This window comes from Triticum urartu, chromosome 7A, assembly GCF_056163025.1.
Source record: "Triticum urartu cultivar PI428250 chromosome 7A, HENAU_Tu73, whole genome shotgun sequence".
NCBI lineage: Eukaryota > Viridiplantae > Streptophyta > Magnoliopsida > Poales > Poaceae > Triticum > Triticum urartu.
Genome location: NC_141879.1, coordinates 290,758,998 through 290,830,490, shown reverse-complemented (window position 1 = coordinate 290,830,490; position 71,493 = coordinate 290,758,998). Strand labels below are relative to the sequence as shown.

Genomic DNA, 71,493 nt, shown 5'->3' with positions numbered 1-71,493 from the left:
GAGTTCATCCACTTCCTCCGAGAAATCAAGCTCTTTCTCCTCCCTACAATGTAGTTTCATCCCCGCGAATTGGTCCTCCAGATCTGGTTCGAGGCCATGGTAATCGCCATACTCCTCCTCGTACCCCTCAGATTGATTCCGCACGTCCCGTGAGCTTTGATCCTGCCTCCCCTTCCTCCTAGCCTCTTCCTCACCCCCTTCGCCAGCCCTGATCTGCTCGGCCGGTCCGCCGTCGCCATCGCTACTGCCTCCGCTATCGTTCCTTCCTTCCCTCCTTGCACCTGGATCGTTGGTTCCGCCATGCACGCGCGCACACACGACGGGAGAAGGTAGATCTCACCGACGGCCAGAGAAGACCGGCGGCCGGGGAGAATTTACGTGGACTCCGGCACGATCGCCAGAGGATAGGTGGAACCCTAGGTGAAACCCTAGGGGAACTAGTACCGTTCACGCCCGGTCATACTCATAACCGCATCAGGTCTCCAAGGTGAACACCCTCTGGCCAATGAAACAATGTAGGCAAGGGAAGTCGGCAAAACGGATCCGTAACTTCGGGAAAATGATTGGCTCTGAGGACTGGGCTCGGGGGTCCCGGCCCCGAACCCGTTGGCTGTCGACGGATTGCTCGAGCTGCTCACGCGGCGAGAGCGGGTCGCCGCGTGCCGGTGGGGGGACGGACCGGGAATCGCCCCTTCGGGGGTTTTCCCCGAGCATGGAACAGTCGACTCAAAACTGGTGGACAAGGGGAATCCAACTGTTTAATTAAAACAAAGCATTGCGATGGTCCTTGCGGATGCTGATACAATGTGATTTCTGCCCAGTGCTTTGAATGTGAAAGTGAAGAAATTCAACCAAGGAAGAGGGTTTGGGTTTGGGTTTGTGGACCGGCGAGGTTGAAATTATCCTATGCTACAGGCCAGATCCGGGCCTTTTGTCATGCCCCCTGCCGCTCACCAAACGCAGTCAAGAACTTCGGGCCCACGGTCCTTCGAGTCATGCGTAGGAGTAAAGACGAAGCATAAAAAAAAGGGTAAAAGAAGGGTAAGGTCGCTGTACTGCTCGTACTGCTCCCCCATTCAGGAGAAGCAGAGGAGAGCCATCCGAGAGCGACGGAGCTGCTTCTTCGCAATGGCGGCGAGATCTCTGCTCCACTGAGCAAGCCACCGGCCTCCGTACAGGCGTGCGTCTGCCAGGTGAGCTCGCTCGCTTGCTCTTCCAACGGATTCGTTGGAGCCTGGATCTCCTAAAGGAAAATGCATAATTCATGACAAGGTTTTGGTAATCGGAGTCAGTTGGGCAGAAAGCTCGGTGGCAGGCGCGGCGGACCGGCAATTGCCCTCCCAACAGGAGATGGCGCACGTTTCGTTCAAATCCAAGGAGGTGGACAGCGTGCCCCGGTGGTCGGAATACCTGACCGCCGAGGAGTCTTCTCCCTCGGCGTCAGCAAGCTGGAGGACCATGGGCGTTGACGGGCCTCAGCCCTCATCGAGTGGCCAGAGGCACCTTCAGATGGAGCCAGTGGTTCAGCTCTCCAAGGTCGCGGAAGGGCTGCTGGCCAAGATGTACAGGCTCAACAGCATCCTGGACTACCCAGATCCAAACACGCACACATTCTCGGAGGCATTTTGGAAAGCTGGTGTTATGCCGAATTTCCCGAAAATTTGCATCACCTTGTCCAAGAAATTTCCTGAGCATCCCAACAAGCTGCAGCTTGAAAAGGCAAGTGTCTCGACCACCCGGATGTACTCTCTCAACCTGGAATTTGCTCAATCTTATGGCACTATGCTTTTTCAGGTAGACAAGTTTGCTCTTGATGCTTTGAATGAAAACGCAGAAGGTTACATGCAAAACCTAGAGCAATGGATCATGGTATGCGCCAACTACCGAGATTAACAATTAATTGTATCAGCAGGGTAAACAAGTTTTGTTCTGTTCTGTTGACGTATCAATTTAGTGCTGCGGTCTGGTAGGATATATTTTGCTTTATATATATACTAGAAGAGTTGGGCGCGCTTTGCTGCGTCATTGATGTCATTGGGTTTTCATAATTTTTTTACTCCATTTATTTCAAAATATAAGGTGTATTAGTTTTTTTGAAATGTCAAGCCTCTTTAAGTTTAACCACATTTGTGTGGAAATATATCAATATCCATAATATCAAATCAGATTTTTAGATTCATCATGAAATGAATTTTCATATTTCATTTACTTAGTACTATTGTGGATGTTGAGTGGCGCTGAGTGTTGGCCGACTAAAAGGTGACATGTTCAACAGTTAGGTGTGGCGGAGATGCGTATGTTGAGATGGATGTGTGGCCACACGAGGAAGGATCGAGTCCGGAATGATGATATACGAGATAGAGTTGGGGTAGCACCAATTGAAGAGAAGCTTGTCCAACATCGTCTGAGATGGTTTGGGCATATTCAGCGCAGGCCTCCAGAAGCTCCGGTGCATAGTGGACGGCTAAAGCGTGCGGAGAATGTCAAGAGAGGGCGGGGTAGACCGAATTTGACATGGGAGGAGTCCGTTAAGAGAGACCTGAAGGATTGGAGTATCACCAAAGAGCTAGCTATGGACAGGGGTGCGTGGAAGCTTGCTATCCATGTGCCAGAGCCATGAGTTGGTTGCGAGATCTTATGGGTTTCACCTCTAGCCTACCCCAACTTGTTTGGGACTAAAGGCTTTGTTGTTGTTGTTGTAGTACTATTGTGGATGTTGATATTTTTGGCTCTGAACTTGGTCAAAGTTAAAAGAATTTGACTTTTCCATAAATGAATACTACCTCCGTCCTGTTTTATTGGTTCCCTTTGTATTTTGTGTAAAACTTTGACCGTACATTTAACTAACGAAATATGAATGCATGTGACCAAAAATTATATCCTTGGATTCATATTTGTACATAGGTTTCAATGATGCTATTTTTGGTGACATGCATTAACATTTTGTTAGTTAAATCTAAGTTCAAAATTTGGCACAAAATACGTAGGGGACCAATAAACCAGGACGGAAGTAGTACACCATATATTTTGAAACAGATGGAGTATTTGGTTTGGTTAGTGGGAAAGATGATGGAGTGTTTTTTTTTTATTCATATGATGTGGTGTTTCGATGGGCCTTTCCGTAGTGTGATTTTGTTTGTCTGCTAATCAACTTATATTTATGTGGAGAATTTTTCTGCGTCGATGACTGCATGTACTATATTGGTGCTACAGTGTCAAATGTTGGCGCTTCTTTTTTCTAATTGGTGAGGGTGCGCGGGATTGGTATGGTTTTATAGACCGGTTGCTTTTGATTGATTTGAAAATTGTTGACCCAGTCAAGATCATGAACCAAATTCAATATTGAATTTCTCATTTGAATAAGAGAGGCCCAAAATTATAGAGCATTCTCAATTAAAAGAATTGAGTGAGAGATTGTTGACTCGGTCAAAATCAGTGACCCAATTTCAAATTGGTGACCTCAATTTAATGAGAGGCCTCCAATTCTAGGGAGCTTAGTGATATAGTAGATGACCTAAGGCTGCCCCGGCTTGTAAAACTGGAATTACATTGACATAGGGCTTTATAACTGTATTCTGCACTCCTGTAATCGGGCATCCTCGTTGGGACTTGTAAAAATGGAATTACATTGACATAGATCTATAGTTCCAACCTCCTTAAGTCCTTATTATTTTCCATTGTATTAGTCAGAGATGAGAACAATGCTCCACTAGAGTATTTTTTGGTACCATAATTATGTCGGTTGCCCCTAAATCTCCTTGACCTTCAATCAATAACCATACAAATCATGGAGAAATTTTGAGTTACATTGATGATTTCCAAAAGTCTTCCAAAATACTGGTCAAACTTTGGTTGGTTCCGTAACTGGAATTATCATGACCAGTACAAGATCTCAGGAGATAGTTGTGGTGAACAGGCTGCTTTAGCTTCTAGCCTCACCGCCAGCTAGCCGCGGTAGATGCAGTGGTGTCTAGAATAGCATGCACATAGGAGAGGGGTGCTGGCGTAGGAGAGAAGCACGAGGTAGTAGACAGATGATAACCCTATTGCTTGCCTTTTCATTGATTACGATCCTCTCCTTATAAAGAAGTTGCAACTTGCAACCACAAGTTTCCTAACACAATTCAGGCTGCAAACGTAAGAGCCAAACTACTAGCTAATTAATGCCTGCAAAAGCTTGCTGCTGTCCTGGACGGACACGTCTCTTGTAGTGCGATCCAACTACAAGTTAGTATCAGCTTGAAAATGGTGCTATATTCTGTTAACTATTCTATTTCAGAATAATATGTCCAGAGGAAATTGATCTTTAGTACAATAATATACTACATTATATTGCATTTTTTACATTGAAAAAAAGACAGTGCTCACATGCAGTATACTTCTATTCTTATTTTCACATTTGACTAATTTTTTTCACACCACTAGCTGCTTCTTGATTTGTTGGAATTTCGTGAACAAGTTCTGCGACTAATTTTGGATCTAAGTAGTACGGTCATAACATTGCTGGTAAGGAAACACAGTCTTGGTCAAAGTAACTTCTTATCATCTCTGCATCTGTAAATAATGGCATTTGCACTATTTTTCGCAGCCCCATCAGAACTCTTTAATTCTTCATGCTTTTATGGATCTAATTTGCTCATTTGTGAGAGTCAACCTTTTCTCGGACAAGGTAATTATAACCTTAATCCCATCCTTGATTGAAATATGTAATGGCTCTGGATATTCTGTACCTGTTTCGTCTGCAGTAACAACTGCCTGGTGTTCTAATTCATAGATACCAAGAAAGATGATCCTCCAGGTTTACAACATCTTGCACGTCATGCTAAAGGGTGGACGTGATTGTGAGTTTTATCATCGGTAAGGTGGTAAGGGTGCTAGGTTGTACTAGTAAATACAAGTGCTCACCACCTTTCAAAGCCTTTTTGTATATGCCGTATTTGTTTCCTAATTGGCTTAAATCATTTGTTTGGTTCACGTGCTAATATTGTTGTACTACATACAGGATATATATAAACTTTATAATTGCTCAAATATTGTACCTGTGCATGATAATTGATTACTTCTGAAGTTAAAAACAACATGTTGGCAATGCAGTAATTTAATTCAAAATTTGAAAGCCAGAATGTACTAACTTCTCAGTCCTGAGTTGCTAACACTTCTGTAGTTTATCTGCAACTGTACACGTATGAATCTTTTTACGAATCATTAGCGGTGCTTGTTTTTCAATATATTAATCTTATGATGGTTAAGAACGCAACTTATGCACTTGCTAATTTTCTATTGAATTGGATCTCAGTGACATTTATTGTTGGGTCCGTTTCACCAAATCTGTCATGCTAACTGAGCAAAATTCCTTTTTAGTCACCTTTTCACTAATTTTGATTATTTTATTATACACAGATTGGTTCAGTTTGTAGATTCTTATGATCCACCTGTCAAGGGATTGCACGAGGATCTAAATTTTGTGAGCCCGCGTATTGGCGAGGTGATACCATCTGCTTGTACATTCCAATAATAATAACTAGGAAGTGAAGCTTCACGAGTTACTATAAAATGTTCACCATGCAAGTGTACTTCTTCTACCACTTTTTTCAATAAAGATTTCTTCTATCACTAAGGTTACAAGTCCATGATTGTGAAAGGCATTGCGGATACTGTTTTAGAGTGACAGTCAGGGTTGTTTTGATATATTATATGTCCTGTTTGGTTTCGTTCTTCCGTGATTTGTTCATGTTAGCCGTCATTCTTTCCGTCAATGTGCTCAGCATTTGATTTTATTTTTCTCTGCTATTGTACTTTTATTGCACATATGTGTTACTTTGTGTTGACTCTTACACGCTTTGACTAAATTATTTTGCTCCTCAGGTTCTAGAGGCTGTTGGCCCAATTATCTTTCTTTCAACTGATACAAAAAAGTTAAGAAATGAAGGATTCCTCAGTCCATTTCATCCGCGGTATCCTGACATCCTTACGAACTCTGCTCATCCCATGGTTAGTTGTTTCACTGACATTGACTAGAAATGAATACGTGCACTTTCCTTGTGTCCAAATACAATAAAAGAATAGGTATTTAAACTAGAGTCATAACATCATTCTGTTTCTTGCCAGAGGGCCCAAGATCTAGCTAATGTGACGTCATATCGTGAATGGGTTCTTCTTGGATATCTTGTTTGCCCTGATGAACTACTTCGGGTTACCAGTATAGATGTTGCGATGGTACATTCTATGCTCTTCTTCTGTTATTTGTTGTGTTTCTGAAATGTGCTGGACACATGCAAACTGAAAGTTGATATGACGTTTCATGGTTTATACTCATTCTTATTTGTCTAGAGAACTTTATCATGATACTACTTATGTTGTGTCTTAGCATCTTATAAATATTTTTTTTGTATTATTCAGGTTGTTCTTAAAGAGAACTTAGTACTCCCTCTGTTCAGAGATGAGGTGAATCAATGTTCATGTGATGGATACTGTTAGTTTTTGTTGTTTGATATAATAATTTAAGCTTTCGTTTGTTTCTGCAGTACATCTTACTTCACGAGAACTATCAACATTATGTCCTTCCAAAAGTTTTAGAATCAAAGAGAATGGCTAAATCTGGACGTACTAAACAAAAGGAAGCTGATATGGAATACAATATTGCAAAGCAGGTTGAGAAGATGTTAACGTATGTCGTTCTTCACAATTTCATGATCTCATCTCGTCTACTTGTACCTCTGCTCTGAGATAGCTTGAAACAGAAAGGGATTTGGCGTAATTTGAGGCATTTACCATCTCTCACAAGATGACATCCTCTTTGCATATTCCTGTTTGTTTCCGTTTGTCACAAGTCCATAGATCCTCTTTGCATAAGAGGCAAAATATTTTTGGTGGACTGTTTTGACCTTCCTCAGGGGATTATTTTCTCTTCCCAAGTAAAGATTTCCTCCCTCCTAGCATTTCCTTTTTCCTCACACCTATCTCTGTGTCGTGTCGACTTCCTGCAGGGAAGTGCACGAGCAAGCATTGGTGACATGTGATGCTATACATCATGAAAGGAGAATTCTTCTTAAGCAGGAAGTTGGAAGGATGGTATTGTTTTTCACAGATCAACCTAGCCTCCTGGCGCCCAATATTCAGGTTTGGTACCTTCTCTCTCTGTCGTAACACATAAGCTTGCAAAGGAAATATACCATATTTCTGATATTAACATTGAACGATATCTTGACGTTGTTTTTGATATTAGTCTATTCGAGTGTTAACACTTCCATGTCCTAGTGATTGAGAGAAGCCAAGAATTGTTCCTTAGGATGAAAGCCTATATGAATTAACTGGATTTATAAAGGGGCTATATAAAAATGAGCTAAATTCAGGCCAGTTGTCAGTGATAATCTCATGACCCCGAAATTCTTGCAGATGGTATTTTCTGCTCTTGCTTTGGCACAATGTGAGGTGGTTTGGTACTTCCAACACGTAGGGATTGCATCATCAAAATCTACTCGAGGGAGAACTGTTGACATTGTTAGTGATTTTACTTATTTTGTATTGGAGGCCTCAACCTTTGTTTCCTTCCTTTCTAACTTTGTCATAAAATCTTTCAGGATGCAACTGACCCAACCATTGGTTTCATATTAGATGGAATGGGCAAACTTTGTTGCCTGGTCCGTAAATATATAGCAGGTTCTGCCAGACCTGTTTCTGTTTGAGTCCCCTCCCCTCCCTTTTCAGTGTAACTTACATATAAGACAGTGATCCTTATCACACTCTTTACTTTGTTATCTTTGCAGCAATAAAAGGCTATGCGTTATCGTACTTATCATCTTCTGCTGGAAGAATACGGTTCTTACTTGGTACCCCAGGCATGGTTGCTCTTGATCTAGATGCTACACTGAAGGGCCTGTTCCAGCAAGTTCTCCATTGTCTGGAGAACATTCCAAAACCTCAGGGGGAGAATGTGCCTGCTATTACTTGTGACTTAACTGTGAGTGTTTCCGTGAGGTCATTTTGTTAATTATGCAGGTTGGCCACATGGGCTAACAGGGTAACACTATTAAAGTTTAACTTGTATAATTGATGGGCACACATACACAAACATGCAGGCACATATTTGCAGACACACAATTTTGTGTTCAGTTTTCTGTTACTAGTTTTTCCACACACCTGCAGTTCGAGTAAATAACCAACTTGATGCACAATCAGAAAGTTTCAGTGTCCTGACAATTTTTTTCCAGTTTTTATGTCTCTGCTTATGCTTCAATATTTTCTAGTGGGCATGAATTTAATGGAGTTCACTTCAACATACATGCCGACGGTATAGTTTTCTCCTAGAGTCCTGTTGTTGTGGTCTGCGCATAGAAAGTTCACATGCTTGTCTTTGAGTACATTTTTCTCATTTGCAGATAACTATTTCCCCCTTTTTTATCTGTTAATGGTCTTATCATTTTAATCATGTTTTCCTGGGTTGGTTGAGTACATCCTGATCATTGTATGTAAATAAATGGTGAAAATACACACCATTATCCACTGCTTGCTGTAAACCCTAAAAAGCAATAGAGACACAACTAAAACAGAGAGCGGTGCATAGGGGAGCGGCTAGGTGATTGGTGCACTTTTTCATAACTATTATATGGATCATTCAATAGATTAACAAGTGGAATATCAGTACTTGCAACTTTGACAAGGAAACCGGTGTAACTAACTGTATGCATACATATGCTAAATATTTCATAGAGTTTAATTATAGGATTTGTTAAACTTATTAATCCGACGGTGCAGGATTTGCGCAAGCACTGGCTATCCATTTTGATGATTGTCACATCTTCACGATCCTCGATAAATATAAGGCACTTGGAGAAGGCCACCATGTCTACTGGGAAGGAGGGCCTGGTCTCAGAAGGCAATGCTGCATACAGTTGGTCAAGGTGATCGAAAGTTGCCGTTTTGAATTGAATAATTCAATATCTTGACAAAGATGCTGCAATTTTTGTTAGCTAACTACTAATACTTACGGGAATGCCATAATTTTCCTGAATTATCTGAATCTCTTTCACTGCTACAAATAATTTAATAATCATGACAAGCTAGTGCTAATCCACATAATATGGTAATAGCTGTTTTTTCCTAACATCCATCCATCTTCGTGTTGCTCTGGTACTAATCTTTTGGTAGTAAATTCGCTAGTTCCTTCCACAAGAAATGCAGATGCTGAGATATAATTCTTCTGCAAAGCTGTATCTCACTAGAATGAACTTCTTTTACAGATGTGTGGACGAACTTGAGAGCCAACTTTCCAAACATGGAAGTCTTAAAAAACTGTACTTTTATCATCAGCATCTCACAACTGTAAGTGTATTTTGCTTACGTTTGCCATGCTATTATTATATTTGCAATTTTCTTTCCTTCCAAGTAGCTTTACTTTTTTGGCGATAACTAGTTGAATTTTGCTGGAATCTTGCAGGTCTTCAGAAACACAATGTTTGGTCCAGAAGGCCGTCCACAACACTGTTGTGCATGGCTCGGAGCAGCTTGCAGTTTTCCAGAATGTGCTTCTGCAATTATTCCTGAAGAGGTTTGTATTTTAACTCATTATGTTATTGTGCAGTATTATGATGCTTAATACAATGTGAAGATGCGCTTTTGCAAAATGGCCAGCTATGACGAATTGTGAAAGGATAAGGCCACCATCACAGTGGATCTTTGCTTCAACAGATGGGCCTTAATAGTGCCCTACTTGTTGATACAAAAGCGAGCAACTTACCTGTTCTGATACATAGACTTTAGATTGTCATGGACATCAATAATTCCATACACAGTTCTACTATGATTCTAATGTATGCTAAGATTCCTCCACTATATGTACCACACCTCTCTTGTCTGAAATATTGACTACTGAATATTATAACAGGTTAACAAAATTGGCAGAGATTCTATCTCATATGTTGAATCCCTTATTGAGTCTATCATGGGTGGATTGGAAGGTTTGATAAATATTCTTGATTCAGAAGGTGGATTTGGCTCACTGGAGATGCAGGTAGAGAATTTCTGAGCTCATATTGATAATTTCAGCTTTATGTAGGCTGCTTACTTAACACCCTCACTTCCAAACTCTTCAGCTTTCGCCGGAACAAGCAGCTCTACGATTGAATAATGTAACAAGAGTCAAAGCTGTTCCAGGGTTGTCAGCACCAGGGAATGAGAGCTATCCTGATAATAGTTCTTCAGTTAAGATGTCAGTCAGTTTGCTACTTCCTATCATTATTTGAATACTATGGGGTTTCCGTAACTTCAACTTTAATTGTCGATGTATGAAAACAGGCTGGAAGCTGCTATGCAAAGGCTGACAAGTCTATGTTCTGTGCTAAATGACATGGAGCCTATTTGTGTTCTCAACCATGTTTTTGTTCTCCGGGAGGTTTGTACAATTTATGCTTCTCTATTTTTGTTTATTTTGCTAACAGACAGTACACGCATCATTTATCACTTCTTCTTACACCAAAGATGTGCTTGAGTTGTCTCTTTTTATGGTTGAAACGAAGGAGATTTTGATGTGACAGTCTATCTTTACTTTACAGTAGCCTTTCTGTTGTTGTGAAGATACCTGTGATATTATTATTCTCCTGTAAAATAATAATCTTAAGATGAAAAAGAAACTGATCTCATAACACAAATACTATCTTGTTCTGTAAGGTCGTCTTAATGTTTGTCTTTGTTTCCAGAATAAAAAAAATATTGCTTCTGTTATTTATTTCTGACAGCAGATATGGAAGTGTCCTTGTTTGACTTACTTTTTTTACTTCACATTTCACAGTACATGAGAGACTGCATCATAGGAAATTTCAGGAGAAGGTTTCATAGCATGATTCGAACTGATAACTGCCTTCAGCGACCATCAATCATAGAATCTCTCCTAAGAAGACACCTAAGCATCATCCATCTGGCAGAGCAGCATATCAGTATGGACCTTACTGAAGGTATACGGGAAGTGCTCCTAGCAGAAAGTTTTACTGGGCTGTTCTCAAACCTGCAAGTATCTGAGAGACCAGTAGAGACAAATGGAGGAGGATCTGCCATAGAGATAATATGTAGTTGGTACATCGAGAACATAGTAAGAGATGCATCTCGCACCGGAGTTGTTTTTGATGCAACTCATAGTTGCTTCAGGAGCTCACAGCCCATTGGTGGTGGATATTTAGCGGAATCATTTACAGATAAAAGAGAACTCAAAGCACTTGTTCGTCTTTTTGGTGGTTATGGAATAGATAAAATGGATAAGATGCTAAGGGAACATACTTCTGCTCTGTTAAATTGTATCGATTCAGCACTGAGGTCCAATCGTGATGCATTAGAAGGCCTGGCCGGAAGTGTAAATTCTGGTGATAGGATTGAAAGAGATGCAAATCTAAGGCAGATAATTGATATTGAAGCGTTGGCCGACTTCTGTATCCAGGCAGGGCAGGCAATAACTTTCCGTCAGCTGTTGGTAGAAGCTGTCGGAGCAGTCCTCGAAGAGAAAGTACCTCTTATATATTCTCTACTCAAGGGGTTGACTATGCAGTTGCCAGATGAGGCGCCTGATAAAAACGAGATCATTAGATTGAGAAGGGTTGCAAGCAGTGTTGGTGTTGGTGACAAACATGACGCCGAGTGGGTGCATTCAATTCTGGCAGAATCTACTTCTGCTAGTGATAATTCTTGGATCCTACTTCCATATCTTTGTTCTGCATTTATGGTGTCCAATATGTGGAGCAGTGCTGTTTATGATGTCAATACAGGTGGTTTCAGTAACAATTTGCACTGCCTAGCAAGGTAAATAAAATTGATTCCTATTGGTTTCATATGATTCCAGCAGGGCTATTTTTTTTGCTGGAAACTAGAATATGTATATCCCTTCCATCGATAATATGATTAACATGTACAAGCCTAATTTCCTAAGGATTCTCGTAGGTTCATATTGGTTACATTTTACAATGTTCTTGCATAGTAGAGGCTATTAAGGTATGACTGCCCTCTTGTGTTTGCACAGGTGTGTTAGTGCTGTGGTTGGAGGAAGTGAATACACTAGGATGGCGAAGGAACAGCGAATAAATTCTCTTTCAAATGGGCATACAGATGAGCTTCAAGAGACTGAATTGCTGAGCCGTGCCTCAGCTGAATCAAATATTAAATCTGCTATGCAACTGTATGTGAAATTATCTGCTGGGATTGTCCTGGATTCATGGAATGACAGTAGCAGGTAATGTGCTTTATCTATCCTATTTGTCTCGAAGTCAATCCTAGGTAAAATGGATTTACATTAGACATCTAGTGCTCTTGTTTTGTGTCAATTGGTGCGCACGTCATTTGGTTGGCTAGGATTGTCATACAAGTACTGGTGCTGGAATCCGGTCGAATTCTAGTCATGTTTGACGGTTTACTAGATGTAGCACCTATACTAGGTGTAAAGCCAGACACTCGCATATCGTTCGGTGCTGCTGGTATACTGCCCAACATGATGGTGATACACTTTTTTTAATGCATGTTCTAATCCTAAGTAGAATCATTTATGCAAAAACTAACCAGATCACTGCTATCTGATACGTTAAATACCATCTAGGTAGGTGAGGTTTTTTGCTTCCAGTTGCTTTGGAGGGCAGGAGGTTCTTAATTTCCTGGTTTCAAATGCTATCTATTGACTATGACAAACAAGATTTTCGGTGTGCTAATGGTTTGGTAGTTTGTGTTGGTTACAATGTACTTAGTGCTTACAGCCGATCCTTGCCGACTTTTGATGGTTTTATATGATCTTAATGCAGACCACACATCGTTCCAAAGCTAATATTCCTTGATCAACTCTGTGAGTTGTCCCCCTACCTCCCAAGGAGCACCTTAGAAGCTCACATACCTTACACCATCCTGCGTTCGATCTATCACCAGCTGTACGGAGCTTCACAAATGGGTTCAGAACCAACGGAGCCATCCCCAAGGCAGTCGCCTCTGATTTCTCTGGCGCACGCTTCCCCATCAATGAGGCCGAACCGATCGGACACAACACCCAGGTCGCACACTTACGAGTCGGGCTACCACAGCTCATCTGGCTCCCAGCACGACGACGGCTATGAAGTGGACCGAAGAACCGGAGAGAGGCAGCTACGAAGTATGAGGCGTTCTGGGCCACTCGACTACGGTGCGAGCAGGAAAGCGAAGTTCGTCGAGGGTTCAAGCTCTGGAAGCCATGGTGCCGGCTCACTACAAAGGTTTGCTGTGTCAAGATCTGGCCCTCTGTCCTACAAATAGCCCTTCATTTTTTCACTGCAGGACCATTCTGTGTGCTTGCCTTCACAAAAGTGCAAGCGCTGTATCTAGTACTGAGCCGATGGAATCTTGCTAGAGCAGATGCCCATTCTTTTGTAGTTGTTTTTAATTGCTTGACATCAGAGGGAGATGTATGTACATGTACCTAGTGCTGTTGTAACCCATGTAATCGTGTGTGTAATATTTGTTGGTACTCAGGCTTGACTGTCAGCAGAAAACTGATGTGAGCCGACTTGCGTGTGAAAAAATGTCCTAGTATATGTTTACTGTAAAGTTGCTGTTTTGCTAATTTTCTGTCAATTGTTTTAAATTATGTAATAATATGGGCATTTTGCGGTCTTCTAAAAACTACTCCCTCCGTCCGAAAAAGGTTGTCCCTAGCCATATATCTCCTTGAACGATGGATTAACTAATGAACCATATATCTCCTTGAACATGGATTAACTAATGAACCGAACTGCTAATACAAATAAACCTGCAGTATAAGCTATGGCAATAATTTCTTACTAGAACTCCATGCGAAAGCAAAATTTACATCAAAGACCTGTTTGGTTATTTTCTAACTAGAACTAGGTGATCAAAGACCTGTTTGGTTGCCTGTATATGTGGCCTGGCTTAGCTTGGCCACATTGTTTGGTAGTCTGCATTGAATCCATGGTCATTTTTGTGCCTGCTAATGAGGGGTTGGAGCCCCTCATCAAAATAGCACAAGTCTTGGGCATCACATGCCCCTAATCAACATCAGTTTCACGACAGTTAATCCAATACTATAAAAAAAAATCAACATATACTACTTACACCAATACTATCACTTCATAAGGCATTGAGAACTTATGCTTAATGCAGCGGCACCGGTTGACAGTGGAGTTGCCCCTTTCGAAGACCTTCACCTTGAAGCCGAAAGTGCAGAGCTTGAAGATGACTATGTCGCCGGCTCGGACTAGGTGATTCTAGCAGAAGCCACTCTAGCCTCGCCCAACACCGACCTCGGTGTTGAACTCTTGGACCTGCGCTCAAGTTTGACACCCTAGGCTCGCAGCAAGCGACATGAGGATGTGGAACCACCCTCTCAGCACATACTAGAAAGCCCTCGGACAACGAGAAAGGCTAGGGAGGACAGACCGGTACAGGCACAACATCATGCAAAGAAAAATGAAAAGTAGGGTCTTCAATCAGAATGATAATTATTCTCTATTTCCATGACCTGCACTATACGCAACGAAATAAACTCCCAGGCTTCCTACCAGCTACTTATTTCTCACTCACAAGAGGTTCGACCTTGCTTAGAAAAAAGAAAGCCGAACCACTCGCAGATGGATCTTTTTTTCCTCCTCGTTTTTATTTGCATGCAGAACTGGGGCTGGCTTGGGCCTACGGGCGAAGGCAACGCCGCTGCCTAACAAGGGTCAATATCATAGCACAAGCAAAATGAAGCCTATTTTATGACGCACATTGCTATGATCCTACATTGAAGCCCATAGGTATGATCCTAGATTGCTACTCCCTCTGTAAAGTAATATAAGAGTTTTTTATATCGATCTAAAAAGGTCTTATATTACCCTGCAAAAAAGTCTTATATTACTTTACAAAGGGAGTATTATCCTACATTGAAGCACATATGTATGACTCTACATTGCTATGACCCTACATTGATGCATATCAAGAACATTGCTATGACCAGTCCTATCTATGAAGCATATCAAGCACATTGCTATGATTAGTGACTATGTATGAAACATATCAAGCATACCTACATTGCTATGATCAGTGTCTAATCTAGGAATGCACAATCAGTGCACAATGCACATTCATAGCAATGCAAAGTCAACCTAAAATTTAATCGAATCAGCGCACAAATTACACACGCACATTGCTAGCAGTTCAAATCAGGCCTAAAATCTAATCTAACCGCCAAAAAATAACCATTAAAATCAAATCCTTACTGTGCAACCGAAGAAGCATGTTCACTTACAACGTTCGCCTTTGATGGAGCGAGTCCCACCGGAGGTGGAGCGAGAGCGGATACCAGACTAAACCCCGGCGGAAATAACAACATCCACGTCCATGCCGTGGCAGCCCAATATTCAACTGTTGCAGATGTGCTCACACCAACCAAAGGTGCATTGGATTGGCCGTAGTATATGAAGAAAACCCTGGCAGTGACGTCAAAATCCACGGCCCGACTGTGGCTGATGCCCCGACACCCTCAACTCTCATCTCCGCCGCCGCAACTGACGAAATACCCTCCGCCAAAGTCAACATATCGGTCGTCGATGGGCGTTCGATAGCCACAGAGCGCGGTCTAGTACAGACGGGGGACGACGAGTTGAGCATTCTGTGTAACTGCCAGCGGTTGTAGGACCGCCTTGGATGGAGCGAGTCCCACCGGAGGTGGAGTGAGAGCGGATGCCAGACTAAACCCCGGCGGAAATAACAACATCCACGCCCATGCCGTGGCAGCCCAATATTCAACTATTGCAGATGTGCTCACACCGACCAAAGGTGCATTGGATTGGCCGTAGTATATGAAGAAAACCCTGGCAGCGACGTCAAAATCCACGGCCCGACTGTGGCTGATGCCCCGGCACCCTCAACCCCATCTCCGCCGCCGCAAATGACGAAATACCCTCCGCCAGAGTCAACATATCGGTCGTCGATGCGCGTTCGATAGCCGCAGAGCATGGTCTAGTACAGACGGGGGACGACGAGTTGAGCATTCTGTGTAACTGCCAGCGGTTGTTGGACCTGTTAGGTAACGTAGTAATTTCAAATAAATTTCCTACGCACACGCAAGATCATGGTGATGCATAGCAACGAGAGGGGAGAGTGTTGTCCACGTACCCTCGTAGACCGAAAGTGGAAGCGTTATCACAACGCGGTTGATGTAGTCATACGTCTTCACGATCCGACCGATCAAGTACCGAACGCACGGCACCTCCGAGTTCTGCACACGTTCAACTCGATGACGTACCTCGAACTCCGATCCAGCCGAGTGTTGAGGGAGAGTTTCGTCAGCATGACGGCGTGGTGACGATGATGATGTTCTACCGACGCAGGGCTTCGCCTAAGCACCGCTACAATATGATCGAGGTGGATTATGATGGAGGGGGGCACCGCACACGGCTAAGAGATCAAGAGATCAATTGTTGTGTCTTTGGGGTGCCCCCTGCCCCCGTATATAAAGGAGTGGAGGAGGGGGAGGACCGGCCCTCTCTATGGCGCGCCCTAGGGGAGTCCTACTCCCACCGGGAGTAGGATTCCCCCTTTCCTAGTAGAACTAGGAGCCCTTCCAAGTAGTAGGAGTAGGAGGGAAGGAAAGGGAAGGGAAAAGGAGAAGGAAGGAAGGGGGCGCCCCCCTCCCTACTCCAATTCGGACCAGCCCATGGGGATGGGTGCAGCCACCCTTTGAGGCCTTTCTCTCCTTTCCCGTATGGCCCATTAAGGCCCAATACGAATTCCCGTAACTCCCCGGTACTCCGGAAAATACCCGAATCACTCGGAACCTTTCCGATGTCCGAGTATAGTCGTCCAATATATCGATCTTTATGTCTTGACCATTTCGAGACTCCTCGTCATGTCCCCGATCTCATCTGGGACTCCGAACTCCTTTGGTACATCAAAACACATAAACTCATAATATAACCGTCATCGAACTTTAAGCGTGCGGACCCTACGGGTTCGAGAACTATGTAGACATGACCGAGACACATCTCCGGTCAATAACCAATAGCGGAACATGGATGCTCATATTGGCTCCTACATATTCTACGAAGATCTTTATCGGTCAAACCGCATAACAACATACGTTGTTCCTTTTGTCATCAGTATGTTACTTGCCCGAGATTCGATCGTCGGTATCTCAATACCTAGTTCAATCTCTTTACCGGCTAGTCTCTTTACTCGTTCCGTAACACATCATCCCGCAACTAACTCATTAGTTGCAATGCTTGCAAGGCTTATAGTGATGTGCATTACCGAGTGGGCCCAGAGATACCTCTCCGATAATCGGAGTGACAAATCCCAATCTCGAAATATGCCAACCCAACAAGTACCTCCGAAGACACCTGTAGAGCACCTTTATAATCACCCAGTTACGTTGTGACGTTTGGTAGCACACAAAGTGTTCCTCCGGTAAACGGGAGTTGCATAATCTCATAGTCATAGGAACATGTATAAGTCATGAAGAAAGCAATAGCAGAATACTAAACGATCGTGTGCTAAGCTAACGGAATGGGTCAAGTCAATCACATCATTCTCCCAATGATGTGACCCCGTTAATCAAATGACAACTCATGTCTATGGTTAGGAAACATAACCATCTTTGATCAACGAGCTAGTCAAGTAGAGGCATACTAGTGACAATCTGTTTGTCTATGTATTCACACATGTATTATGTTTTCGGTTAATACAATTCTAGCATGAATAATAAACATTTATCATGATATAAGGAAATAAATAATAACTTTATTATTGCCTCTAGGGCATATTTCCTTGAGTCTCCCACTTGCACTAGAGTCAATAATCTAGTTCACATCGCCATGTGATTTAATACCAATAGTTCACAACACCATGTGATTAGCACCCATAGTTCACATCGACATGTGACCAACACCCAAAGGGTTTACTAGAGTCAATAATCTAGTTCACATCGTTATGTGATTAACACCCAAAGAGTACTAAGGTGTGATCATGTTTTGCTTGTGAGAGAAGTTTAGTCAACAGGTCTGCCACATGCAGATCCGTATGTATTTTGCAAATTTCTATGTCAACAATGCTCTGCACGGAGCTACTCTAGCTAATTGCTCCCACTTTCAATATGTCTCTAGTTTGAGACTTTGAGTCATCTGGATCAGTGTCAAAACTTGCATCGACGTAACCCTTTACGACGAACCTTTTGTCACCTCCGTAATCGAGAAACATATCCTTATTCCACTAAGGATAATTTTGACCAATGTCCAGTGATCTACTCCTAGATCACTATTGTACTCCCTTGCCAAACTCAGGGCAGGGTATACAATAGGTCTGGTACACAGCATGGCATACTTTATAGAACCTATGGCTGAGGCATAGGGAATGACTTTCATTCTCTCTCTATCTTCTGCGTGGTCGGGTTTTGAGTCTTACTCAACTTCACACCTTGTAACACAGGCAAGAACTCCTTCTTTGACTGTTCCATTTTGAACTACTTCAAAATCTTGTCAAGGTATGTACTCATTGAAAAACTTATCAAGCGTCTTGATCTATCTCTATAGATCTTGATGCTCAATATGTAAGCAGCTTCACCGAGGTCTTTCTTTGAAAAACTCCTTTCAAACATTCCTTTATGCTTTGCAGAATAATTCTACATTATCTCCGATCAACAATATGTCATTCACATATACTTATCAGAAATTCTGTATGCTCCCACTCACTTTCTTGTAAATACAGGCTTCACCACAAGTCTGTATAAAACTATATGATTTGATCAACTTATCAAAGCATATATTCCAACTCTGAGATGCTTGCACCAGTCCATAGATGGATCGCTGGAGCTTGCATATTTTGTTAGTACCTTTAGGATTGACAAAACCTTCTGGTTGCATCATATACAACTCTTCTTTAATAAATCCATTAAGGAATGCATTTTTGTTTATCCATTTGCCAGATTTCATAAAACGCGGCAATTGCTAACATGATTCGGGCAGACTTAAGCATAGATACGAGTGAGAAACTCTCATCGTAGTCAACACCTTGAACTTGTCGAAAACCTTTTTGCGACAATTCTAGCTTTGTAGATAGTAACACTACTATCAACGTCTGTCTTCCTCTTGAAGATCCATTTATTTTCTATGGCTTGCCGATCAACGGGCAAGTCAACCAAAGTCCACACTTTGTTCTCATACATGGATCCCATCTCAGATTTTATGGCCTCAAGCCATTTCGCGAAATCTGGGCTCATCATCGCTTCCTCATAGTTCGTAGGTTTGTCATGGTCAAGTAACATGAACTCCAGAATAGGATTACCGTACCACTCTGGTGCGGAACATACTCTGGTTGACCTACGAGGTTCGGTAGTAACTTGATCCGAAGTTTTCATGATCATCATCATTAACTTCCTCACTAATTGGTGTAAGCATCACTGGAACTGATTTCAGTGATGAACTACTTGTTGGGAAACGTAGTAGTTTCAAAAAAATTCCTACGCACACGCAAGATCATGGTGATGCATAGCAACGAGAGAGGAGAGTGTTGTCTACGTACCCTCGTAGACTGGAAACGGAAGCGTTGACACAACGTAGAGGAAGTAGTCGTACGTCTTCCCGATCTGACCGATCCAAGTACCAAACGTACGACACCTCCGAGTTCTGCACACGTTCAACTCGGTGACGTCCCTTGAGCTCCGATCCAGCAAAGTGTTGAGGGAGAGTTTCGTCAGCACGACGGCGTGATGACGGTGATGATGTTCTACCGACGCAGAGCTTTGCCTAAGCACCGCTACGATATGACCGAGGTGGAATATGGTGGAAGGGGGAACCGCACACGGCTAAGGAACGCTCACGAAGATCAACTTGTGTCATGGGGTGCCCCCTTGCCCCCGTATATAAAGGAGGGAGAGGGGGAGGTGTGGCCGGCCCAAGGGGTGCGCCTGGAGGAGTCCTACTCCCACCGGGAGTAGGACTCCCCCCTCTTGCCTTGTTGGAAAAGGAAGGGGGAAGGGAGAAAAAGGAAAGGGGGCGCCGCCCCCCTTCCTTATCCTATTCAGACTAGGGGGAGGGGGCGCGTGGCCTGCCCTGGCCGGCCCTCCTCTTCTCCCTTAGGGCCCATGTAGGCCCAATAACCCCCGGGGGGTTCCGGTAACCCCCTGGTACTCCGGTAAAATCCTGATTTCACCCGGAACGTTTCCGATATCCAAATATAGGCTTCCAATATATCAATCTTTATGTCTCGACCATTTCGAGACTCCTCGTCATGTCCGTGATCACATTCAGGACACCGAACAATCTTCGGTACATCAAAACACAAAAACCTAATTATGATCGTCACCGAACTTTAAGCGTGCGGACCCTACGGGTTCGAGAACTATGTAGACATGACCGAGACACGTCTCCCGTCAATAACCAATAGCGGAACCTGGATGCTCATATTGGCTCCTACATATTCTACGAAGATTTTTATCGGTCAGACCGCATAACAATATGCGTTGTTCCCTTTGTCATCGGTATGTTACTTGCCCGAGATTCGATCGTCGGTATCTCAATACCTAGTTCAATCTCGTTACCGGCAAGTCTCTTTACTCGTTCCGTAATACACCATCCCGCAACTAACTTATTAGTTGCAATGCTTGCAAGGCTTGAGTGATGTGCATTACCGAGAGGGCCCGGAGATACCTCTCCGACAATCGGAGTGACAAATCCTAATCTCGAAATGCGCTAACCCAACAAATACCTTCGGAGACACCTGTAGAGCACCTTTATAATCACCCAGTTACGTTGTGACGTTTGGTAGCACACAAAGTGATCCTACGGTAAACGATCAAGTGCTAAGCTAATGGAATGGGTCAAGTCAATCACATCATTCTCAAATGATGTGATCCCGTTAACCAAATAACAACTCATGTCTATGGTTAGGAAACATAACCATCTTTGATCAACGAGCTAGTCAAGTAGAGGCATACTAGTGACACTCTGTTTGTCTATGTATTCACACATGTATTATGTTTCCGGTTAATACAATTCTAGCATGAATAATAAACATTTATCATGATACAAGGAAATAAATAATAACTTTATTATTGCCTCTAGGGTATATTTCCTTCAGTCTCCCACTTGCACTAGAGTCAATAATCTAGATTACACAGTAATGATTCTAACATCCATGGAGCCTTGGTGCTAATCATGTTTTGCTCGTGGAAGAGGCTTAGTCAGCGGGTCTGCAACATTCAGATCCGTATGTATCTTGCAAATTTCTATGTCTCCCACTTGGACTAAATTCCGAATGGAATTGAAGCGTCTCTTGATGTGCTTGGTTCTCTTGTGAAATCTAGATTCCTTTGCCAAGGCAATTGCACCAGTATTGTCACAAAAGATTTTCATTGGACCCAATGCACTAGGTATGACACCTAGGTCGGATATGAACTCCTTCATCCAGACTCCTTCATTTGCTGCTTCCGAAGTAGCTATGTACTCCGCTTCACATGTAGATCCCGCCACGACGCTTTGTTTAGAACTGCACCAACTGACAACTCCACCGTTTAATGTAAACACGTATCCGGTTTGCGATTTAGAATCGTTCGGATCAGTGTCAAAGCTTGCATCAACATAACCATTTACGATGAGCTCTTTGTCACCTCCATATATGAGAAACATATCCTTAGTTCTTTTCAGGTACTTCAGGATGTTCTTGACCGCTGTCCAGTGATCCACTCCTGGATTACTTTGGTACCTCCCTGCTAGACTTATAGCAAGGCACACATCAGGTCTGGTACACAACATTGCATACATGATAGAGCCTATGGCTAAAGCATAGGGAACATCTTTCATTTTCTCTCTATCTTCTGCAGTGGTCGGACATTGAGTCTTACTCAACTTCACACCTTGTAACATAGGCAAGAACCCTTTCTTTGCTTGATCCATTTTGAACATCTTCAAAACTTTGTCAAGGTATGCGCTTTGTGAAAGTCCAATTAAGCGTCTTGATCTATCTCTATAGATCTTAATGCCCAATATGTAAGTAGCTTCACCGAGGTCTTTCATCGAAAAACTCTTATTCAAGTATCCCTTTATGCTATCCAGAAATTCTATATTATTTCCAATCAATAATATGTCATCCACATATAATATCAGAAATGCTACAGAGCTCCCACTCACTTTCTTGTAAATACAGGCTTCTCCAAAAGTCTGTGAAAGAACATGCGGTGCCCCCATGTTTGGTTTTGGTAATTGATGACAATCTCTATGGACTAATGGTTGCCTTGAGTTATATTTGAAGGTTTTGTCCATAGGCTTTTCTTGGAGTACATGTGTTGGTTTCAAGGAGAGTTTGTGTTGACCAAGGTGCTATTAAGGAATTATCCAAAGCTTGGTCATGTGAGAGTTGAGCTTATTGCAAGCATGTCTTGAAGAAGAAGATTGTGTGATCAGAGTACATGTGTTGGTTTCAAGGAGAGTTTGTGTTGACCAAGGTGCTATTAAGGAATTATCCAAAGCTTGGTCATGTGAGAGTTGAGCTTATTGCAAGCATGTCTTGAAGAAGAAGATTGTGTGATCATTCATGTTTACCTTCAAGACATCATCCAAATGAAGAGAGTTGGAAAGATTCAAGGTTGATCAAGACTAAGTCAAGAGTGAATCAAGTTGATCAACTCACAAAGCGTAGAAGATGTACCGAGAGGGATCAAGTGATCCCATGGATTGGTAAGCATTGTCCATTGTGCTTTGTGTACTAACCCATGGTCTATGTGAAAGTTCTGCGTGGGGTTAGGTATGTGTTCATGGGCTTGTGTCAAGAGGAAGATATCACTCAACCCATGGAGAGGATGACATCAAGTGGTGATCGTCATCAAGATTGCCGGGTGCAAGTTCAAGTGGATCATCGCGAAGAGATCAAGTGCTTGAAGCTTGCCGTCCATTTTGGTGACAATGGACTTGTGAAGATGTGACGAAGAGTGACTCACCCATAGTGGACTATGGGGGAGCAATCATCTAGTCTTCATCAAGCCAACGCAATCAAGAAAGGTGGTCCAACTTGAGGGAGTCAAGATTGTCATCATCTAGCTCAAGTGGACCATGTGCAAGGCAAAGGTTTGCCCTTGATAGGTTTTCTATTTTACCGGTCTCATGGTGGTAGTTTGGAGACCGGGTTATAGGATCGTTTGCCGTACTATCAAGGGGGGCTCTCAAGTTGGTAGCTTGATCGTATCGTTAGTAGAGAGCTCAAACCATTGCATCCTTGCATCATCTTTCTTGGTTCTTGTTTGGTTCTCTTTGTGAGTCTTAGAGCTTATGGTCATCTTGATGACAAGCTTGAGTTCATCGAAAACGGAGTTCGCATGCATCTTCTATGATGTTTTCGGTGTTGGAGGTTTTACCGGTCTTTTCCAAGGAAGGGTTCTCACCATTTTATTATGGGCCTTTTCTCATTTGCTTCTTATTTATATTTCTTTGAAGATTGTGTTAGCCCTTGTCGCTAGCTTTCCAACAAACTTGGTTTCATCGAATTCGGAGTCCGTTTGCAAAAGTTGTGGCAGTTTTGGTGTTCTGAAAAGGCTGTAGCGGTACTACCGCGAATTGGAGCGGATGTAATTTTTTACTACCGCGGCTCCTACAGCGGTAGTACCGCTCCGGACCAAAAACTCATCCCAAGTCTTGCGGTGGTAGGCCTGGATGTATTTTTTAGTACCGCTCGCAAGCAGTAGTACCGCTACCGTTTGCGGTAGTACCGTGAGGTCGAGCGGTAGTACCGTGAGGACGAGCGGTAGTACCGCTCCGGCGGTTCTTCTGGCCTTTTGCCTCCTCGCTGTTGTTTTTCAAAGGGGTACTTTCGCCCTAGCGGCAGTACCGCTCCTTGGAGCGGTAGTACCACTCTGTGCGGGCTGTGAGCATAATAGTTGGATTTTTCCCCACCTATAAAAGGGGGTCTTCTTCCCCAATGAACCTTATCCTTTGAGCTCGTGTTCTTCCCCCATTGTTGACCTTCTTCGAGCTTTCTAACTCTCAATCCCTCCAATGATTCTTGCTAGTTCTTGAGGGAAAAGAGAGAGGAGATCTAGATCCACGTTTCCACCAATCACTTTCTCCTCTTTGTGAGGGGAACCCCTTGGATCTAGATCTTGGAGTTCTTGGTGTTTTCCTTCTTGTTCTTCCTCTCATTTTCCTCCCTAGCATTAGTTTCTTCGGTGGGATTTGAGAGAGAAGGACTTGGGCACTCCGTGTGCCCTTGCTATTGCATTTGGTGCATCGGTTTGAGTTCTCCACGGTGATACGTGGAAGTGAAGTTTGAGAAGCTTATTACTCTTGGGTGTTTGGGCACCCTAGAGCTTGTTCCTCTTGGGTGCCTTGGCGCCCTAGACGGTTGGTGTTGTTCGGAGCTCAACCATTGTGGTGTAAAGCTCCGGGCAAGCGTCGGGGTCTCCAATTAGGTTGTGGAGATCGCCCCGAGCAATTTGACGGGTACCGGTGACCGCCCCCAAGGGTTGCCAAAGTGTATGGGTTCGGTGACCGCCCCCAAGGGTTGCCATTTGTACGGGTTCGATGACCGCCCTCAAGGGTCCCTTAGTGGAATCACGGCATCTTGCATTGTGCGAGGGCGTGAGGAGATTGCGGTGGCCCTAGTGGCTTCTTGGGGAGCATTGTGCCTCCACACCACTCCAAACGGAGATTAGCATCCGCAAGGGTGTGAACTTCGGGATACATCGTCGTCTCCGCGTGCCTCGGTTATCTCTTACCCGAGCTCTTTACTTATGCACTTTACTTTGTGATAGCCATATTGTTTCTTATCATATATCTTGCTATCACCTAGTAGTTTATCTTGCTTAGCACAAGTTATTGGTGCACATAGGTGAGCCTAGTTGTTGTAGGTTTTGTGCTTGACAAATTAACCGCTAGGTTTATTCCGCATTTGTTCAAGCCTAAACCGTAATTATTTTAAAGCGCCTATTCACCCCCCCTCTAGGCGACATCCACGATCTTTCAATTGGTATCAGAGCCTCGTCTCTCTTTATAGGGCTTAACCGCCTAGAGAGTAAGGATGTCGACTAAGGGTTTAGGATTCTTTGACACTCTTAGTTTCGATGGCACAAATTTTGATGTTTGGGTAATTCACATGCTTAATCTCTTTAGGGTCATGGACCCAAATTTAGAGCGAATTGTAGATATGGGTTTTTCTCCTCCAAAGGATCCCCTAAGATTATCTTTATAGGATGAGAAAAACTCTTATCTCAATGCTTAAGCTTCTAATGTGCTTTTCGATGCTTTGAGCAATGTAGTTATATTTCAACTCATGTCGTTCCGGGATGCTCATGAGTTGTGGACAAAGCTTCAAGATAAATATGGCGTGTACAAGTTTTGTGGGGATGATTGTTCTCCCTCCACCTCCGGCCGTGTTGTGTTCTCAACTTCTTCTACTTCACCTACGTGTGGTTTGCCACAGGGTAATGACATGGTGAGTAGTGGTGTTCATTGCAATGATGATAGTGGGCTCATTGTTGATAATCCTTCATCACTTTCTTATTGCAATGCTTCATCTTTGGACTTTAGCACTTCGAGCACTCCAAATGTTTCACATGCTTGTGTTGATAGTCCTTGCATAACATGTAGAAATTGCTTGACTAAATCTCATGATGATATGCTTGCTATATCTTGTTGCCATGATGAAAATGCATGTATTTCCTCGATTTGTTGTGCTAACAATGTAGAGGAAACCCAACACTCCATGGAACAAGATGTGGTCTTGGATGATGCTTCAAGGGATCCTAAATCGTCATCTATTGCATTTTGCCTTATGGCCAAGGCTTCAAAGGTATCTCCCACTTTGAATCCCAATATATCTTGTGATGATATTGATGATGGCAAGAGTGATGATGATGTTGATTATGATGAAGAGAATGATGATGTTTCCTCCTTAAAAATTAAGGGGGAAATGATTTTTAAAGCTCTTCTTAAGAATAAAATTGCTCGTTCCAACTTCATGGAAATCATGTCTATTGCTACTGACGGCAAGAAATATATTGATGAGTTGGAATCTTGTCTTGAGGAGCATGAGGTCACCATTGATAAAATTGAAGGTCATGAGCGCGATTACTCTAATGAGATTGCGGACCTCTCTCAAGCTCTTGAACTTGAACAAACCACCAAGGAATCTCTTGAGGAGACTTTTGCTCTAGAATTATCTAGAGTGAGGGAATCTCGTGATAGAGCTCTTGTGGTGGCCAATGATTTTGAAACTAAAAATGCTAAGCTTGAAGTTGCTCATGCTAGACTCCTTGAGGATTTTGAGCACCTCGAAAATGGCTCAAGTGTCATTAAGGGTGAGCTCATCAAACTCACCGAGTCTCAGCTCAACTTGAAGCTTCTTATTTAAAAGAGCTTTCCAAGTTGTCCTCTCCTCTTGTTGTTAATGATGATGCTTGTGCTACTAACTCTATTACTTGTGAAGCATCCATTTTGAAGGAGAATGTTGAGCTACGGGCTCAACTTGAGTTTCTATCTAGCAATTATGGGAAATTTGAAGAAAGTCATGAAAAGCTCTCATGATGATCTTATAGTATCCCATAATGTGCTAAAGATAGCTCATGAGGCCATGATTGCTAAGGTAACATCTAGTGAGCCTCATGTGGATACTAGCACTACTTCTAGTCAAAATGCTATGTTGCCATGTGCTAGTCCTTGTAATTCATCTACTCACAATGTTGGTACATCTTGTGATGAATTGCTTTCCTTGCCTTGATGCTCTAACAATGAAGCTTATACTTCCTCTAGTACTTGTGTTGAGACTAACCATGTAGAGGAAATCAAAGAGCTCAAGGCCCAAATCACTTCTTTGAAGAAAGACTTGGAAAAGAGTCATGAAGGGAAATTCACACTCAACAATATCTTGAGTGTGCAAAAATCCCCCAATGACAAAGGTGGACTTGGATTCAACTCCAAGAAGAAGAAGAAGAAGTCCAAGATGAACAAAAAGAAGGGCCAAAAACAAGTCAAGAGTTCGGCCAAGATTATTTGCTTCAAGTGCAAAATTGAAGGGCATCATGTTAGATCTTGCCCGTTGAAGAAGAAGGCCATTAGTGACAAGCAACAAGGGAAGCGGCTACAAGTACATTCTCATGCTCAACCTCAAGTTGAAGAAAGGCCTCTTCCCAAGAAGACTCAAACTAATGCTTCTCAAGTTGAGAAATCAAGTGAGAAGAAAGTGAAGAGTAGACGTTGCTACCTATGTCGCGAGAAAGGTCACCTCGCTTCTTCATGCACTAGTGGTAACTTATCCAACCCAATTATTATTGATGATGTCTATTCTCTTGGGAAGGATAAGGTTGGCAATGTGGTTGCCAAGTTTGTTGGTACTCAAAGTGGTTTGAAGCAAAGAACCATTTGGGTAGCCAAGCCTATTGTGACTAACCTCTTAGGACCCAACTTGGTTGGGGACCAACAAGCTCAAACTTGATCAATAGGTGATATTGGAGGTCATTGGAGACTTGGCTACATTATGAAGAATTAAGGGGACTTCATCATTCTCATTGTCTCAAGCCAAGTCATTCGGATTATCAAGTTTCTATCTTATATCCAATGTTCCTCCTTGCGGCAACTCGTGCTTAAATTGTTTACATTGAAAGTTACTTGCCCCTTTGCATGTTTGGCTTTGTTCCTTGCATGTGTTTGTATATGTTGTGCTTCCAACTTGATTATCTTGAGCAATCAAGTATGTGTGTGTTGGTTTGCACATCATGTACATGTGTGTCGTTCATTGAGCCCTTGTGCATCTTGGTCATATCTTAGTTGGCTCTTGTGAGAGATTAATGGAATATCCCATTGTGGGGGAGTGATGTGCTTTGTGCACCTCACAATCCTATAAATGTGTGTACATGAGGAATACCATCTAGTATTGATATTACAAGATTATCTAGTCGCTATGTGGTATGTCTTCTCATGTGAAATTCAAATTCTAAATAGTCCATTAATTATCTCTTGTTGGATCCTTTAATTGCCTCTTGTCTATCTTTAATTGGTATCACATTATGGGGGAGTAATATGCTATGTGTATATTACTAGCCTAGAAAATGTGTACATTTGAGATATTGTCATCTAGAGTTGATATTGTAAATTATCTTGTTCCTAGGTGGCATGTTAGCTCTACAAGTTGCAATTTGCTTTTTGGTTGGTGTGAAGATGATGTCGGATATCCTTGCTATCTACCACCGGGAATTATTTCCATTTACTTCTTGCCTTTTGACAATTGGTACTCACTTTTGTGGTAGAATTTATTGATCATCTTTACATTGGCTTTTGCTTTTTATTTGCCTTTTCTCTTGCCAAGGATTGTATCAACTCCCTTGGTCTTCCATACCACTTGTGGATCTTGTTTATTTCTTGATTTTGTCTAGTGTTTTCTAGATATAGTGAAAGTGGTGATCCCACCTCATGCATTTTGTATTCAAATGCAATTTCTCTATAATGCACTAGTCTTGGGGGAGCTATCCTATTTTCTATAAAACACTCATCTTGTGATCCTTATCAAGTGTGTGTCGGTGGAAGGCAAGTCGTTTCTTTTGGGTACTTTGTGCTATCATGAAACTTTGTAGAGAGCTTGGTTTGTTTGGAACCATCCTCTCTTTTGGGGGTTTGATATCTTTTATTTAGTGTGTATCATTGGATATCTCATTCCTCGATGTATCTATTATGGATATCCTCCAAGTGATGAGTTATTCATTTGGTATATTTTCTCCACTTGTTTTTTCTTTGTCATTTGGTATCGGTTCTTGAAAGTCTTGAGCATGCATATTAACTTCATGTAGTTTCTTTGGCATGCTTTCTTTCTTTGACCCAATATATAGGGAACTCCACCAAGTCTCAAATTGGATGAGATGTGCATGAAATTCATTTTCATATCTATATGCACATATTTATGTGGAGTTTGTCCTATGTGTTGTTGGTTCTCTAACTCTTTGCTCCCAATGAGTTTGGGTACCATTTTGTTCGTGTTGTTCTTCTAGGAACAAGTGGAGATGCATTGGATGCTCGGGTCACTCACAAGGAAAGTGTTGTCACCATGTGATTATTGGAGTCAAGCTAGGATGATCAATGAACTACTTTGTACCTTCAATTGGTATCTACTACATCCTTCCAATGTTATCTCGGTAACAAGTATCTTCATATACTTCATGCACACATTTCTTGCATCAACCTTGTGTAGGTTGTATCATGGCATGTTATCCATTCTTTCTTGTGATACTTGTTTCCTTTCTCAAAGCATCCCAACAATGATGTCTTGTTGCTAGTTGTGATGTCTTTGATGTTCATGTGGTTGGAATTCATTTATATACAATAAGACCATATATAGCCATGTGCTATGCTCTCAAGCAAATATCTTATTGGTATATGTATGACTTCCTTTTGGATATCTTGTTCCTTCGTGTTGTAACTATTTCGGGTGTACATCCTTCTTTGTAGATATATATATATATATATCATCATGATTTCATCTACCTAGAATCTTATACACTTGAGAGAAGTTGCATATCTAGATGATATCCTTTCTTTCACGTCCACCTTGTCTTTCTTATGTTATTTCTTTGGTGGCTCCGTGAAAGCTTTTGCCTTGAGTGTGTGTCTTCTATTGTTGCATCTTGATGCGCTCTTGTGTGGTGAAGATTATTTTCCTCATGCTTATCTTTACGAGGTTTTTGCCATCTTAATTGGCATCCCTCGTCTTGACGCACCTTTCATCTTCTATCTTCACCGCGGGTTGTCACAAGCATAGGTTCTCTATATGCTTATTAGTAAGCTTGTGAACCCATTTGCTTGTTGTGTATGGGAATGATAGGCCTTGCACTGTGTTGCCTCAATCTTTCAAGACTTTATTGATCCTTAATGCTCATCGTACATTAGTCTTCTCAAGTGCATTGCCTTGACTCACACACATCATTTTGGTTGAGCCCATTCTTAAGTTGCCTCTTTCACTTATTGCTCAACCATGTGTTTATTACATGTACTAGGCTTAGTTTCCTATATGCTCACTTGCACTTGTTGTAAGTTTCTATTGATTTTGGGGGAGCTATGATCCTATTTTGTGCACTTTGTTTCCAAATTCAAATATTCTTATGTGTGCACAAATCATGGGGAGCCTCTCTAGTTTCTTTAGAACACTCCTTTGCTCATATCATAATATCTTTTATTCATGTGGCTCGTAGGATCATTGGCCTAGTTGGTTCAATTGGTATCTTTTGATAGCTTGCTTCAATAGATATCTTTTGATTGCTTGATTGCTTGTTTCTCTCTTTGTTATGTCTTTGTGGCATTCTTCCTTTTGCAATCTTTGGGCCTCAATATAGTTTGTCTTCCTCCAAGTATTTACCGTTGGATGTGTGTTTGCATTCCACTCTCTTGTTGAGAAATACACAATTTATGGAGGACCACAATCTATATTGGCCCTCTAAGCTTTTTGCTCATTTTGGCAATCGATGCCAATGGGGGAGAAGTTTCAGAGAGTTTTGTGGAGAAGCTTTGGTTTATGTTTCCTTAGCTTTTGCATCTCATTCGCATGCATTATTGGTTGTTGCAGTGCATGGTGATGCATAATTCCTTGTATAAACTCTCTTGAAAGTGATTGTCATCAATTACCAAAATGGGGGAGATTGAAAGAACATGCGGTGCCCCCATGTTTGGTTTTGGTAATTGATGACGATCTCTATGGACTAATGGTTGCCTTGAGTTATATTTGAATGTTTTGTCCATAGGCTTTTCTGGGAGTACATGTGTTGGTTTCAAGGAGAGTTTGTGTTGACCAAGGTGCTATTAAGGAATTATCCAAAGCTTGGTCATGTGAGAGTTGAGCTTATTGCAAGCATGTCTTGAAGAAGAAGATTGTGTGATCAGAGTACATGTGTTGGTTTCAAGGAGAGTTTGTGTTGACCAAGGTGCTATTAAGGAATTATCCAAAGCTTGGTCATGTGAGAGTTGAGCTTATTGCAAGCATGTCTTGAAGAAGAAGATTGTGTGATCATTCATGTTTACCTTCAAGACATCATTCAAATGAAGAGAGTTGGAAAGATTCAAGGTTGATCAAGACTAAGTCAAGAGTGAATCAAGTTGATCAACTCACAAAGCGTAGAAGATGTACCGAGAGGGATCAAGTGATCCCATGGTTTGGTAAGCATTGTCCATTGTGCTTTGTGTACTAACCCATGGTCTATGTGAGAGTTCTGCGTGGGGTTAGGTACGTGTTCATGGGCTTGTGTCAAGAGGAAGATATCACTCAACCCATGGAGAGGATGACATCAAGTGGTGATCGTCATCAAGATTGCCGGGTGCAAGTTCAAGTGGATCATCGCGAAGAGATCAAGTGCTTGAAGCTTGTCGTCCATTTGGTGACAACGGACTTGTGAAGATGTGCCGAAGAGTGGCTCACCCATAGTGGACTATGGGGGAGCAATCATCTAGTCTTCATCGAGCCAACACAATCAAGAAAGGTGGTCCAACTTGAGGGAGTCAAGATCGTCATCATCTAGCTCAAGTGGACCATGTGCAAGGCAAAGGTTTGCCCTTGATAGGTTTTCTATTTTACCGGTCTCATGGTGGTAGTTTGGAGACCGGGTTATAGGATCGTTTGCCGTACTATCAAGGGGGGCTCTCAAGTTGGTAGCTTGATCGTATCGTTAGTAGAGAGCTCAAACCATTGCATCCTTGCATCATCTTTCTTGGTTCTTGTTTGGTTCTCTTTGTGAGTCTTAGAGCTTATGGTCATCTTGATGACAAGCTTGAGTTCATCGAAAACGGAGTTCGCATGCATCTTCTATGATGTTTTCGGTGTTGGAGATTTTACCGGTCTTTTCCGAGGAAGGGTTCTCACCATTTTCTTATGGGCCTTTTCTCATTTGCTTCTTATTGATATTTCTTTGAAGATTGTGTTAGCCCTTGTCGCTAGCTTTCCAACAAACTTGGTTTCATTGAATTCGGAGTCCATTTGCAAAAGTTGTGGCAGTTTTGGTGTTCTGAAAAGGTTGTAGCGGTACTACCGCGAATTGGAGCGGATGTAATTTTTTACTACCGCTCCAGAGCAGTACTACCGCGGCTCCTACAGCGGTAGTACCGCTCCAGACCAAAAACTTGTCCCAAGTCTTGCGGTGGTAGGTTCGGATGTATTTTTTAGTACCGCTCGCAAGCAGTAGTACCGCTACCATTTGCGGTAGTACCGTGAGGACGAGCGGTAGTACCGCTCCGGCGGTTCTTCTGGCCTTTTGCCTCCTCGCTGTTGTTTTTCAAAGGGGTACTTTCGCCCTAGCGGTAGTACCGCTCCTTGGAGCGGTAGTACCGCTCTGTGTGGGCTGTGAGCATAACGGTTGGGTTTTTTCCCACCTATAAAAGGGGGTGTTCTTCCCCAATGAACCTTATCCTTTGAGCTCGTGTTCTTCCCCCATTGTTGACCTTCTTCGAGCTTTCTAACTCTCAATCCCTCCAATGATTCTTGCTAGTTCTTGAGGGAAAAGAGAGAGGAGATCTAGATCCACGTTTCCACCAATCACTTCTCCTCTTTGTGAGGGGAACCCCTTGGATCTAGATCTTGGAGTTCTTGGTGTTCTCCTTCTTGTTCTTCCTCTCATTTTCCTCCCTAGCATTAGTTGCTTCGGTGGGATTTGAGAGAGAAGGACTTGGGCACTCCGTGTGCCCTTGCCATTGCATTTTGTGCATCGGTTTGAGTTCTCCACGGTGATATGTGGAAGTGGAGTTTGAGAAGCTTATTACTCTTGGGTGTTTGGGCACCCTAGAGCTTGTTCCTCTTGGGTGCCTTGGCACCCTAGACGGTTGGTGTTGTTCGGAGCTCAATCATTGTGGTGTAAAGCTCCGGGCAAGCATCGGGGTCTCCAATTAGGTTGTGGAGATCGCCCCGAGCAATTTGACGGGTACCGATGACCGCCCCCAAGGGTTGCCAAAGTGTACGGGTTCGGTGTCCGTCCCAAGGGTTGCCATTTGTACGGGTTCGGTGACCGCCCTCAAGGGTCCCTTAGTGGAATCATGGCATCTTGCATTGTGCGGGGGCGTGAGGAGATTACGGTGGCCCTAGTGGCTTCTTGGGGAGCATTGTGCCTCCACACCGCTCCAAATGGAGATTAGTATCCGCAAGGGTGTGAACTTCGGGATACATCGTCGTCTCCGCGTGCCTCGGTTATCTCTTAACCGAGCTCTTTACTTATGCACTTTACTTTGTGATAGCCATATTGTTTCTTATCATATATCTTGCTATCACCTAGTAGTTTATCTTGCTTAGCATAAGTTATTGGTGCACATAGGTGAGCCTAGTTGTTGTAGGTTTTGTGCTTGACAAATTAACCGCTAGGTTTATTCCGCATTTGTTCAAGCCTAAACCGTAATTATTTTAAAACCTTCTGGTTGCATCATATACAACTCTTCTTTCAGAAATCCATTCAGGAACGCAGTTTTTACATCCATCTGCCAAATTTCATAATCATGAAATGCGGCAATTGCTAACATGATTCGGACAGACTTAAGCATCACTACGGATGAGAAGGTCTCATCATAGTCAATCCCTTGAACTTGTCGAAAACCTTTCACAACAAGTCGAGCTTTGTAGACAGTAACATTACCGTCAGCGTCAGTCTTCTTCTTGAAGATCCATTTATTCTCAATTGCTTGCCGATCAACGGGAAAGTTAACCAAAGTCCACACTTTGTTCTCATACATGGATCGCATCTCAGATTTCATGGCTTCTAGCCATTTTGCGGAATCTGGGCTCACCATCGCTTCTTCATAGTTCGTAGGTTCATCATGATCTAGTAGCATGACTTCCAGAACAGGATTACCGTACCACTCTGGTGCGGATCTTACTCTGGTTGATCTACGAGGTTCGGTAGTAACTTGATCTGAAGTTTCATGATCATTATCATTAGCTTCCTCACTAATTGGTGTAGGTGTCACAGAATCCAGTTTTTGTGATGTACTACTTTCCAATAAGGGAGCAGGTACAGTTACCTCATCAAGTTCTACTTTCCTCCCACTCACTTCTTTCGAGAGAAACTCCTTCTCTAGAAAGGATCCATTCTTAGCAATGAATGTCTTGCCTTAGGATCTGTGATAGAAGGTGTACCCAACAGTATCCTTTGGGTATCCTATGAAGACACATTTATCCGATTTGGGTTCGAGCTTATCAGGTTGAAGCTTTTTCACATAAGCATCGCAGCCCCAAACTTTCCGAAATGACAACTTTGGTTTCTTGCCAAACCACGGTTCATAAGGCGTCGTCTCAACGGATTTCGATGGTGTCCTATTTAATGTGAATGCAGCTGTCTCTAAAGCATAACCCCAAAATGATAGCGGTAAATCAGTAAGAGACATCATAGATCGCACCATATCTAATAAAGTACGATTACGACGTTCGGACACATCATTACGCTGTGGTGTTCCGGGTGGCGTGAGTTGTGAAACTATTCCGCATTGTTTCAAATGTAGACCAAACTCGTAACTCAAATATTCTCCTCCATGATCAGATCGTAGAAACTTTATTTTCTTGTTACGATGATTTTCAACTTCACTTTGAAATTCTTTGAACTTTTCAAATGTTTCAGACTTATGTTTCATTAAGTAGATATACCCATATCTGCTTAAATCATCTGTGAAGGTGAGAAAATAACGATATCTGCCACGAGCCTCAACATTCATTGGACCACATACATCTGTATGTATGATTTCCAATAAATCTGTTGCTCTCTCCATAGTACCGGAGAACGGCGTTTTAGTCATCTTACCCATGAGGCACGGTTCGCAAGTACCAAGTGATTCATAATCAAGTGGTTCCAAAAGTCCATCAGTATGGAGTTTCTTCATGCGCTTTACACCGATATGACCTAAACGGCAGTGCCACAAATAAGTTGCACTATCATTATCAACTCTGCATCTTTTGATTTCAACATTATGAATATGTGTATCACTACTATCGAGATTCATTAAAAATAGACCACTCTTCAAGGGTGCATGACCATAAAAGATATTACTCATATAAATAGAACAACCATTATTCTCTGATTTAAATGAATAACCGTCTCGCATCAAACAAGATCCAGATATAATGTTCATGCTCAACGCTAGCACCAAATAACAATTATTTAGGTCTAATACTAATCCCAAGGTAGATGTAGAGGTAGCGTGCCGACCGCGATCACATCGACTTTGGAACCATTTCCCACGCGCATCGTCACCTCGTCCTTAGCCAATCTTCGCTTAATCCGTAGCCCCTATTTCGAGTTGCAAATGTTAGCAACAGAACCAGTATCAAATACCCAGGTGCTACTGCGAGCATTAGTAAGGTACACATCAATAACATGTATATCACATATACCTTTGTTCACTTTGCCATCCTTCTTATCCGCCAAATACTTGGGGCAGTTCCGCTTCCAGTGACCAGTCTGCTTGCAGTAGAAGCACTCAGTCTCAGGCTTAGGTCCAGACTTGGGTTTCTTCTCCTGAGCAGCAACTTGTTTGCTGTTCTTCTTGAAGTTCCCTTCCTTCTTCCCTTTGCCCTTTTTCTTGAAACTGGTGGTCTTATTGACCATCAACACTTGATGCTCCTTCTTGATTTATACCTCCACGGCTTTTAGCATCACGAAGAGCTCAGGAATAGTTTTATTCATCCCTTGCATATTATAGTTCATCACGAAGCTTTTGTAGCTTGGTGGCAGTGATTGAAGAACTCTTTCAATGACACTATCAACAGGAAGATTAACCCCCAGTTGAGTCAAGTGATTATGATACCCGGTCATTTTGAGTATATGTTCACTGACAGAACTATTCTCCTCCATCTTGCAGCTATAGAACTTATTGGAGACTTCATATCTCTCAATTCGGGTATTTGCTTAAAATATTAACTTCAACTCCTGGAACATCTCATATGCTCCATGACGTTCAAAACGTCGTTGAAGACCCAGTTCTAAGCCGTAAAGCATGGCACACTGAACTATCGAGTAGTCATCGGCTTTGCTCTGCCAGACGTTCATAACATCTAGTGTTGCTCCTGCAGCAGGCTTGGCACTTAGCGGTGCTTCCAGGACGTAATTCTTCTGTGCAGTAATGAGGATAATCCTCAAGTTACGGACCCAGTCCGTGTAATTGCTACCATCATCTTTCAACTTTGCTTTCTCAAGGAACGCATTAAAATTCAACGGAACAACAACACGAGCCATCTATCTACAATCAAACATAGACAAGCAAGATACTATCAGGTACTAAGTTCATGATAAATTTAAGTTCAATTAATCATATTACTTAAGAACTCCCACTTAGAAAAATATCCCTCTAATCCTCTAAGTGATCACGTGATTCAAATCAACTAAACCATGTCCGATCATCACGTGAGATGGAGTAGTATCAATGGTGAACATCAATATGTTGATCATATCTACTATATGATTCATGCTCGACCTATCGGTCTCCATGTTCCGAGGCCATATCTGTTATATGCTAGGCTCGTCAAGTTTAACCTGAGTATTCCGCGTGTGCAACTGTTTTTCACCCGTTGTATTTGAACGTAGAGCCTATCACACCCGATCATCACGTGGTGTCTCAGCACGAAGAACTTTTGCAATGGTGCATACTCAAGGAGAACACTTATACTTTGATAATTTAGTGAGGGATCATCTTATAATGCTATTGTCAATCAAAGCAAGATAAGATGCATAAAAGATAAACATCACATGCAATCAATATAAGTGATATGATATGGCCATCATCATCTTGTACTTGTGATCTCCATCTCCGAAGTACCGTCATGATCACCATCGTCACCGGCGCGACACCTTGATCTCCATCGTAGCATCGTTGTCGTGTCGCCAATCTTATGCTTCCACGACTATCGCTACCGCTTAGTGATAAAGTAAAGCATTACAGCGCGATTGTATTGCATACAATAAAGTGACAACCATATGGCTCGTACCAGTTGCCGATAACTCGGTTACAAAACATGATCATCTCATACAATAAAATTTAGCATCATGTCTTGACCATATCACATCACAACATGCCCTGCAAAAACAAGTTAGACATCCTCTACTTTGTAGTTGCAAGTTTTACGTGGCTGCTACGGGCTTAGCAAGAACCGTTCTTACCTACGCATCAAAACCACAATGATAGTTTGTCAAGTTGGTGCTATTTTAACCTTCGCAAGGACCGGGCGTAGCCACACTTGGTTCAACTAAAGTTGGAGAAACTGACACCCGCCAGCCACCTGTGTGCAAAGCACGTCGGTAGAACCAGTCTCACGTAAGTGTGCGCGTAATGTCGGTCCGGGCCGCTTCATCCAACAATACCGCCGAACCAAAGTATGACATTGTGTTCTACTGGTGCACAACATCAACGCATAAAACCTAGGCTCGGATGCCACTGATGGGGAACGTAGTAATTTCAAAAAAATTCCTACACACACGCAAGATCATGGTGATGCATAGCAACGAGAGAGGAGAGTGTTGTCTACGTACCCTCATAGACCGACAACGGAAGCGTTGACACAACATAGAGGAAGTAGTCGTACGTCTTCCCGATCCGACCGATCCAAGTACCAAACGTACGGCACCTCCGAGTTCTGCACACGTTCAACTCGGTGACGTCCCTCGAGCTCCGATCCAGCCAAGTGTCGAGGGAGAGTTTCGTCAGCACGACGGAGTGATGACGGTGATGATGTCCTACCGACGCAGAGCTTTGCCTAAGCACAGCTACGATATGACCGAGGTGGAATATGGTGGAAGGGGGCACCGCACATGGCTAAGGAACGATCACGAAGATCAACTTGTGTCATGGGGTGCCCCCTTGCCCCCATATATAAAGTAGGGAGAGGGGGAGGTGTGGCTGGCCCAAGGGGTGCGCCTGGAGGAGTCCTACTCCCACCGGGAGTAGGGCTCCCCCCTCTTGCCTTGTTGGAAAAGGAAGGGGGAAGGGAGAAAAAGGAAAGGGGGGCGCCGCCCCCCCCCTTCCTTGTCCTATTCGGACTAGGGGGGGGAGGGGGCGCATGGCCTGCCCCTGGCCGGCCCTCCTCTTCTGCCTTAGGGCCCATGTAGGCCCAATAACCCCCCCGGGGGGGGGGAGGTTCCGGTAACCCCCCGGTACTCCGGTAAAATCCCGATTTCACCCGGAACGTTTCCGATATCCAAATATAGGCTTCCAATATATCAATCTTTATGTCTCGACCATTTCGAGACTCCTCGTCGTGTCCGTGATCACATCCGGAACACCGAACAACCTTCAGTACATCAAAACACAAAAATCCTAATTACGATCGTCACCGAACTTTAAGCGTGCGGACCCTACGGGTTCGAGAACTATGTAGACATGACCGAGACACGTCTCCGGTCAATAACCAATAGCGGAACCTGGATGCTCATATTGGCTCCTACATATTCTACGAAGATCTTTATCGGTCAGACCGCATAACAATATACGTTGTTCCCTTTGTCATCGGTATGTTACTTGCCCGAGATTCGATCGTCGGTATCTCAATACCTAGTTCAATCTCGTTACCGGCAAGTCTCTTTACTCGTTCCGTAATACATCATCCCGCAACTAACTTATTAGTTGCAATGCTTGCAAGGCTTGAGTGATGTGCATTACCGAGAGGGCCCAGAGATACCTCTCCGACAATCAGAGTGACAAATCCTAATCTCGAAATACGCCAACCCAACAAATACCTTCGGAGACACCTGTAGAGCACCTTTATAATCCCCAGTTACGTTGTGACGTTTGGTAGCACACAAAGTGATCCTCCGGTAAACGGGAGTTGCATAATCTCATAGTCATAGGAACATATATAAGTTATGAAGAAAGCAATAGCAACAAACTAAACGATCAAGTGCTAAGCTAATGGAATGGGTCAAGTCAATCACATCATTCTCCTAATGACGTGATCCCGTTAACCAAATAACAACTCATGTCTATGGTTAGGAAACATAACCATCTTTGATCAACGAGCTAGTCAAGTAGAGGCATACTAGTGACACTCTGTTTGTCTATGTATTCACACATGTATTATGTTTCCGGTTAATACAATTCTAGCATGAATAATAAACATTTACCATGATACAAGGAAATAAATAATAACTTTATTATTGCCTCTAGGGCATATTTCCTTCACTACTTTCCAATTCAGGAGAAGGTACAATTACCTTATCAAGTTCTATTTTCCTCCCACTCACTTCTTTCGAGAGAAACTCCTTCTCTAGAAAGGATCCATTCTCAGCAATGAATATCTTGCCTTCAGATCTATGATAGAAGGTGTACCCAACATTTTCTTTTGGGTATCCTATGAAGACGCACTTCTCCGATTTGGGTTTGAGCTTATCAGGTTGAAACTTTTTCACATAAGCATTGCAACCTCAAACTTTAAGAAACATAAGTCGGAGGGACCAACAGAGAAGAACTCGACGACGATTGTGGCGTCCATCGGAGCGGGGCCGATGTCACCAACGGTGGTCGGAGTAGACGAAGTGGTCGGAGTAGATGACGGCGACGCTGGCGACGGGCTGGTGCTTGGACGAAGGCCAAGGGGGTGGACGGGCGGCGGCGGCTACGAAGGTAGCGGCAGCGGCGACCAAAGAAGAGTGGCAGCGGCGGCGAGGTTAGGAGTGCGGCGGCGGTGCTCGAAGTAGGCGAGAAACCCTGACAGCGTGACGAAGACCAGCGCGGACGATGGCGTTCCCGCGCCAAGGAAGACGGCACGGGGCATACCACGGGAGGTCGACGCGCTATGACGGCGGAGCGGACCGCGACGCTACGGTCCGGGGGGGCGACGCAGCGGCGGCAGGCGGGTCGGGGCGACGGCGGGGACCGTGGGCCACGATGCTGCGGCCCGAAGGGGCGACACAATGGTGGTTCGCAAGTCGGTGCAACCGTGGGGACGGCCTCGGGGCGGCGGCAGGGACCGCGTATCTCGACACTACGGCCCGAAGGGGCGACGCAGCGGCGACGCACGAGTCGATGCAGCCGGGAGGAGAACCACGAGGCAGCGGCGCTGCGGCCCGACGGGGCGACGCAGTGGCAACCCGATGCTCGATTGGTGGAGAGGCACGCTGAACTCGGGGACGATCTTCACGGGACCCGCGGAGGCGCGCGTAACCTATGGGTCAGGTCGGTCGCGCGACGGAGATGAGGCGGATAGCAGCGGCGAGCAGGTGATCAAGCCGATCGCGCGCGAGATCGGGGACGCCGGTTGGTGGAGGCGTGGTGGCGGTGGAGTCCGAGATGAAGCCGGCGACGACAGACGACGTGGGACGTCGTGCGGACGAGCTTGTCAGCACCGGTACCCGGGCTGCCAAAGCAACGCCGGCGCCCGGGCAGCGAGACCCGAGCGACCAACGGAGCAGCAGCGCCCGAGTTGAGGCAGCCGACGAGCCTGACGCAGCCATCCCGACGCAACCGTGGACGAGGCCGGCGAGGTAGACCGCCGGGCCGCCGTGCAGACGCGGCGGAGGCGGGTGATGTGGATCGATGGGCGGGCCGGCGTGCGAGCGACGGTTATGATTAGCCGTCGCATGGTGCGAGGCCGCCGGGTCGGGGCGATGCAGGTGTCTCGATCGGAGCAGGGCGGTGACGGTCGGCGCAGGGCGACGACGAACCGACACACGGACGACGGCTGGCCCTGATGGGCCGCCTCGGCGCGCGCGGCCACCGGGTCGGAGGAGAGGCCGGCTGGTCGCGCCGGGGTCGGAATAGAGGCGCTCGGGGTCGACGGCGACGGTGGGCGACGCAAACCGATCAAGAATAGATCGGAAAACCAAAAAAAAAACCGCGCGATCAAGATGACCGGCGGGAGAGAGAAAACACTAGAGCAATGTTCGGGGAAAAGACTCTCTAAGGCAGCCGGTCAATACGACCGGTGGATGAACTCTAGGTACGGGCGGCGCGGCCCCAGCGACGGTCATGGAGACCGACCGCCCCAGGGACGACGCATGGGTGCGGAAGTGGCGGTGGCTAGGGTCTAGAATCGAGTTGCGATAGATATCATGTTAGAAAAGAGAGAGTTATATTGATGAAATTGTTTTTGTATTGCTTATATATATATATATATATATATATATATATATATATAAAAGTATAATGTTATCTTGAAGTACAAATCCTATGATATCCTACGTTTCTTAAATAACAACGATACTCAACAGGATCTGCTGAACCTATGTGTATTTTTTAGACCCAGGCTTTTTTGCGAACATTGCAGAGAGCCTACACTTGCAAGCTTTTTTTGCGAATATTGCAGAGTTATCGAGAGCCTGTATCCATGCGGTGCCGCTCCCAGTCCCGCCTCTTCCCAGAAAATCCCACGGAAAAGTTTCCCCTCTTCCATCCAATCCAAGCTTCCGGAGGTAATAATCTGCCACGCATCTCGCATTTCTGTTCAAATTAGGGTTCAATTTCTCACGTCTTTAGTGCAGGTTCCTCTCCTCTCCACCGAGTTCGAGCAGCCGCGGCAGCAGCAGCCGCGTGCCGGCGCGCGGCGGCGGCAACCAGGACATCGACGCTAGGTCATACACGAAGCGGAGGGCATGCCGTTGCTGACTTACAACGGGGGCTTCGTCGTGGTCTTAGTTCCTGCTGAACGTCTATGTTCTTGTTCTTGTTACATACACAAATCCCCTAAAAACAATCCTGTCATTAGATCGCTGAGTTCCATCCAAACTGGGCAATGATGGAAGCCAAATATCACAATTCGTTAAGCATTTGATATGCTGCATTACCATTGCCATTTGCATTGCAAGATGATATGCCTGCCACTCAGAATAAACCTTTTGATACGCTTTTACACATTCTACTCACATGTACATTTTGCAATTTGATCTGTTCATCAACATGGCTATAACAACAATCCTGTAAGGCTGCACTAGTAGTACATATACAAATTCTCACACAAATCATGTGGTTATTTACACACCTCATCTTGCAGCAGCAAAGTCCTTGTGGTCTTGTGCTTATTTATGATTGGGTGTTTCTCTTCTCTTACCTTTATACAATTATAAGTGATGTACCGATTAGTGTATTTGCAGTTCGTAGTTCAGTCTGTCCATGCTACCTCCGCTGGAACTTTAGGTGCTTGATGAAGATGAAGAAGAGGAAGGCGAACAGGGCGATGATGGCCAGGTGCAGGCATGTGACAAGGTTGAAGTAGCGGTTCTCGAGGCCAAGGTAGCCCTCGAGGAACTCACGCACCGTCTGGTCCGGTTGCCCCGGCACACGGATCAGTTCTGTCCGGTCGCCCAGCTGTGAGAACATGAGCCCGTACACTGTCCATGCTGCTGGGTTAGCCCAGTACACCCACCTCCACCATATCGGGATCAGCTGCATCCACATTGCCACATTGTTGTTGTTCATTAGGTTAGGCATGCACACCTATCCTCTTTTTTTAATTATTATTGATTGTTATCTTTCAGGAAAAGTCCAAATCTGGATTAAATGTGCAACATATGGTTGGTTTATATAGGAATTAAATGATGCCCAATTTGACTATGTTCTCTCTAGTTAGCGTTCTCATTAAAGTGAAAAGGTTAGGGGGTTAATTGACAGAGTGAGACTAGTACCTCTCTCCCAATGATGAAGCCGGAGAAGACGTTCCAAAAGATGAAGATAAGGAAGGACAATCCGGCAGCTATCTCAAGGTTAGGTGTTAATGCGACTGTCATCATCCCGTAGAGTGTGTAGTACATGAAGCTTAGCACCATGTAAAGAACAAACCAAAAGAACTTGACGGCTGTCATCTCGAACCCAATCATTGGGTATACGATTGATGCGAAGATGAGCACTTGGACAAGCATGTAAGGCAATTCAATTGCCATCTGCAAACAGAAATCCAGCATCGGAGTTTAGAAAACATATGCCAATCATTTTAGGTCCAGATTATTTGTTTTACTTTTGAAGAGAATGATAAAGTAGTATTACCTGAGCTATGGCATAGGCCAAGGTACAGTACATGCCTGCTGCCTTTTCTCGGTAAAGAACAACTCTCTCCATTGCCACAACTGGCTGTAAGATGCTGCAATTCATGAAGCCCAGAAACAGTGCTGATCCATATACAACCCCTAGTATGTTGAATACATCTTGCTCCCGTTTTCTGTTGCATAGGAATACAAAGTTATGAGCTAATTGAGGCATGATAAGCTTGCATGAAAGAAAATTATCTCGCTTGTCGTCATTCCTGCTTACATGGTTGAGCCAATTTTCCAGAATACAATTCCAAACATAATTGATACAGCAAACGTGTTTAGGAACCGAACAACATTGTGTTCTGAGTTTTTCCAGTATGCACATCTTTGTTTCCACAGGCAAGCCATGCACTGCGCCCTAAAGTTCTGCCAATATCCTGGGGGAAAATGTAGATCCACGGTGTTTGGCGCTGGTTGCCCCAGCTCTTCAATTAGAAGCATGTTCTCCCTGCAGAAACAAGGTACATATTCATTTTGTTTTATCTTTTCCCCTATTGCTCAAACCAGTTTAACAGTACAATTTCTGTAGCTTTATGATTATCTGGCTTACCTGTACAGGGAGGAGCTCCGGTAAATTTCTGCATAGTCCACTCCAACCACATATTCTGTTATGTGTGAACTTATATCCAACACCCATGCTGCTGGGTTTTGTCCCTCTTTTATTCTAGGAACACCAGGTATAGCCTGTGACAAAGAAATTTTAGTATTTTCGTCTCCATCTTGTGTATAGATGTTGAATATCAGACAATCTTACCTCGAAATACTTGATCATGTTGCTAGATAGCGGACCTAATGAACCACTGTATATGATTTGACCACCTCTTTTCATAAGCAAAAGCTGCATTTAGTCAAATTGAACTCAACTTTAGAAAGGTAATTCTGTAGTACTTATAAATAATCATATAAAAGGCTAATTGATTATCATTAGTAACTATTTGTGAGCTATTAACAGAAGGGAACCCAGGGTGTAAGGGCTATTTGTATTTGATGCTTTATTTATGAAAAAATTATGCTGGTTTGCTTTTGTGTAATGAGTAGTTCAATACTCTTTTCGGTCTCTTGGTCTTGACACCACATGACCATGCTTTTCTTTTGATATATTTAAAATTTATATTTAATCTTACCTCATCAAAAGATTCAAATATCCCAATGCTTGGTTGATGAATTGTGCAGACTACAGTTCGTCCAGTGTCTACTGTCTTTCTTACTGTTCTCATCACAATTGCTGCAGCACGGGCATCCAAGCCAGTGGTTGGCTCGTCCATGAATATAATGGAAGGACTAGCTACCAGCTCCACTGCTATTGTTAGCCTTTTTCGCTGCTCAGCTGACAGGCCAGTTGCTCCTGCTATTCCCACCATGGCATTCTTCAGTCCAGTCAATTCAACTAGGTCCATTACTTCATCTATAAACATCTGAAACATGTTTGTAGGGAAATCTTGTTAGATCTATTGTTATATATTAGCTTCAAAGATGATAAAGATTGCAAAAGGTCAATGCTTATACATCTCTTTGGCGAGAGTTAACGTTCGAAGGAAGTCGAAGCCATGCTGAGAACTGTAGTGACTCATGCACAGTGAGGTTAGGGGAGTGAATGTCACTCTGTTCACAGTAGCCCGAGATCCTTGAGAATGTGTCCTGCTTCTTTGGGTATCCTGCTATCCTAATAGTACCTTCAATATATCCTCCAGTTTTTCTTCCAGCCAAAACGTCGAGCAATGTTGTCTTTCCAGCACCAGTGATCCCCATCAGAGCTGTTAACACCCCTGGCCTGAAAACACCGCTGACATCTTGCAGCAGTTGAAGCTTTTTCTCTGTTACTCCATACTTAATCATTTCCTGGTGGAAGATATGCATACGTTTGGTCAAACGTGACTGGAAATGAAATGGATGCAAGTATTCAGTAAGGCACTATGTGCTCAAGATGTTACCTTAGGCATGTCAACAAAATAGTTGATATGATCAAATACAAGGGAAAGAGGCTGAAACGGGAGGGCAACTTGACCAGTTGATGCATTGCGAGTTCCAACTTTTTGTTTCTTACACTCCGTTTTTGTCTTCGTGGAATCGATATTAACTTGATGCTTGTGTGGAGCTACAAATTATGAACAAATATGATGATTTTGTTTGCATTTATGTTTCAATACTTATGAGGATTTTGATAGCTTTGGTATACATACAGTTCATGAACTCTAGTGCAAATATAGTGAGGATGTTGAGGACCAGCGAGAATCCAAATAAAATGCCGACACAAATCCAGTACCAATGCCACTCTGTGAGCAACCCCCTGATCTTGAGGATAGCTTCACCAACTGTTTTAGCATTTGCATAGTAAAATTCCTGTCAGCATGAAAAATCATCATCAGGTCATAACTAATTGCACGGGTTATGTACATTGGATCAAGAATGTTAGTTGAAACAATTGCTTACAATAGCCCATCTTTCATCAAGGAACTCATTTAGGGCAACAGCATTCTGTGCATAGGTGAATGGGGATGTCCAGTATCCCCACTGCAACCATGGTTGGAGGTTATCTGTTTCAATGTACAAAACTGTTAAGCATCTTCGTTGCACAAGTACTCATACATCTTACGTTATTCTGAGCTAAAACATCTAACCTTTTGATATGACAAAGCCTCCAAATATGTAGATTGCTATGAGAGCTGCAGTGCCTAGCATGTTGGCCATTACTTGCGTCCTTCCTATTGCCGCTAAGAAACGATAGAGGCCCATTGACATTTGATGCATGGCAAAAAGTACCAAAAACTGCTGGATGAATCTGCAAGAAGCAAGGTAACTCTTTCTGTTATTCCAGCTTATTCAAATATTTTGCTCATTAGATATTGAATTGACTAGGAGGGGTACCTGAGAAAGGAAGGTGCGTAGCCAATCACATAGTAGGTTAAGCTGGTCCACAGACCTGTCTCTAGAAGTGACATTGGGAGGCTGATAAGGAATACCGAAGAAAGAAGTGCCCATCCTGGCAATGCTAGTAACTCTCTTTGCTTGTAGAAAGTGGGGAGTCGCTTTATTGTCATTCCAATTTCAGTCATGCCATTGAAGTTTACTATCACAACAGCCATAAAGAGTGATCCCATGTACTTATTGGCATCGAGTACAGTTTTATGGTTCATATTTGTTCGAAGGAAAACCGTTGAGATCACCAAAGCCATAACAGTTATCTGTACAGTCTTAAATATATGAAGTGGGGAGTTTCTTTTAAGAAGCAATACTTCCCTTGAAAAGCATGCCTTGAAAATATTCCATCTAGAGATCCTGCGAGTTGCACTTGTTATAATCTCCTTTCTCTTTCCTGTATTGTTTGTCTTGCAGAGATCGTCTTTCGCAGGTTGTGGGAGATAGGATGAACGAAAAGATTCTGCAAATTTTTCGATTGACCGGTATTGATACTTATTTTCATCACCAATCCAGTATTGCTTTTGATCCATCTTCGAGGTTACCTGGTCAAATGAAGAAAAGTTGCTGTCAGTTACTTGCATTATTATGCACGAACAAGTACATATAACATAATAGTGAATTTTGTGGATGGAATTGCAACTCATGTACTGCAGGCTACATTGTTACTTTCTGATATTTATTCACTGCTTGCCCTTAAGTTAGCAATATAGATTTATTCAGTAGTTCCCTCTTATTAGAGTTTATAATCTAATACCTCTTGAAGGAAATCAGCTACATTCTTCCTGCTGGGGCATTTGAATCCCATAATTTCAAAGAAACCAGTAGCATTTTCTCGAGGACCATGATATACAATTTGCCCCTCGCATAAAAGGATTATGTCGTCAAATAATTCCAACGTCTCAGGAGGTGGTTGAAGCAAGGAAATAACCACAGTGAGATCCATCAGATGAGCCATTTGTTGGAGAAACTTTACGATCTCGTATGTGGTGGAGCTATCTAGACCTGTTGATATGTCATCCATAAAGAAGCATCTTGCTAGACCAACTAGCATCTCTCCTGCATTAGTGAATTCATCTTAAAAATATAGCAACAATGACAAATTGATAAAAGAAAACCACTGTTGATTACATCGTCAATATTTATAGTTGTTAACTTTGGTACTGGCACCATCGTCTGTATAACTGGCATATTCGTAAGCAGAATAGGCTATGGAAAATATATATTATAAATGCAGCACATTGCAGTGTGGGTACCTTCCAGCAATCTACTTAATTTCTAGTTACATCTGACATATTCGTAAGCAGAATAGGCCATGGAAAATATATATTATAAATGCAGCACATTGCAGTGTGGGTACCTTCCAGCAATCTACGTAATTTTTAGTTACATCTGACATATTCAGAGTTGCCCTTATTCAGTAGAATAAATATCATCCTCAAATTATTTTTTCTGGAGAACAATAGAGAGTTCAGCAGGAAGAGAGCATTCTGTAATATCGTGACCGGCTCACTACAAAAGTACACGCATACTGTTTTCATAGTCCATTTAATCGAACATGTCAAGAAATTATGGTGTCATTTTGACATTTTGTTACTTTACAATCTTTTCATTGTGGGTTTAACTAGGATCTTTGTTTCATCAAGCAATACTGTACAAAATATAAGTTGTTGAGGTGATAAATTTTTTATTGGGCCAAGGACTATAACATAAACCCTTTTTTTTATTATGAAATAAGGTCGCATTAGAAAATGCACTCTATAAAGTGGGAACAGAGGGTGATAAGAGGAACAAGATACATAGTAAACACTATAGAATCCTTACCAATCGTGGCTCTCTTTTTTTGTCCTCCTGATATGCCTCTTCTCATCTCATCCCCCACTAGGGTATTTGCACACTCGGACAAACCAAGTATCTGCATTTGCACAAAGTTTGTGATTATGTTATGAAGACAAATGTATAAATTGAAAAGTTACGAATTTACCTTGATAATATAGTTTGTTGTAAGGTTGCTTCCTTCTCCGAAGGTGGTAGCCTGCAGAAAACAGATTTAAGCAATTGGGGGAACTGGATTCCAGTTTTACCAAAATTGGCGGAAAATAAACTTAGTAACCTTAATAAACGAGTCAAGATCTTGGTCCACTTTGTTGATGACACCCTTTTTCCTTCTTATTGCTTCTCCCAGCATCTCTAAGGCGACCATTTCAAACAGGAATTTTGCATTAGTATTTATGTCATGCAAAGGGAAAAAAACCTTGAAAGGAGTGCTTCTTAATTTTCAGTGTCTGGGTTTGGTTATAAATTAGCTCATTCATATACACGGGAACTAAAGCTATATCCCCATACCCAAGAGGGTGTCTCACCAAATTCATTATTGGTTCCCAACATCTTGGAAGAGAAATCAATCGTCTCTCTGACGGTCATCTCAGCATGATGAAGATCATACTGGCTAATGTAGGCATGCAGGTATTGAGGTGTTGAGGAATTCACTTCTTCTCCATTGTACATGACCTTTCCTTTGAGCTATTAAGAGATGTGATATCAAGAAAAAAACAATGCTGGTTAATCAATGATTGTCTTGTTAGTAAGTGGTTTCGGTGGCAAGTAGATAACTCAGTGTACCTTCAAAGAAGAATCCAACTTTCCTGCCAATGCTTTTAAAAAAGTAGTTTTCCCAGAACCAGGTGCTCCTAGAAGAAGTGTCATCCTGATTATGTAACGGGATCACAAAGATTCAGCATGTTAGGTGAATAATAAATTAATGAATGATGAACTCCTGATATGGAGCGTTACATGTTTTTCAGTGGAACACTTACTCTGAGATAAACAGTATCAACCATTATCGATTTAGTAAAAAGTAGAGCTGCTTACCGTGATGGACGAATTGTCCCGCTTGCTCCATTTATAATTTTGATAGGTTTTTTCCTTGTGGTACACATGTGTGAAGATGTTGCCAATTCCTGCACAACAAACAATTTTAGAACTATGATTTCAAATGTGACTTGCCGAACAGTATCCATATTAAATGGAACTTCTGGATTTAAACATACATATGTGATACTATAGAGATGTTAAACTGCATGAAAACATGCACTGTCGCTTTGGATGCAGGGGCTGGAGATGTGCTTTGATCTCCATTCGTTGTTAGATTGTTTTGGTCAAATTATACTAGGTTGATGTACACTATCAACTTGCTAGCCCCAGGGACTATTGGTGCACTCTTTATTTTCTCTATCTGTTGTCAGGCATACCTGGTCGTTTTCCTTTCTATGGGGTGTTGTGACTTGCAAAGAAATCTATCTGCTTGTCGTTTGGCGTTACAGTTTCTAACCTTCTGTGCAGGTAATCGTGGATTACTTTGGCTGTGTTAGGGGCGTTCTCAGGCTCGCTCTACTGTGTAGGAAATGCTGGCGCGTGCTGTTCATCTCATGAGAAATCAACTAGCAAGGTAAAAATCTGCTTAGGCTATCAGATGCTGTCAAAACGAATCTTGGCTAAACTGCTCGAGGTAGTTAGTGACAGAACACTTTTCAGAGTTTCCACAAAAATGTGTAGATTACTGCCAGTGCATAATCAACATTCATACCCCCAAGGCCCCAAGGGATACAATCCATATTTATTTGTTTATATATATTTGAATCCGCCAACCACTAAAAATAACGCAACTCTAATTATGCTTAGTTGATCAATGCTGTTCTATTTTCGTATTGTTGTTCTTAAGAAAGTTGGTTAACTAGGGAAGGCAGTAGCGTTAACTCTTCAGTCAACTGCCTCACTTAGGAGTAATCTTTTTTATATTTAGCTGTACTGCTGTAGCAACACGGCAATTAGTTTTGACGTTTTTGGCCTCACTTAGGAGTTAGTATCTTTTTTCTTTTCTTTCTTTGAGTGATGTGATGTGATCACAGAGACGTATGGGACCAGCGTTTGATCTGCTTCTTCCTTTTTTCTTTCCTCGTCATGGCAAAGGAACAAGACTGCATTAAAGCCGTTGCCGTAGCTGCTGTCGTCTTCTACACCGAATGCTACCTCAGGAATGGCCACGCTACGCTCATGAAAATTGTAAAGACCAGGTACCAAAATGGAAAATTCCCCAGGCTAGATCTGTGCTGTGATGGTTGTGCTGTCCAGAAGACCCTGCCTACAGTCCAACGATATACTACTCCCTCATAATGTAAGATATTTTTTGACACTATGATACGGTACCAATGACGGAGCTAACGAAGGATCTCAGGGGGGCAAATAGAAAATATGCAACTTTGAGGGGGCCAAATGAGTGCACTCTACTAAATTTAAGCCTTCACGAGAAATTTCCTTCACTAATTAGCAATGGCCGGGGGGCAGCGGCACCCCAAGTAATACATGTAGCTCCCCTGTATGTATGGGACGGAGGGAGTAGCTCTGTTTATGGTAGGCTTAGTTGGGGCCAACCTATTTGTACCAACATTTCTTTTAGCAACTATAGTATCTGTGTAAACATATGACCATGTTTTTTTTTTCTTGATGGACATAACGCCATGTTTAGTGTATATATCAGTGTATTACAACAAACTGAACCAGTACTCTGTCTTGTGATTAAATAAGACTTGGCTAAACCAATTTCAAAAATAAAAAAAGAGACTTGGCTAAACCAAAGCAGTACTAAAAAAACGATGGCCTTATTGGAGAGAGAGATACTTGGATGCTGTTTCTTTCTTCGGTAGACGGGCTTACCTATCCATCAATTCAGCCGCGGGTCGACGAAGGAAACAGGAGTATGTCTCATGATGTCAACGGGATAGCGGGATGGGCCAGCTAAAATACTCGAGCCATGAATTCCATTTTGAGCGAGAATTTGGTGTCCCTTTTCTCTCACCGTTAGATTCCGATCCTAGTGCTAGTTTTCTTTTTGTTGATGATAAGGCGGTATGGTTCTTTCCCAGGGAAATGAAGAGGGCTAGGCTAAACATCATTTGATGCACTTTCATGACTTCATCCAGACGTGGGGCCCAAGCAGATGGGTGTTGGTAGTTGGGACGCATGAAACATCGGCATGTGGGTGCGCGCTGTGAAAAGATTTGCCAGTCATTTTTACAATTTTTCAAAATTAGGCTGAAAAACTGAAAAATTCTAACATGCAAATTCCATCGGTTTTTGGTGCAGAACTAGCAAATTTGCAGTTTACAGTAATATTAGAAATCTGAGAAATTTGCCGCAAAATTCTTTTTCTTTTCATCATCCTCTTCTTCCACAAAATGTGCTTTTTGAAGACCTAAGTACCGCCAGTTGACTTGTGCGCGTCGGTCAAGTGCCTGCATATTAAGAGGCTTGGCCGGCCACGTACCATTGATCGTACGAGACCTGCGTACTAGACCTGCAGCGGCTACCAATGGCTATCGGAGAGAAAAATCTACCATGGCACTGCGGCTGCCAATGCTATCCACACCATGGTACTGCGGCTGCAAGCCTGCAAGTGTTCATTCGTACGTCCTAGTTTATAAGCCATCTTTATATTTTGTGTTAAATTTTGACTAGAGATTTAATTAATAAAATATTAATACATGTCACTGAAAACTATATCATTGAATTCGTATTTGAACATAGTTTTTAATTATATTATTTTTTATGACATGCATTAACATTTTGTTAGTTAAATTTAATGTCAAAATTTAACACAAAATATAATAGAAACTAATAAATCAGGACGGAGGTAGTAAGACGTTATTGGAGTAGTGAACACCGGATGAACGTTTGGTACTATATGGTTTCCATAGCACCGGATGATCTGGATGGAGGGTTTCCCCTCTCTCCGAAAATACTTGTCATCAAAATGGATACAAATTGATGTATCTAGAACTAAAATACATCTAGATACATTCCCTTTGATCCATTTTGATGACAAGTATTTTCGGACGGAGGGAGTATATAGCAACTTATCTATTTTCTTAACTAAAAAACTGGTATTTATTTTTCAGAAAAGAAAAGAAAAAACAGGTGTTTCTTCTCAGCGAAGAGACAAACAAGTGCCGCTAGCTGATCCAAGCACTGCTTGATCTCACTTGGTTGGCTAAAAAAAAGCACCGCTTGACGATCTCACAACCCCCTGTACGTGTCTCACCAGATCTCCCTTGGCTGCAATGCATATCCCATGCATGCATCCACTATACGTATATCCAAGCGCTTTTTTTCTTTTGCAAATAATAACAGCACGAGGATGAGGATATTTATATGCAACATACGTATATACCTGGGCGGCGTTGACGGCGCAGTTGAGCAGCGTGGGCAGCGCGCGGCGGCCCACGCGCACGTCGGCCTCCACGGTGAGCTCCTCGAAGCGCACCTCCACCTTGGCGGCGTCGACCCCCAGCCTGCGGGGCAGCATGCAGCTTACACTCATTAATTAATCAGTCAGTTTATTATGCTGCCGGCCGGAAGAATCTCCTACGTATTGCATCTCCTCTTGCATTTATTTGTGGTTTCGTCTGGGAAACTCTCAGCTCGAACTGATCGCCCGACAAAACCGGCCGATCCTGCATGCGGCCCGCATGATCGAGAAGCCAGGCACACACGTACTACGTACAGATCGCTGCATCATATGCATACGCACCTTTCCTTCTTCTCGCGGAGCATCTGGAGGAAGCCGCGGTTGTCCTCATGGGTGAGCGGCGGCGGCGGCCTGGCGCTCACCCCCGACGCCGGCGGCGCCTGCTCGGCCTCCCAGCTCTGCTCCATCCTCCTCCTCCTCCTCTCGTTCTACCTCGGCTGGCTTCGCGAGCAACGCCGGCGGTGCCTGCTAGCTAGCTTGTCCTAGACGGCGGGTGAATGGGCGCGCACATACATGGACATGTAGCTTCGCTCTACCAGAAGGAAACGAGATGCTAAGAGATGGTAGTAGTAGAAGTATAAGAAGCAAAGGAAGATATATTTGGCGTTGCGTTTAAAGGTGTTGGTGCTACCCAATCCCACAGTCGTATATATAGCGGAGTTCTACGGCCCAACGCCACTCCAGCCATTACTCCATGCACATCCCATTTAATTTCAAGGACACCTTCTTCCCCCTTTTTTTTTCCTTTTCTTGGACACGCTCTGGTCGATTCGGTTATATCCTTAATTGTACACGTATGACGGTATTAGTATTGGGCAGCAAGCCATTTCAAATAATCTATATATGGTGCAAGAGATAAACGCACGTAGTACTGTGCAGTTATGCATGCAGGCACATTCAAAAGGTAATTACGGATTAAGTATGCAAAACAAAGACGGCTATTTTAACCTTATGTTTTGACGGTTAAGCGATAACTGCGCGCATGTGGCAATGATGTTGGTGATCACGACCATGCCGGCGCCGGTCCATGAATGCTATTCCTAGCCAAGGTTGCGCTGTACAGTAGCATGCATGTCACTGGTGTCTGGTCTGAATCTAGAATCTTCAATGCATCACCACTTCTTTCACGTCCCCAAGGACAAGCTCCTCCTCGCAGCACTGTTTTAAGTCTAGTCATAGTGAGGTGTACCGAAAAAGACTTTCGCCCCGCTTTATAAATAAAGCAAACCGTCACAGAACACACATATAAGGACTAGTTCAGACGCACACATCCAGGTCTCACAGACAAGTACGAAGGTTTTGCTGAGGGCACAACTCAACAAGCCCAAAACACAAAAAGAAAAAAAGCCAGAGAGCCAAATAAGCGACTAGTCGGGTTCCGGCGGCGGTGGCGGGGGCGGCGGAGACAGGCGGACGGCCATCGAGCGGAGGTCGGCGATGAAGGCAGAGATGGCGTCGCGGTCCTAAGGGCGGCTAAGCGGCCGCCAAAGCTGCACGAAACCAGATCGTTTGAAGATAGTGTCAGTAGCCATTCGAAGAGGAGCGCGTTGGATCACAAGCTTATTGCGGATCGTCCAGAGGGTCCAAGCGATGACTCCAATCTCAAGCCACCTAATGTGGCGAGAAGTCAAGGGGGAGGACTGGAGCTCGTCATATAGGTCGGCGAAGTTGGTGTGATACCAAGTTCCACCCACCACGTCACGGAAGCAGCTCCACACGAATTGCGCGGACACGCAGGAGAAGAAGATGTGATTTGAGTCTTCGGGGATGCTGCAAAGCGGGCAGAGGCCGGAGCCCGGACCATTGCGCTTGCGAACCTCGACGCCAGACGGGAGCCGACCGCGAATCCACTGCCGCATGAAGATCCAGATTTTCAGGGGCAGGCGGATGGACCACACCGTCGAAAGGGGGGAGGGGCGGAGGAGGGAGCGATTGCCTGGTACAGAGATTTGGTGGAGAATTGGCCCGATGGTTCGAGCCGCCATCTCACCTGGTCCGGGCCACTGTCCACCACAGGCTCGTGGAGAGCAACGTAGTCCAGTAACTCACGCCAAGCGGCGGACTCCGGGGGGCCAAAAGGCCTCCGGAAAGCAAGGCGCCCTAGGCCAATAAGGGCCCTCTCAAAAGAGATCAAGGGTTCTACTGCGATGGAGAAGAGGTCGGGAAAGCGCGCAACGAAGGGGGAATCTCCAGCCCATCTGTCAAACCAGAACAACGTGGCCGATCCGGACCCCACCGAGATGGATGTCCCGATGCGAAGGACAGGGAGCAGCTTGACGACCGACTGCCAGAACTGCGAGCCACCAGATCTCTGACAAAAGGCAAGTGGCTGACCACGCAGGTACTTGTTCCGGATGATGTCAAGCCAGAGGCCACCATGGCCTTGCAAGATGCGCCAGAGCCAGCGGGGTTGAAGGGCGATATTCATGCGCTTGGAGCACATGATCCCGAGGCCTCCTTGATCCCTAGGCTTGCAGATGTCAGGCCAGCTAACCATATGATATTTCTGCTTATTGTTGTCACCTGCCCAATAAAAGCGAGACTGAACTTTGGCGATCTCATGGTGCAGAGTCTCGTGAAGGCTGTAGAAGCTCATGAGGAACAGGAGGAGACTGGAGAGGGATGAGTTAATGAGAATGGTCCGAGCCGCCTTTTACAACCATCTACCCTGCCAAGGCTCGATGTGCGTTTGAAGCTTGGTCACGGTCGGGCACAAGTCCGCGACGGTGAGCCGAGAGTCGCTTATGGGCGTTCCCAGGTAGGTCGTGGGAAAGGAGCTGAGGTGACAGTTAAGTCGGTTGGCAATGGCAAGGGACTCGGCCGGAGAATAGCCCATCATCATCACATCACTCTTGTCAAAGTTTATCTTAAGGCCAGACATTTGTTGGAAGCAGAGAAGGAACTTAAGGTTGGAGATATCCGACTCCGAGTCTTCGACCATGATCATGGTGTTGTTGGCATACTGGAGGAGGGAGATCCTAGAGCCGCCAGCCAGGTGGGGAGTGATCCCATGAATATGGCCAGCAGCCTTAGCCTTATCCAGGATGGCGGCAAGCGTGTCCACCACCATGTTGAACAGGAAAGGGGAGAAGGGGTCGCCTTGCCTTACCCCACAGAAGGTGGGGAAGTAAAGACCGATCTCCCCATTGATGTTCACGACAGTGCGACTGCAAGAAACCATATGCATTATCCTGGAGATCCAACGGTCGTCAAAGCCCTTCCGGAGCAATACTTCCCGAAGGAAGGGCCAACTAACAGTGTCGTAGGCCTTATGGAAATCAATCTTCAAGAAGACCCCCTTGAGGTGTTTAGATCGCACCTCATGGAGGATTTCATGAAGAGCTAGCACCCCATACAGGATATACCGCCCTTGAATGAATGCGAATTGGTTGGGGTGGGTAATTTGGTCAGCGAGGAGGGTCACCCTATTGGCGTATCCTTTTGCCAGAATCCGAAACATCACGTTGATGACCGTGATTGGATGAAACTGACGGATGTCGGAGGCACCCGAAACCTTCGGGATGAGCGAGATGATCCCATAGTTGAGGCGCCCGAGATCGATGGACCCAACATAGAACTCGTCGAAAATGGCCATGATCTCCAGTTTGATCACATTCCAGAAAGTCTGGAAGAATTTCACCGGGAGGCCATCCAGGCCCGGGGCCGAGGTGGGATTCATGCCGCGAATGGCATCCCAGACCTTGCCCTCTGAGAAGGGGGCCGTAAGGGCCGCGTTCTCCTCATCGGAGACAAGCTGGCGGCCGGACCAGCAGTCGCGGGCCAAAGATAAGCCTCCCGAGGGGGGGGGGGGGCAGAGAAAAGGGCCCTATAGAATCCATCGACATGAGCCCTGATGTCCCGGGGGGACTGCAGCAGAGAATCACCATCCCAAAGGAGGGGAATGGTATTGCGTCTACGCCGACCATTTGCTATGGCCTGGAAGTAGGCCGTGTTCGCATCACCTTTCAAAACCCATTTCTGGGCGCCGCATAAGCGCCGGTAGGCCTCCTTGTCGGTGTAAATGACCGAGAGCTGGTCCTCCAAGTCGTACCTAGTGAGCCACTCCTCAGGTGAGAGGCCAACCGCGTCAGCGCGCAGGTCAAGGGCCTGCATGGCGGATAACAGGGTCTTCTTCCGCTCGTGAAGGTCACGCCCCAGGTTGGCTCCCCACCCCTTCATAAATTTTCGGCCCTGCTTGGCACAGAATTGCCAAGAGTCAATGGCCGAGGGGGGACGAGGCTGAGGGTGGGCGCGAGCCTCGACCCAACAAGCGCCAACAGCCTCCACGAAGCCAGCCTGGGACAGCCAGAAAGTCTCATACCGGAATCGTGGGGGGATCGGGGGGCGCTCGTCGGCGGAGGAAAGGAGGAGGGGGACGTGGTCGGAGCCAATCCTAGTGATTGCTCGGAGGGAGGCAAGGGAGTAGCGGAGGTACCATTCCGAGGAGACTAGGACCCGGTCCAAAACGGACTGGGTCGGAGAAGCCTGGCGGTTGCTCCAGGTAAACCTGGCACCTACCCTATCTATCTCATGGAGACCAAGGTCGGCAATGCAGTCATTAAACATTTGCATGCGGGCAAAGTTGACGTGCGAATTGCTCTTGTCCTCCGCGAATCTGAGGAGGTTAAAATCGCCCCCGACCACCACCGAAAGAGTAGCGGCCGAAACCTTCCGGTGGATCTCGTCGAGGAAGGGGCAGACCTACTATGGCCAGCGGGGCCGTAGACGATAATAACCTCCCACTTGAAGTTGAGGGCCCGTTGGAAGAGTTTCATACTAACAAAGAACTGGCCCCGGTCCATGCCTCCAACCTCGAAGGTGGCATCCTTGACGCCTAATAGGGTGCCACCGGAGTGGCCAGTGCTCCCACTAGAAGGGAGCCAATGCCACGCAAAGAGGTGGGAACTAAGCCGACCGAGTTCAGGGAGGGAGAATTCTGTGCACATGGTTTCTTGGATGGCGACAATGTCAATGTGCTCCTCTCTCATGTACTCAGTGAGTTGGCGGCGGTGGCCATCATGGCCGAAACCGCGGATGTTCCAGAAGAGGGTGCGCATTCAGCTTCCATCGGGGGGGGGGGGCAGCTTGACCCCAAGACACGGGATGCGCTTTGAGCACGAAGAGCTGCGGTCCGGGAGCGAGTGCGTCCACGGAGGTCAGCCTCAGCCAATGGAAGAAGGCCACTCGCCCGCCGGAGGGGCGCCGGAGTGACCTCCACCGTCGCTGGAGATGAGACGGAAGAGGAGAGCGTCGCACGGGCTTCTGCTAGTCTACCATCAAGGATCTCACGAGCCCTAATGGCCTCGATCTGCACCAAGGGTGGAGCCACCTACCCCCTGAAGATGATCGCAGAATCGGTCGCGACCTTTACTAGCTGGCCAAGTGGGATCGACTCAAGAGCAGAGAACGAGCAGGAAGTAACAGACGGGGGAACTGCAGGTGTACCTGGCTCCAGGTTCTGGGCCGCAGCCCGGAGCTCTGTCCGCTCGTGGATGAGCAGAGCCGGGGTGCCCTCAGGACGAGCCGCGTCAAGCCGAGCACTCCGGTGGGAGGCAGTCACCGGGGAGGAAGCGGACCGGCCACGTCGAGAGGAGGGAGTGGAACCCCTCCTAGAGTAGGCCACGGTCCGAGGCGGAGGTGGTGGGGGGGACGTCAGCCGTGGTGGTCACCACGGTCAACGCCCCACCGAGGACGCGGCAGCGGGAGCTCGGAGGCGGAGACGGTGGAGACGTGGGCCTGACGATGACCGTGACCTGGGGCGTCGGGGACGGAGACCCAACGGACCTAGGAGGGGGGACAGCCACCTCGGGGTCTACCGAGGCCGGTGCGAGGGGCGAGTCCCGGGCGCGCCCATCCTCCACGCCGCGAGCAGGGGCCGCCGGCAGGTGCAGGCCCGGAGGTGGAAGGTCGGACGCCACAGGAGGGGGATCAGAGCCCTCCCGGCCCGACAGGTCCGGAGCGGCGCGAGGGACGAGGGAGGAGGGTCAAGGCCGACCCACCTCGAGGAGAGCCAAATCAGCACGGGATGGCGAGCCGGTCACAGAGGGGAGTGGCATGGAGATGGGGGCATCTGGGGAGCGTGGAGACGAGGCGGCGAAGACCTGAAGGTTCAAGCCCGACAGGTCACTGCCGTCGGACGGGAGCGAGGGAGCCGCCAGGGAGAGGCCGCCCCCCGCGCCACCCCTGGAGGAAGAGGGGGGTGGGTCGTGCTGGGGGCTTTTCTCGTACTCCTCATCGTCGTCCTCGAAGCCGGAGTGGTGACCGTGGCGAGGGCCCCGACTGCTGCGATGATCCTCTCAGCCCCCACCGTCGGGGCCGCCCAGGAGGCTGTCGTCGGGGATGCGGGGGGTGGCCGATGTGGTTGGGCGGCTCGGGAGAGATCCGGAGGTCAAAGCCCTGGTGATTGAAGAACACTCGGATCGTGGCACGAAGCTTGGATGAGTCTAGGGATTTGACCTTGACCCGCACCTCCTCCTCCTTGCGGAGAGAGAGCTCGTCCACAACGACCACCTTGCCTAGGACGCGGGACATGTTCTGAATGACCCTCTCGGAGCGAGAAATGTCAGGGAGGCCGCCGATGAGGATCCATGCCGTGTCCATGACAGCCACAACAAGGGGGTCCCGGACCGACACTGAGATGTCCACCACGAGCTTGTGGAGCGCAAGGGTGATGTCGCCACTGCGGGTGCCATAGCTGTGACTAACCGCATCGGGGAACACCACGGAGAATTGGTTACCCGACAGCAAGGTGACCTGCCAATCCCAGGAGCAGAGGTAGAAATGATCGAGTTCCTCCTCAATCATCTCCAGAGAGGCCACCCCATCCTTCACAGAAACAATAGCCAGGAGCGAGGGGGTGGGCGGCGGGAGGTCTGGGACCTCGATGTGGAAGTAGCCGAGGCCCTCAATCCCATGCCCATACATCATCAGCTCCTCTGAGACCGGGCGGTCGGGACAGAGAGCCGCGGGGTGGTCCGGGTCCGAGCACACAAAGCAGCACTGGGGGTGAGAGCAGGCCACCTGGGAGTGTCCCGCACGGCCGCAATTGAAGCACTTGACGAGGTCGGCGGCGGGGTCATCCGGGCGGAGGGCGGTTGAGGCGGACGCGGCCGAAGCGCGTGAAGGAGCCGGGGCCATTGCCATGGCCGACACCCCGTTTCTTCTTACGCTTAGGCCCGGCGGCGCCCGGGGGGAAGCTAGGGGCGGAGCGAGGGGGATGGTAGCGGCGGGCCTCAAAGGAGGCATCAGGAGGCCGGTCGAGGACCGAGGAGCGGGAGCGCCCACCGCGGGCAGGCGAGCGGCCACCGTCCCGGCGTCGTGGAGGAGACGGGGAGCGGTGGCGCTGCGACCTTCACTCAGGAGCGGGCGCGGGCGAGCGGGACCGGGAGCGGTCTCGGCGATCAGCCCGGGCCGAAGAACGGCGCGCCGGGGAGCGGTGGTCGGCGCGCGGGGGCGAGCGGCGGTCGGAGTTGGGAGGAGACCGCTGGGAGTCGCGAGAAGAAAGCTGCCGGCGGAGGTCCTCCTCATGGCGGGAGGCTTCGGGAGAGGGCCGGGGGGGGCAGCGCGGTGGTCGTCAGCCCGCCGCTTGGGGCGCGGGGCGTCCCCCCCCCATGCGCGCGGCATGGGAGCCGACAAGGAGGGTGCGGCGGACAGGATGAGATGTGGCGTCGGGGAGCGGGAGAGGGGCGCTCCCTAGGGTTCCAGTCGGGGGAGAGAAGTGCAGGGATGGTGGATGAGGCAGGCCAACGGGAAGCCAAATGGCCGGGCGACCCGACTGGCCCGGCCCACACGCGGATCCGGGGGGAGGGGGGCCAAGATTGAGGGGGCTGCCCGCACGGGGGGAGGCCCGGGATGCATCCGGCCTAGGGCAGCATGGCCCAGCCTGCGAGGCAGGGAGGCCAGGGCGAGGGTTTCCTCTGCCGCCGCCGTCCCTGCCGCGGTCGGCGCCGGAGCCATCGGGGGAGCAGGCCAAGCTCGACTGGGAGCACGAGCGGAAGATAGGCACATTGCGGAGGTCCCAAAGGACACTATGAATGGCCTGAAAGGGGATGTGCGGCGAAAGATCGGAGAGCTCGCCGGAGGGAACGCTGCCCGACGTGGAGAAGCCCGAGGCACGACGGCCAGAGGAGCGGTCGCCGCGAGGCGCCAGGACGTGCCAGCCAGCCCCTGGTCGGACCGCCCCGCGACACCCCACACCGAGGCGCGGCGGTGGTGAGCGGTCCGGAGACCCAAGGCGGCGGCTTTCCCGGGCGTCCTCGGCGAGGGCACAACGGAGCGGCGCGAGCGTGCGGGAGCGCCGGAGCGGCCGGACCGGGGCGGGGGTGAGGGGGCCAGCCGGGGCCCGACCGGCCGAGGCGGGGGATCCCGGCGAACCACCGGGCGGCTGGCGGCCACATCATCCAACTCCACCACATTCACCCATCGGAGCGCCGGAGACAGCGAGGAGGGCAGAGGGGTGGAGGGGACGGCAACAGACGGGGAGGCCGGAGATGCGGGGGGGAGCGGGGGAGGCCGCCGGCGACATGGAGGGCGGCAACGCGGCCGCGGGCGCCGGGTCGCCAGGGGCGTCGCAGGAGCTCATTTCGACCCCCCTCCTCTCTCCCTGGCCAGGATCAATCCAACCCTAGTGAGGTGTAAATTAGAGCAGCACTCACCCGGTTCCTAAATATAACTCCTTTTACAGTACGGAGCAAAATAGATAAATCTACACTGTGAAATATGTCTATATACATCCTTATGTAATCTATATTAAAATCTTTAAGAAGTTTTATATTTAGAAACGGAGGGAGTAACATGCATATCTTACTAATATATGTAAATTAGAATAGTGAATGGTGGCATAAGTGTGATGATATAGAGACCTTCGTTTATTACTTTGTAGAGTCATTTTGCATTCGAAAGCGCTATGTGACGGTAATATATTATATTACTCTATTTGTCTCTCTTCTTCGGAATTATTTGTCATGTCATCTTTTTTGCTTATGTGACATGCATGTTAGGGCACCTCCAACGGCGACCCGCAAACTTTCTCCCGCATCCGTCCACGGATAAGGAGACCAGTCCGCAGACACGAATGCGGAAGACGGCCATCCAACGCTGTTCGCATACATTTCAAACACTTTATCAACAAACCGGATGGAATTCGCGCAAACACTACGGGTTTTCAAACCTGGCAAGATTCATGCAAACATGCTGGATTTTCATTACATTTCAAACATTTATAAACAAAAAACCCTACCCTAAACCTATCCTATGACGGCGGCCCGTGGTCGTCCACTTCTTTTCTATTCCGCGTCGGCGACCACATCCTCCATCTGCCATTTTCATGAACGGAGGCGGTAAGACACGTGACGTGAAGGTGCGGTCTCCGGCGAGGAAGAGTAGAACACGAGAGATGGACCAGCCCACATGGGACACAAGGCCCTGCTGCCACCTGTGCCCTACTCATTCTCGGAGGAGTCCGCCACCTGTTCCTCGCCGGTGGACGTGAGGTCCACGATGGAAATTGTGGCGCCGACGCTGTCATCGTCGAACTAGCCCGCCCGATAGTTTGTCGGCAATGCGTAGGAGGCACAACTGTCATTTTTCTCGTCTGCGATCGCCTGCAGCTGCATCTCCGCGGCGGCCGCTTCCTGTTGAGCGATGTCTTGAGCGTGGACGACATCGTAGATTGCACGCTACTCCGCGACGAAGTTTGGGTTCAGCACGGCCATGGCCGCCACGCCCTCCTCGCTGGCGCGTTTGCTGTTGGCTTGGCCCTTCGCCAGCCGGCATTGCTCTAGAAGGAACATGTTGTACCGATGTTCCTCCCGCGTCTGCTGGAACGCTGATATAGGCGTCGGCGCAGGATGCTCCTCCGCCATGGCGACGTTGTAGTGTGCGTGCTCCTACGCCTGCTCTATGGCGAAGCCAGCATGCACGAGCGCGGGCTCCTATGCGGTGTCATCGGAGCCCGTCTCCATGATGGGGTCATCCTCGTCGCCGGAGACCTCGGGCGAGCTGGCCGGCATGCCGGCCTCGATCCGCCTGACACGACAGCTCTTCTAGGCGGCCGCAAGAGCGGCCAACTTGTGCTTCGTCTCCGTCAACAGGCTCTCCCACAAAGCGTTGCCGCCTGCAGTTATGGCGGATGTGGTGCAAGGGAGGAGGATGTGGAGCGGCTTGTGTTGTGGCATGGAGTAGGCCGGGTGTGCCTGCCTTTAAATGAGGGATTCCGGTGACGCCAAGCGTCCGGGTGCATCAATGCGCGACACCGTAGTGGATTTCTTGACCAGTGAGCCTGCTTAATGGTGGCATACGGACATACGGGCATTGAACGGGCGTGGTAGATATCTGTCCCGTTCCGTCTAGTGACACGTCTCTGGCATTGAACATGCGTGCACACCGGTGACGCGTCACGGGTGGCGCCCTCGGCCGGCGCTAGTGAGAGGTCACGTCCTCCCTGTAGCCGGCTTAAATGGGGAGCGGCCGCTCTACGGCAGCATAAATGCGGGCAGCTAGCACGGGCGGGAACGCGCACGGGCGAGGGAGGAGGGTTTTGTGTCGGCCAGGGTGGTCAGAAACAGGTCTGTGTGTGCTGTTCGGACGCCCGCGAAGCCCCCCCACCCCACCCCCTCTTTGTATTCGGTTTGCGGGAGAAAGTGCGTCCGGACCGCCTTGCAGACCGATGCATGACCGCGTTTGATGCCACAACTCATTCGCACAGTGCGGCCGAACGTTTACTGGTGGTTTGAGGGTCGGCGTTGAAGATACCCTTACTCCCACTATGACTAGCCTAATGTACTCGGACTCGTTCCTTCGCTAATGATGTAATTATGTAGTTTTTATACCTAGCGAGGTTCTAATTTGAATGATGTGATGTTTGTTATTTTTTTAGAACGAAAACGTCAGATGCGTTCGGCTTTAAATTAATAAAGCCCCAGGGCAGAGTCATACCAATTAGTCTTACAGCACCCAAAAGCCACACCGGGCCACGCACATGTTTCGAGCGGAGATTAAAAAGCTATTGTCATATTACAAGGCATCGCCCGTACAGAGCACGCAGGCTCATCAAGCACTCAAAAGAGACCACGGGTGTAATGTTTGTTATTCGAATGATGTAATGCTTGTTAGCACTCATGGATCAACGTACAATGACTCCGGGTATGCGCATGCATGCATGCATGCATGTGGGTACTACAAAGGCAGAGACAGATGCCACATCTCTCGCTTGTGTATGTACATGTCACCCAGAGACGACGGAGGAAACAGCCAGTAGAGAGCATGCATAGATAGCTGATGTCTTTTGTACTACTTGTCTCTTGTATCCTTTTAAAGTCTTGCGGTGTGATCCATCTCTAGCTTCTCCGTGTCACCAAATGGGCTTCGTGGCGTGGTGACGAATAGGACATGTGCTCAGTCGCAAGAGAAGAGGAGGCCGACAATCTTGCCTTCTCAAAGGGTGGCTCATGTGTTAGTTAAGAAGACGTAGGAGGCATCGGGCCAGGTAGTAGTGTGACTGAGTGTGACCCGCTCTGCAAATTGCTGCTGCCAAAAGAAACGACACTCCATCAGCGAGCCATGCTGGCCTAACATGTCTCATTTAATCACCGGCCGGCCCTCTGCACCTATAGCTATCAACGCCCGAGATACATCACGAATACTCCTATACCAGTGATCACTGATCAGTGCAACAGGTCAATCCTTGCATGGGCAACATTTAAGGCGTGCATGGCCGACTGAAATGACATTGCTACTAGTGTGACAATATTTCCTTTTTTTGTTACCTGTGATTGTTTCCTAATTTCTGTGCAAATGGGTACATGACTAAAATGCATATGCAATCAAACACATCACATCCACGTCACGAGCACGCTAGGAGTAATCGAGGATTTTCTAGATCGATCGATCTCACCTAATGCGGGCACATCACCCTTCAAGTGCATACTGACCGCTCGAAAAAGAAAGAAAGAAAGAAGAAGTGCAAATATGCATCACACATTCTGTCGATGGTATAGGATATCTTTGAATTCCGGTGCGTGGGCAATGTACAGCCTCTCCCTCATGTAGGAGTAGCTATGCAACATTAAGATGAGTGATTAATTTCATGTTTAGTAGTCAATATCGGGTTGTTGAGATTTTGATAGAATCAGCGTACGGAATCTTAAGGTGATGTTGGCACCATAATTTGCTCAGTGGCAATCATTTTAGTGCAGTCAGGGCCCATGATTTACCAGGGCATGTTCTATCTGGCCCTTGTTTGCTCACGGCTCTGGGCATGTACCTCTAGGCGGTTGTGTGCGCCTGTAGCCGCGTGGCGCGGTGTCCTCGGCTCGGCTAGCCACGGGATTCGCTCCAGCTAGTGCGGCGGCAGCAGCGGTGTGCTGCTTGGGGCTGCACTGAGCGGCGGCGCCAGGTTGGCCTCTGCTCGTGCGCGCGAGGAGATGCTTCGCCCGACGACAAGGCTGTCCTCCATTTGCGGCGGCGAGGTAGCTCCTGCCGCGTCGTTCTCCTGCGTCGCGCGGGCGGTGGTTCTTGTCTTCTAGACGGCGGTGGACTTGAGCTCACCCCGGTGCCTGGTCTAGGCTCGGCCCAGATCTGGTGAGCTCACGGTACCATGACTAAGTTTTTATTTTCTGACACATTCAAATATATTCATCTTTAATCATGACATTTATTCACAGTTATGATAGTACAACGACCATCATAAAAATAAAAATTATATTTAGATACATAGACCATCTAGCGACGACTATAAGACTAAAGCAAACCGAATGCGCGCAATTAGTGGCGGATCTAGGATTTGAAACCAGGGTGGTCCTTCAAAAAAATTTGACAACAAACATGTTATGTGGACGTTCGAAGTAATTACCAATACCACATATAAATAGATCAATATGGTCTTACAATCTTACTAAAATTCTTAGTTTTGCAGCGATTCTGCAATATGAATTTATTTCAATCAATAAGGCTAATTGGGGCACACATGACGAGCAAAATTATGTATGTGTTTGGTTCATATACCGGATAGCACATAGCATAGCAAAAAAAAAACCCTAAATCAAAAATTGGGAATGGAAAATTGGATATTCCGGTAACTTAAATCAGGTTAACTGGGGCAGGACCTCAGGTTACTGATTTGCTGCCGCCGGACTGGTGACTGGGCAGCTGCCACCGGCTTTGTAGGGGCGCCAGGCGGCCAGGGGTACGGGCGCAGCCGTTCAGGGCAGGGTCGCCGCAGCTCGCAGGGGGCGCAGATGTCCAGGCGGGCGGGAAGGAGAGGCGGGAGCGGGGAGCCTCCTGGGCGGCTGGGCTCCCGGCGGCGACCGGTGACCGACGACGAACGACGAGGCAGCGGGGATGGGGCGGCTGAGCGGCTAGGTGTCGGGGAGACGGGGATGCGAACCAACTAGGAATAACTGTGTGGTCTGTGCACCGTACTAGGTCAAATATGTTGCTGGGCTTATTTTTTTTCCAGGCCATCTGAACATGCCTAGGTATATAGCCCAGTCCGAAATTCCAGGGTGGGCCGCGGCCCACCCTGTCCACCCTCTGCCACCGCCCCTGCACGCAGTTGTCGTCGCCCCTTCATCACCGGGACCGGGAAAAATTTGTTATAATAGACAGTTGAAAAGTCGCCATGCTAAGCCCCCATAGAAGATAGAACCAATGCACCAAAACAATAACCCCACGGATGACGAGACGCGTAGAGCGAAAGGATCGAATATGAAAACACACGAAGACCAGATTCAAGTATAGATCCAACAAAGCCAACCACCGACCAAATCCTGTGAGATACGCCGGATACATACCTCCACATGCCCTCCGACAATGCTAGACACACCACTGGAACCGAGGCTAGGCGGAGAGAACCTTATTTTATCTTTAGGGAGCCGCTGTCGTCTCATCTCCCTGAGTAGGACACAAACCTAACAAAACTCAAAGAAACAACTAAAGCAGAGCCCTCCAACCAGCAAGGGCTGGGATCCACCGCTCCCCCATGGCCCTAGGACCATCGGAAACGAGGCAAACCACTGGCGGGGCCAGCAAGAGGGAGAGGAACCTTAAGCTTTTTTGGAGGAGACGTCAGTTGCGTTTTTTTAAGAGGAGACGTTAGCTACGTTTTTTTGGAGAGGAGAAGTCAGCTGCTTTTTTTTGGAGAGGAGACAGAGATACAATGATTAAGTATGATGATGGTGTAAGCAACCGCGCTCACACATTGAATGATGGCGCAAGGGCATCTCCAACGACAACCCTCAAACCATCGGACCATGGAAGCCATCCAATGCAGGCCTGTATTGGTCCGCAGAGCGGTCTAGACATACTTTCTCGCACAAACCAGAGACAAACATGGGGGCTTTGCGAGCATCCGGACCGCTGCCACACCCGCGTTTGACCGCCCTGGCCCGCCAAAATCCGTCCACCCCGCCACACCCGCGCTTTCCTTTCGATGCATGCGCCACTTACCCCGCCACATTCATTCCGGTCCAGAGCACGCAGGGGCTGCCATTGATGCGCAATGTGACCGGACGTAGGGCGGCGCTGACTAAAACGACCTCTCGGGAGCCGCTACTTCAATGCAGATGCAGCTTCCCAAGGAACCAACTCTGATCGCTCCGTCGCATTGAAGCGGCTGACTGGCCCTTCGCATGGCCTAGCCGCGGTTATTTAAGCCGCGCTCCGGCGCCATTGCCATTATCCACTCTACCTCCTCGCCTCTCCCCTCCCATCTCCCTCCACAACTCGGCGATGGGCAAGTCATGGGCCTCGACACTGACAGGCGGCGGTTCCGGGACGCCACCCTCAAACTCCGGGGTCGTCGTCCTCACTGACGGGCAGCTCCTCGAAGAAAGTGGATACCATCATCTCCTCTAGCGATGAGGAGGACCAGCCGCCGCAGTAGCAGTAGTCCACGCTGGCGGTGGTGGACCAGGTGTACGCCACCACCGACACGGAGTACGCCACCACCAGAACGGCTTGGCTCAGCCGTCGGGGACGCTCCTCCCTATGAAGCCGGAGTTGGCATCCCCTCCACGCTCTCCATCGCGCAACGGCGGCGTCCAAATCAGACGCCGCATGAAGGAAGAGCGCCTCTCATTGCCGCCCCGACGCGTGAAGGAGGAGCACCTCTCACCGTCGCCCCAACATGTCAAGGAGGAGCACCGCTCGCCCCGCCTGTACCCAATGCGATTGCGGAGGCGTGCACGGTCGCCTTTGCCACTACCTCGGTGGCGGCAACAACAACTCTTTGTTGTTCAGGAACGCCCTAACGGCGCAGGAGTACACGGAAAGGGAGCGACGCCGACAGGACAGGCGCAATGCGGCACATAGGTCGGAGTTCGCTGACTCCAACGCCCCGCCACCATATATCATGGCGGACCTGCAGATGGCGTATACATGGGCTCTTGATCGCTCTGTGACGATGGCGGAGACGAGCAAGCGGTGTCTCCGCTGCCTCAAAGGGGAGATGTCCAAGTACAACGAGGAGTGGTCCCGCATCAAGATCACCACTGCCAATGCCACCTCCTCCAAGGCCCGCGCCCTCTCCCCCACCCGTGTCGTTGGTGGCCGTGACAGCACGTCGCATGATGTAGGAGGAAGCGGAGAGGATCATCCGTGAGCATTAGGCGGCTGCCGGGAAGCCTTGTCACGATGCTGCCCCTACCGCCACCCAAAACCCGACGACGATGATTCCAACGCCGGATCAGGTGACGTTGATGGAGGAGGAGGAGCCGACTAGCCCGACATGGACTATGAGGTCACCGTAAAGTATAGGGTAGTTTAGGGTTTTTATTTTAAGGTTTTTAGTGATGAAATATCGTCCGCTTTATGTACAAATCATCCTAGTTTAAATGAAATCCACCGTGTTTATATCAAAATTCGTCTGGTTTGCATGAAATTCGGCTGGTTGGTTTCAATTGTTGTTGAAATATATGCGGGCAGCATCGGATGGCCGCCTCCCACATTCGTGTCCATGTGCTGGTCCTCCCTTCCGTGGACGGATGCGGGAGAAAATTTGTGGGTCACCGTTGGAGATGCCCTAAGGACCAAAGTACTTGAGGCCAATTTCTGATTACAAACGACGCGCAATGGATGTTTGAATGTATGATTGAAGTTTCTAGTATACTCGACCATCCGCTGCAAAGAACTGTTCATTATCTGTACGAGATTTCATCCATTGTTGGGCCTAAATAGTTGTTGCTGAAAGTATTTTTTTGTTGGGAAACACTTGGCTTCAGCGGGCGGATCGCACGCATTCGTTCGCCGCCTTGTCCGTGTGACACATGTCATGCGGGGCTTACCTAGCATTATCTTTTACGGTTTTGCAACTGAGCCCTTGTTGCAGTCTTCCCATCGCAATAGCTTGTATGTTGCAAGATCTGGATCTGGATCCCTTAAGCGCAGTTGCCCCATATGTTCCTCCCAAACTCCCGTTCTTCCTCTAATTTTTGCAACATCATTTATGTTGCAAAAGTCCTTCCGCAACATCATGTATGTTGCATAAAAGTGAAGATGAAAAAACCCGAAACACTTGAATGTTTCTGCAACATGAACTCTGTTGCAAAGAGGGTTCTGCAACACTGACTTTGTTGCACTAATGAGGACGAGGCTAGAAACGTTGGTTGAACCATATCTAACGAGTGCTGGGGAGACAAATCTTTTTAGATTATCCATTGGCGGGCGCGTAGCGCTGCCCTTTTTTTGTTTGGGTCATCTTTGTTGTGAAGGCATTGTTTCAAATCAGGGACGGTGGGAGACATGCCATTCTGTATTTTGAATTGAATTGTTTTTGGTTTATATCCGTAGAGAACCTCAACAGAACTTTTGTTCAACCCCACCAGGAATCTTTTGAAAAGAAAACCATGTACTTGAAGGACTTTAATTGTGTCGTTTGCAATGAGTAAACTGTAGAAACTCTCATACATCTTTTCTGGGATGGTGCTTTTGCCAGTGACCGCTGGAACTCTATTCTCCCTAACAGGAAGCGAGGTATCTCCAGCTACGATGAAATCTTCATCAGACTTTTAGAATTTCCTCAGGATATTGCATGGGACATAATTCTCACTAGTTCCTGTACTATATGGTCAGTTAGGAATGATAAAAAATAGAAATGCAGCCCCCTACACCTTGAACTGGTCCTACTACCTAAAGGAGACTCTGACCGCAGCAGTATAAAGATGCATCATCCATTTCCCCTTCGTCTCGCCCGCTCCCCTCCCCCACCCTCACCGCCACTGGCACACCTCGATGGGCAAACCCCGCTCGACGTCGATGGCGGTGGGGCCTCCTCCTCTTACTCGTGGTGGGCTGGCGTGGGACAACAGCAACGAGTGGAGGCGCGCGGCTCTGCAGGGCGGCGTGGCGCGTCCGCGGCCGGTGCATCCCGACGATGGCGTCCTAGTGCGGCTGCGTGGGAGGCTTCTCTGACCGGTGTCCAGCAAGCGTGCGGGCCAGCTGGCGCCTGGCGTAGGCAGTGTGGGCTGTGGGCGTCCATCCCTACCATGGTCCCGACTGGTGGTGGTGGAGGCGCAAGAAAGGCGGGCTGGTAGGCATGCTGGCCAGACTTCAGCTAGTTCTGGCGGTTGGATGGTGGCGAGCGACACGGGTTGACTCCCCCGGTGTGCATCCTTGGCGCTTGGCGATGGTGGATGTGGTATCCCTTGTTGGTGAGCAGGTGGTCGTTGTTGGCCTCGTGGAGATCTGCACCGGCACCGTGGTGCGGCGACATAGGGGGTGTCCGGTGGGGAGGTTGGCTGGAGGGATGGGAGGCGCCAATATGGTCGGGCCACCCATCACCGGAACATGAGTGTGCCAGTCCGGATGGGCCTGATCCCCCTCCTCCCCCTTTCCTCGGCCGAGTGCGTGTGGCCACAGCTCTGGCGATATTCAAGGTGCGGCGCCTACTATTGTTCAGTTGGCTGGGGGCTGCCAGTTGGATAAAAGCAAAGGCCTTTGGTTGGTCCTAGGGGTGTTTGGATGCAGGGCATTGGCCCTGACGATGGGAGACACGACGTTTGTGGGCGGAGCGAGCGTCTCATATGCGGGCGGGCAGCCATGGACATGTGGGTGACATGGGTGCTGATGTAGGCGAAGCTTGGGTGCAACGGTGAGGGTGAGCCGGGTGTATTGCTTTCCCAGTTTGTACTGGCCGACGGCGGCGGCGTCCGCGGATGTCATTCTCTTCCTGAAGGCTCCGTCGTAGTTGTTCCCTTCCCATCGTGTTGCTCCAGGTGAAAACTTGATCTTCGGGATCATATGGTGGTAGTGCTAGTGGTCGTTTCCCTTCCTGGAGGCACCATCTTAGAGTCCATGCTTTGTCGTGGTTTGTCTCACCCCTTGATTGCTTGTAGTCTGCATTGGTAATTTCCCAAAGAGGAGAGGACGATGCATCACAACAAAGGTAAGTATTCCCCACAGTTATGAATCCAAGGTTATCAATCCAGTAGGAGAACAAAGCAACACTAACAGGACCTGCACACAAACAACAAATACTTACAACCCAACACGTGAAGGGGTTGTCAATCCCTCAACGGCATTGAGATAGATTAAATTGTATAAGATTTGATAAATAGATCTAACTAAAACACGAAATAAAATAAAATTGCAGCAAGGTATTTTTGGTTTAAATATGATAGGAAATAGACCCCGGGGCCATAGTTTTCACTAGAGGATTCTCTCGAGAAAATAGAATATGGTGGGTAAACAAATTACTATTAGGCACCAGATAGAAAAACAAATAATTATGACGATATCCAAGGAAATGATCATGCATATAGGCATCACGTTCATGATTAGTTGACCGAAACGATTCTACATCTACTACTATTACTCCACACATCGACCGCTATCCAGCATGCATCTAATGTATTAAGTTCATGGAAAAATGGAGTAATTCATTAGGCAAGATGGCATGATGTAGACAAGATAAACTCGCGTATGAATAAACCCCATCTTGTTACCCTTAATAGCAATGATACATGCATGTCATGTCTCTTTCTGTCATTAAGATTGAGCACCACAAGATTGAACCTGTCACAAAGCACCTCTTCCCGTGGCAAGATAAAATCAATCTAGTTGGCCAAACCAAACCAATAAATCGGATAAGAAATACGGAGCTATAACAATCATGCATAAAAGAGTTCAAACAAGACTCAAATAATATTCATGGATAGATCTGATCATAAACTCACAATTCATCGGATCCCAATAAACACACCACAAAAAGAGTTACATCAAAAAGGTCTCCAAGAACATCAAGGAGAACATTGTATTGAAGATCAAAAAAAAGGAAGAAGCCATCTAGCTACTAACTACGGACCCGTAGGTCTGTGGTAAACTACTCACGCATCATTAGAGGGGCAGAAAGGATGAT

General features: G+C 46.4%; 2 protein-coding genes and 1 long non-coding RNA gene across 8 annotated transcripts; 2 read left to right on the top strand and 1 right to left on the bottom strand.

The window, feature by feature from the left end:
- The first annotated feature begins 998 nt into the window (after positions 1 to 998).
- On the top strand, positions 999 to 13,558 carry GRL (transcription activator). Its single transcript, XM_048685370.2, has 24 exons — positions 999 to 1,193; positions 1,293 to 1,719; positions 1,795 to 1,869; positions 4,426 to 4,506; positions 4,589 to 4,669; positions 4,775 to 4,857; positions 5,401 to 5,485; positions 5,866 to 5,991; positions 6,109 to 6,216; positions 6,400 to 6,444; positions 6,525 to 6,667; positions 6,987 to 7,119; positions 7,396 to 7,500; positions 7,581 to 7,659; positions 7,767 to 7,960; positions 8,755 to 8,900; positions 9,240 to 9,321; positions 9,437 to 9,547; positions 9,884 to 10,009; positions 10,092 to 10,207; positions 10,294 to 10,390; positions 10,787 to 11,784; positions 12,002 to 12,211; positions 12,771 to 13,558. Exons 2-24 carry the CDS (start codon positions 1,351 to 1,353, stop codon positions 13,249 to 13,251), a joined length of 4,074 nt encoding a protein of 1,357 aa, XP_048541327.2. The 5' UTR covers positions 999 to 1,193; positions 1,293 to 1,350; the 3' UTR covers positions 13,252 to 13,558.
- Positions 13,559 to 41,103: 27,545 nt separating this feature from the next.
- Positions 41,104 to 50,369, top strand: LOC125522532 (uncharacterized). 6 transcript variants are annotated; one of them, XR_007289809.2, is made up of 9 exons: positions 41,104 to 41,311; positions 41,381 to 42,598; positions 43,262 to 43,383; positions 43,481 to 43,599; positions 44,154 to 44,313; positions 45,573 to 45,715; positions 46,256 to 46,323; positions 49,181 to 49,286; positions 49,808 to 50,369. It is a non-coding gene; the product is annotated as an uncharacterized LOC125522532 (long non-coding RNA). The 6 variants fall into 6 exon arrangements; XR_007289808.2 differs by having other exon boundaries at positions 41,105 to 41,311; positions 41,381 to 42,317; positions 42,462 to 42,598; positions 44,154 to 45,715; XR_007289807.2 differs by having other exon boundaries at positions 41,106 to 41,311; positions 41,381 to 42,317; positions 42,424 to 42,598; positions 44,154 to 45,715.
- Positions 42,012 to 52,775, bottom strand: LOC125522531 (ABC transporter G family member 45). The gene is made up of 22 exons (XM_048687582.2): positions 52,425 to 52,775; positions 52,065 to 52,185; positions 48,710 to 48,798; positions 48,461 to 48,545; positions 48,202 to 48,361; positions 47,952 to 48,028; positions 47,823 to 47,873; positions 47,663 to 47,753; positions 46,596 to 46,897; positions 45,788 to 46,383; positions 45,541 to 45,701; positions 45,353 to 45,456; positions 45,103 to 45,262; positions 44,854 to 45,017; positions 44,429 to 44,761; positions 44,047 to 44,337; positions 43,677 to 43,760; positions 43,473 to 43,606; positions 43,143 to 43,370; positions 42,879 to 43,050; positions 42,521 to 42,775; positions 42,012 to 42,281 (listed from the first exon to the last, which is right to left on the bottom strand). The coding sequence occupies exons 1-22, from the start codon at positions 52,547 to 52,549 to the stop codon at positions 42,012 to 42,014; spliced, it is 4,053 nt and encodes a 1,350-aa protein (XP_048543539.2). The 5' UTR covers positions 52,550 to 52,775.
- Positions 52,776 to 71,493: the final 18,718 nt, after the last annotated feature.

Coding starts and splice junctions, on each gene's coding strand:
- GRL (XM_048685370.2), top strand. CDS start 1,351: ATGGCGCACGTTTCGTTCAAATCCAAGGAGGTGGACAGCGTGCCCCGG. Junction 4,507..4,588: donor GTACGGTCATAACATTGCTG/GTAAGGAAACAC, acceptor TATTTTTCGCAG/CCCCATCAGAACTCTTTAAT. Junction 11,785..12,001: donor AATTTGCACTGCCTAGCAAG/GTAAATAAAATT, acceptor GTGTTTGCACAG/GTGTGTTAGTGCTGTGGTTG.
- LOC125522531 (XM_048687582.2), bottom strand. CDS start 52,549: ATGGAGCAGAGCTGGGAGGCCGAGCAGGCGCCGCCGGCGTCGGGGGTG. Junction 48,362..48,460: donor AGTTGGATTCTTCTTTGAAG/GTACACTGAGTT, acceptor ATCTCTTAATAG/CTCAAAGGAAAGGTCATGTA. Junction 43,371..43,472: donor CGGAGCTCCTCCCTGTACAG/GTAAGCCAGATA, acceptor TTGTTTCTGCAG/GGAGAACATGCTTCTAATTG.